This window comes from Neltuma alba, unplaced genomic scaffold (assembly GCF_004799145.2).
Source record: "Neltuma alba isolate B1F8T4 unplaced genomic scaffold, ASM479914v2 tig00011521_pilon, whole genome shotgun sequence".
Taxonomy (NCBI): Eukaryota; Viridiplantae; Streptophyta; class Magnoliopsida; order Fabales; family Fabaceae; genus Neltuma; species Neltuma alba.
This window is the reverse complement of record NW_021636188.1, coordinates 70280-142368: the sequence shown is the minus strand read 5'-3', so window position 1 is coordinate 142368 and position 72089 is coordinate 70280. Positions and strand designations below refer to the sequence as shown.

Genomic DNA, 72089 nt, shown 5'->3' with positions numbered 1-72089 from the left:
AGGAGCTACTTAAGGACTATGACTATCAAATAAAATATCATCTAGGAAAAGCCAACATGGTCGCAGATGTATTAAGCTAAAAGGTAGTACAGATGGCATCACTAATGATAAAAGAGTAGGAACTTGTAGAAGATGTTAGAGATTGGGGTCCAATTTGTCAAATGCAACCAATGGCAAGAGAAGCTAGAGTGCTAAAGAGAGAAGCCCAATTAATGAAGCAAATAGAGAAAGCTCAGAAAAGAGATCAGTTAACAGACATCCTCAGCTCAAGATCTTGAGGTTCCAGCAAAAGATTACTAAAACATAAAGGAAGAACATACAGTCCTTCTGTAGATAGCCTGAGAGAACAAATCTTAGATAAGGCACACAAGAGTAAATATGCTATCCATCTGAGTATGATGAAAATGAACCAAGATGTTATAGAAAAATTTTGGTGGCGCGATATGACAAGAGACATAATGGAGTTTGTGCCTAAGTGCCTCACATGCTAGAAGATTAAGGCAAAACATTAGAAGCTATTAGGACAGTTGAAGCCTTTTGATATACCAAAATGGAAAGGGTATAGCATTTCCATGGATTTCATTATAGGATTACCTCGTACATCATTAGGGTATAATGCAATATGGGCAATAGTAGATTGACTGGCCAAATCAGTTCATTTTTTGGCTATGAAAAAGAAGTGCTCACCAAAAAAATTAATGAGGTTATATATTAGAGGAGTTATGAGACTGCACGAGGTACCATAAACAATTATATCAGACAAAGATCCTTGATTTATTTTGAGATTTTGGAAAGTAATGCAATAGGCCATGAGTACAACATTGAGTTTTAGTATGGCTTATCATCCATAGACAGATGAACAGATGGAACAGACCATCTAGACACTAGAAGATATGTTGAGAGCATGTGCCTTATATTTTAAGGAAAATTAGGATGAGTATTTGCCATTGGCAAAATTTGCCTACAACAACAATTACCATTCCAGGATCCAGATGGCTTCATATGAGGCATCATATGGGAGAAGGTGTAGGTCCTTATTATACTAGACAAAATTGGGAGAAAGAAAGGTTTATGGTCGTGATCTAGTGGATCATACCTTTGAGTAGATCAAGTTGATAAGGTAGAGATTGCTCACAGCTCAAAGTAGACAAAAGAGTTACATTGATGTTAAATAGAAACCTTTGGAATTTGAGGTTGGAGACCATGTATTTTTGAAAGTATCTCCAACGACAGGTTTAGGACTATTTCTAAAGGTAAGGAAATTGACGCCCAAGTACATAAGACCTTTCCAAATTCTCTCAAGAGTTGGATCGATAGCTAATGAGTTGGTCCTACCCCTTAATCTCATCTAAATACATAACATCTTTCATGTTTCTCATTTGAAAAAATACCAACTAAATCCTGCTTATGTCATAGAGTATGATAATACCGCACTGCAGGATGCCTTGATGTTTGAAGTATGACCACAAAGAATTATGGATCAAAAGATTAAGCAGTTGTGAAACAAGTCAATTCCACTAGTTAAGGTGATCTAAAAGGATCTAACATAAGAAGAAGCAACCAGGGAGAAGAAAGACGAGATGAAGAGCAGCTATCCAGAGCTCTTCACCAGAGGTATGTTTTAAATTTTGAGGATGAAATTTATTTTAAGGGGAAAAATTTCACATCCCACTGATTTTAATCTTGGGAGTGTGAATAATAAATTAGATAGAGGGTCAAGGAGTAAAGAAGACTCAAAGCCAAAACAACTTTTGAGTTAAGATTTAACTCTTATCTAAGCTAATAATTTTGAAATTATCGGTCTAAGAAAGCCAAAATAAAAAAATTAGAGAAAATTGCAAACAATTCTCAGAAAATCATAGAAAAATAAATTAGGAGGTTTGGAACCCTATTTGAGGCCCATAGGTAAAAATAGCTTGAAAATACTTTATTACAGAATTTGTTGTAAACAAAAGCTTTTCTAGTAAAACAGTGCAAACTTAGCCAGAAACAATTACTTTAAATATGTAAAGGCCTCAATAATTCTAGAAAAAATATGAAAAAAATTATTTAAGGATTTATTTGAGTTTATAAAATTATTTTCAATCCTGGAGGTGAAAGGCTTAATTTTAGAATATTTATCACCGAAATCTTGTCAATAAAACTCGATTTTGGAGAAAATTTGGTACATATTAAGGGTTCAAATAAATTTCAAAAAAATTCGAGGGACCTTTCTATATTAAAAAATGATTTTAGGTAGGCAGAGTTGAAATTTTGGGGGTTGTTAAAATTAGATAGAAATTTTAGCCGATGTTACGAAATCGGGTGAAAAATGTTTAGAGTTGAAGGGTAATACTCCTTCCTTCTTTCTGCAGCCTGTTAGGCATTATTTTAGGCTAAAAATAAAAAGGAAATTCATGGCCCAAGTAGCCCACATGATTAAGGACTAAAATAATACAAATTAACACATCATTTTATCCTAAACATTATTACACATGGGACACTTGGCCTGCTTGAATTTTCATAGCATATGAAGAGGGACACATGGCCTTTTCCCCATAGATTTTTGTGGGACACTTGAAGCAAAGGGGAGGCCACAATTTGCTTTATATATTCCCCTCTTATACCTTCAATTTTGGACATTTTGGGACCTTTAAGGGTGAAGGTTTTGCTATAGAAAATCTGGTCTTGGAGAGCCAAGAACATGCTGGAATTCATAAAAAATTATCAAGCAAAGATTAAGAATTAATCAAGGCATGTAAAACCTTTGATTTGACTATGTTTCTAGTTTGTTTCAAGTGAAGTTTAGTGACAAAATTCCAAGGCACTATGCTGTCCAAAATTTTAAAATATTGAGGAATGATTAGGGAAAGATAGTAAACATAATTTATAGCTTGAATTGACTTGCTTGGTTGATGTTTTGATTGATTTTTGGAAGAAACTCCAAGTTTCCCAATTAGGGTACCTATTCGGCCAAGCTTGATTGAAGGGGTTAGATGTTGTTTCAGTTTAATTTGATGATTTCAATGAGTTTAAAATATGATTTTGTGTGAAAATATACTGAGAGAAAGTGTTTGAAAGTATTGGAATCAAAGATAAAAATTCTAACCCTAAATTGCATACTATTCGGCCTAGCTCAATGCAATATGGAGGAGTTTGATTTTGATAAAAATCAGGTTGATATTTGACTTCTATATCAAAAATTGGGTTCGGATGTGTCACATCTTGAATTTTAGGCCTAGAAGTACCAGAATTAGCTTGAAATAGACAAAGTACTAGACTTTTTTTGGCAGAGGTCCCAGAGGTTCCCTGGAGGGATAGAGGGATTCCCAAGGACTAAATCATAAAGGGAAAGTTTTCTAGGATTGACAAAAGAGAAAGTTAGGGACTCGGATAAAGTCTCAAGGCCCAAGAATGAGAAATAGAGATGAATGTAAGCTAAAGATTATATTAGAGGCCTCAATGAGATGAATTATGAGGTTAAGCCAAACCAGAAGTAAAATCGTAATTTGGCAAAGTTGCTAGCCGATAAGGGCAAAAATGAAAATTATACCCTAAAAATTCTGAAAAATCCCAGAAAATGGGAAATGGCATGTTAAGGCCTGTATATAAATAAAAATGAAAAAAATGCCCTTAGGTTGACTTTAAATGAATTTTAAAAATTATGACTCATTTTAAGGTATAAAGCTAGATTTAGTTAATTGAGCCACGAGAAGGCCTCAGAAATGTAAGCAAAAATGGGGATTCATGAGTGAAGAGGCTACAAAAATTTATAAAATTTGTCTCATCTCTAGAAGGTTAACAGAATGGCTTTAAGAATACTTAAAAGCCACTTATGCCAAAAAAGGATGTTATGTGAGAAATTCAAAAAGAAATATCTACGGGTTAAGTTATGACTTGAGAAAATTCACAAATTTTTTCCTAAATTTAAGGAATTTTATGGTATTTTTGGATAGGTTGAATAAAATACTTCAGTTAAATATTAAATAATTTTTATCTTCTAAATAGGAGACACAACCAAAGAAAATATCTAAAGGCCACTATGGCAGCGCTGAGTTAGCGTGCTGAGTTGCCAAGTGTAATTATAACACCTATGAGTTAGCATGCAAAATTATTAGAGGATATTTATGGACAGTATAAAAATTAAAACACAGTACAAGTACATTTTAGACAGTCCTTTGTTTACCCATTATAATGAAATTTCTACTGCATGACTCAGTAATGCTAAATAGCCTATCAATGAAGCTAATTATTTTCTTCTATACTCCTCTAAGATGGCGGCATATGTGTACTTAATTGAGATAAGAAACTAGTGCCAAAACATGCCCAGTGATCCCGGGTAAGTCAGGACTCGAGAAAGTACCTAATACAGTGCAGAATTGCAAAATAGGTGAAAAAATACCTAAGAGCTATAATTTGCATGAATTTTATATTAATTTTCTCCCTATTTTAATACCAAAATGATGAAGGGACATGGAAGAGACAAGTGTATGGTTGCATGAATGACACGTGTACAGTTAGATTAAATACATGTGGCTTGATGATGTAAGCATCATGTCATCGAGATGATATAAGCATGATGTCATAAGGACACATGTCATCATAAGACGAAAAGAAAAAATAGATGGTTAAGATTAAGCCACATATTTTTAAGATCAATGACCAAGATTCAATCTTGTTTTCTACATATACCACCCTCCCCTCCCCTCCCCTCATTTCATCCAAGACTTATGGAAACCATAGGAAAACTCTTGTAAAATGAATTCTAGAGAGAGAAAGAAGAATAAGAGAGAAAGGGCAAGTGATCCCATGCAAGATCGAGCTCTAAAACAAGGTATGTTCATGTTTTTGATATAGTTTTCATTACCCTTGTTGTTGTTAAGCTTGGTTATACATTTTAATGATTTTTAGGAGTTTAAATCCCTTGGGGGGCATGCTGCACGAAATTCTTAAGAGTAGGGAAAGATGAAACTATTGTTAGAATATATAACTTGAGTAACATTTCAGCCAGAGTTGATTCTTAGGGCTAGGATTGGATTTTGATGATTTTAATACTTCCAATGTGTTTAAAATAAAAAAAATTGTGTGGGTTTAAGGTAAGAAAACAAGTTTGGAAGTATTAGAATTGAAAATAGAAATTTTGGACCCTTAAGGCATACTATTCAGTCAAGACTAGTTCATGTTGAAGGAGTTTGATTTTGATTATTTTGAGCTTATAAATAGATTTTACATGCAAAATTGTGTGGGAATAGCATGTGGAATTAATTTTAGAAAGATTAGAAATCAAGCTCAAAAGTTAGAAGTTGATATAGTTCAAAAAAAAAAAAACAAAGTGTTGATATTAGTGATTACTATGGCTCTAATGAATGAATAGAAACAATGTGTTGATGCATTTAAGGTCATGGGACATCAAAGAAGAGGAATAGAAAAGGTTAAACAAGTAACTTCAATGTTGGTAGCAAAAGGAGCAAGAGAAAGTAAAGAGAAAGTTTAAAAACATAAGGTAGCAAACTTTACCTTACTCTTATGTGTTTGGTATTTGCTTACATGTATGACGTATTTCTATGTTTATATGATTTTATGAACTCATGCATTGTGATTGTAAATATATTTAAAATATGCCATAGGCCTATGTTTTTTATGACAAATGCATGATGATTTCTAGACACGTCATTATATTATAAAGATGTTAAGTTGCAAGTATGTTAAAAATTCCAAGCTTGCCATATATATTTGGGCGGTTATTATTTACTACTGAGATTCTCTTGAATCTCATCCTCCCTTGACAAACCATAATAGGTGTAAAGAAAATGGGAGAAGAAATCAAGAAGTGAAGCAAGGAAGGGAGGAAAAGAATATAAGAAGTGTATTACATTCCATTGTATAATTTATATGTCAATATATGATATAGACATGCCATTAATGTTATATGATAACAAATGATGATAATGGCATATATAATTGATTATAATAATGCATGGGAATAGTTTATGGATTGAGGAAATAGTATTATGCATGGAAATAATTAATTATGAATTACTAATGCAAGTTAGGGGGATAAAAGTATCCCTAAATGAGTCATGAAATAGTGACAAAGTGGAAGTGAGGTAAATGATTGGTTCAACCCATGAAATTTGACATGGTTAAATTAACATTTTGAGCTTTAAAACAAGTGGTAGATCACTTGAAGTGGATGCGTATGCTAACTGTTCTACTTGATCAAAGTTAGGGCAAAAAAACAGAAAAGTACAGTTTTGATCAAATGAACAATAAATTTCAATGAATAAACTGTATGAATTGGCAAGGGTTAAATCCAATTTCATATTTTTTGCCTATAGAGAATCAAAATAGCTTCAAGCAAAATTTTGAACCACCTTAATATGATTCTTTTTATAATTAGTTATGATTTTTCAAAGTTAGACTGAAAATTTGAAACGTAATTAGTGAATAGTAACCCAAGAACCAAATGCAAATTTTCAATCTACGGGCTTGTTTTATGAATTGCTTGAATTGTAATGTTTCAAACACCTACTCTAAGGGGTTAAAAGAAAGATGTTTCAGAATGGCCCTTGAAACTTGTCAAAACAAAGATGGAAATTAAAGTCAAAAAGTCAAAGAAAAGAGAGTTTTAGAGTTGCCTTGATACCTAATGGTATTTTATATTTATTGTTGATAATGTGACATATATTTGTGCATAAATCAATATGCATTGAGCAAGAGAACAAGAAGAAACCAGGAGGGATCAAAGAGGCTGAACACTTGGAAAGTTTGAGAGGTAGCAATGAACTTACAATTTTATTGCCAACTTGCTTGCTATGTGTTACTTGATTTTTTTCTATGCCATATGGTGGTTCAGCTACATAGAGGATGATATGTTTACTCCATGCATAATTTGCCTTGGGATTATGCAATGTGAGTAATTGAACGAATGTTTACTTACTCCCTTCCCATGACATATGAGCATGTAAGTATGCATGATGTTTAGTTAGTGACATATGGCACTCTTACATTACATGTTTAACTTGAATATTGTAGTTCTTGCTACTGGGGTTTTAAAATTTTTCCATGTTTAACTAATTAACAATCTAGGAGTTGGAACTCCTAAGGAGATCATGCTGGGTTGAAGTTGACAATGCTTATATTATTTATGATTTTATGCGAACTTTGTCATGTGTAAATCTATAATAACTATGCTTGAGGTTTAGATATTTGTAATGTTGACTTTGGTGGCTATAATGGACTGGAGTTGTGATGCTTGACCATATGGTTTGTGAATGAAATCATCCCGTGGAGTTAGGAGGAGAGAAACACCCAAGAAAAACATGAAAAAGGAATAAAATGACCATAAAATGCCCCAATTTCATGCTAATGTGATTCTGGTCAAATAATTGAGATTTGAGCTGAAACTTGGTAGAGTTATCCTATTTTTAGCTTTAAAAAAATGGTAATTTATTAAAATTAGAGTTTTGTACAGAAAGTTTTGCCCATCCAAAATTAGGAATAAATTTCAGAAAATTAAGTACCAAATAAATAGTGCCACTTTGTATTAATTCTGGGAATGATGGATAAGGGTTTGATACTAGAGAATATTTTTTTCCTCTGAAGATCATATTAAGAGCCTTAAATAGAACTTAAAATTATCTTATATTTTATTTTTCTAGAATTAGTTATAATTTTTTAAAGTTCAGCCTTGGTTTATGGTTACATGAATAGTAATCCAAATTTAATGAATTTTTAAAGTTTAAATTTTTCTAACCTAAGGCCATAAAACATGGTTCCAAATGATTCTATTTGACATATAATATGGTCTAAAAGGAAGGTATGATAATAGGTCTTACCTAGAGCATTAAGATGATTTGTGGGATGAGAAAATCTCATTTCAGACTCTCTAATTCTTTCTCCTCTGTTCATTATCAGTATGTTTTGTTTTGGCAGTGTTAATCCTAGTTTGCTTTACTTCGGCGGTTCCTTCATGAGTCATTTTGAGAGAATCCTAGACAACTTTTAATGATTGAAGATTAGATACTCTCAAGAATTCTTTTGAGCCTAGAGTATTAGTGAGCATATAGAGTGCTTTGTTGTCGGCTTGCACCGACTTGAAATTAACATCTATTTACTTGCTTATCTCATATGGTACTCAGAATCCGTTTACCATTTTATAAGAACATAATCTTCATTTTCTATAATTTTCCATATTTCCAAGCCAGTTACTCTAATGATGATTTTCATTTTTATTTTCCAAAACAAGTATTTCTCTCCATTAAAATTAGGTGGTTTAGAGTCAGAGCTTCCTTCAAGTAGAACACATTATATGTAACTAGCCATGTGATCGTTTCACTTGAGATTATTAGATCTTCTTGTAAGTGAAATACTCTGATATCAAATGTTAGTATGGCTAAACACCCAAGAAGGGATAAATTAGGTGTTAATAAAAATTTTCACAAATGAAAGGATTAAACTTAACCAATAAAACCATAGCATAGTAGAGAATATGTCATCTATCAATCTTGAAAGAAGGGAAATGAGAGAATACTACACATACAAAATGAGACATCAATATTTTTAGGTAGGAGATAAAATAGGAATCAAGAGAAGGTACTAAAAGGCTGAGCCTTGAAGGCTATATTATACCTCTCAAGCACAAGTTATTATTATATTTAATTGCCATGGCTTTAGGACCTTGTCTCCTTATCTTATTATTTAAAACATTTTTAAGAACTTAAATTACTACTCTAGATTATTAAGGATAATTTGTTGTTGGCTTAAGTGGGGCTAGTACATGTCTTTAAAGCAAAGTCTCTCAGTCCTTGTGAGATTTGGTTGATTGAATAATAAGTCTGCAAGCTGTTAGATGAGATGTTGCATAAAACGAAAGGGATGAGTTATTCAAAATTTTAAAGTCATAGATAGCGCAGTACCTATGAGGATGGAGAGAGTTTTAAATTTTTACATTCAATTAATCCCATGGATTACTACACACAAGAAGTAAAATACACATAGCCTTAAATAATGAGCAACTACTATTCATAGCGCTGATACTGTTCATAGAATCACATTATGAGTGAAAAGCTGCTATGGGTTAAGCTATACCAACTTACAAGGTTTTCACATTATTTATTTGGGTTAGGGATTCACTTAAGGAAAGAAGCACCCTAAAATTTGATGTTGATGTATGGATTGTGACTGAATCTACATGCCTTAGAAGGCAAGATCACAAATTAACCAAGGATTGGAATAAAGTAGCACAACCTTGAGTACTTTCCCTCACAGAGCCTTATTTAAATCCTAAATAGCTAAGTATTTATAATGACTTGTAAAATTGGGATTTCATTTAGAAATCATTATTGATGAAAATAAAATTAGGGATTTCATTTAGAAATCATGATTGATGAAAATAAAATTGATGCAAGTAAAAATACTTGTTTTTGGTGTTTTTAATATAAAAGAGGTGAATTGGGATAATTTGGATTAAGGATTGTAATAAATGAAAATCCTTGAGAATGGTATTTGAGCTATCCTTGTTCACTTTTAATTAGGGAGTTAGAAAGATGTTGATTTAGGTAAAATTTTCGCAATCAAAGTCCTTTTTAGTGAATGAATGCTAGGCTAAAACACTCACACACATAGCACCACACGATTGCTCGACAACACAATCATGATAATCAAGTGATTAAATAGGCACTGGACACAAATCATATATGATCATAATATGTGATCAATAGAAATTCATTATAAAATCATTCCTAATCACAAATAACATTAAGTCATGGAATTAACCACAAAGGAATTTTAAATTTAGTACATATATTCATAAACCTAAACTTCGGCACTAAAATACATAAATAACAACACTATTAGAACAAGAAAACTCTCCTATTAAGCTCAAGAATGCAAGCCCTATCTCTATCCTCAAGAATCAAGCTTCCCAACCATATATGGAGAACTTGATAGCGGCACAATGTGATGATTCTTGCTCAGCCATGGTGGAGATGCGAACATGAGATGGAAAACAGATTAGAATGGTAGGTTAGAGTGGAAGGATGAAATGGAAGAGAGGAATGTAGAGAGGTAAAGAGATGGGAATATGGTGAGTCAAAATAGAGTTTCTAGAGGCTTAACTAGTTGAGTTGGGTCAGGTCTAAGCAGTTAGCGCTCCATTTTGCAGCTCCACATCTAAATATGAGATGGGCTTTTACAAATGCATCACCACATCGGCCAGAATTGATGTTGCGACGACCTTTCCCAATTTAAAGGCCTAAATGTTTAAGCCCAATAAGTTCATCTAGACTTATTCCCTCTTACTGCCAGGCCCATTTTTAATGCAAAATAAGTATAGTATAACGAACCAAGATTCGAATCCTTACTGTGAGAAGTGCCCACATTTAGTACCCGATAGTGTCTCGAATAAGATTACCTCCAATAGGAGGATACCTATGCTTTAGCAAAAAAAAAAAACAAGTCTAAGCAAATTGTGAATTAAGAAAGATTACAATTAAATGACAATTTTGCCCTAATCAATGCTAAATTCATGTAACTAGCACTTAATCTAAACTAAGCAAAAATGATCCAATTATGGCAAAAAATATGTTAATTATCCCCAAAATAGAATACGAAAATATAGTAGAGTAAAGCTCAACCAATTTTCCCAACCCTTGTACTCCTAGACAAGGCCAAAAACATTAAAACATTTCTCAAAAAGTTATCAAGGCAAAAAGGAATCAAGCATGATCAACTTTGAAAACAATAGTGTAACAAATCAAATTCCTCAAGCCAGCACAAGGAGTAATTGAATCGATGCAAAAGGATTAAAAGAGTGCACAATCAAATTGATAGGGATGCAACACTAGAGAACACTCACGATTGAAGATGATTTACTCTCTCACAACATTGAGTAAATTTTCACTTAAAACTTCTAAGTTATGCCTTAACATAGGCTTGTAAAAATTTTAGGTTCTACCTTTAGATAACAATTAAGCTCATCATTTAGGAGGTCTTTAAGGGTTATAATGTTGCATGAATGGTCTCATGGAATGGAATAATGAAACTTGAATTCTCTTTAGCTTACCATCTACCTCTCTAAAAATCAACACTTGTATCAAATGATATTTACAAAAGCCAAGTGAATGCCTACTTTCTTTACTTTTTTTTTTTTTAAAGTTTCCTTTTTCTTCTTTTTCATCTCTTTCTTTTTCCCTTTTTTCCCATCTTTTTGTAGGACAAAAGTATACATAGCATTCTAGATATTCGTGAAAAAACATGGTAACAAAAAGGATGCGTTTAAATACTTAGAGGTGGATTTCCATATTAGTCCTTGAGTAAAAAAAAATGCATGTTCTTTAAGAAATGTGATTTTGGAAAGTGAATAGATCAAAGGGTTATGCAAGGGGTAGTAGTGATGTATGGTTTGTGTTTGGGTTTGAAGGGTTTAGAGATCTCCATTTACCTAAATACTTCTAAAGGTGAGAAGAATTTCCATAAGTTGTATAGGGTAATTAATAGAAAAACTCAATCAGAAATTACCATTAAGCCCAAAAAATCTTCCATAGGGTTACTCTTGAATGCACACTCATATCAACCAATTAAATAAACAATTAACCATAACGCACTAAAACAACAACTATAAGGTACCAACTCTTGGAACCAAATTTTGTTACACAATTGTAAACAATTTTGATACTGCAAAAGTCCAATCATGTACTTTGTAAAAATCCAATGATGACTTGATTTTCACAATAAGGAGTGTCAAAGATTTAAGTTTGGAGTTGGTTACGAGGCATAAAAGCGCTCCTGGTTTGAAAACACAGGTGAAAACTTCAAAGTGAAGAAGAAAAGTTGATGCTGTAGTGAAGGCAAGATGTGCTCAGCATCAAACATAGAGAAGAAAACACATGCAAATAAAAGCTCTATCGCCACAATGACTAGCTAAGTGAACGTGACAGGAAATCCGAAAATCTTAATATGCAAAATCTCAGCAATACAACCAAGAGAGTTTCAATAAACTCAGAATTTTCTTGGAAAAGCTTTTAAAACACTGAAAATCAGTTTGAAAATAGGCCAAAAAGTTTAAAATTTTTGAAAATTTTGCATCATTTTAGACCAACAAGGTTTGGAAGCAACGAAACACAGGATAAGCACACCACAAACATTAAACCCTTTCCCAAACTTAAATCTTGCATTATCCTTAATACTAAACCTAAGTATAGAAAAGAGAACAAAAGACCTAAGGTGATCTATTTAAACACATAAACTGAAAACTAACCTACTTTTCTACTAGAAAAGTTTCTGCCCCCCCCCCCCCAACAATTATCCTAAATAGTCATGCTCAAGCAAATTTCACAAGCAACCTCATAAACATGTAAAGAAGGATAAGAGGGAAAGAAGTAACCTGAACGAGTTACTCATAACTTGCATGGAAGAGACGGAGGCGTTCCATCTTAGCATAAGCTTTTTGGCCATTACTACTCCTTAGTATCACTTTTGAGCCATCAAGATATAAGGCAAGTACTTCAAAGGGTCCCATCAATCTTGCTTGAACTTACTTGTGTGAGTTTACTCTCTTTACTGCTTGGGCCTAAACTTAATCATCGATGTTGATGTTCTTGTCCTTCACATCTTCTTGAAGAAATAGGTCATTAATGCTTAGCTCTAGGACTCTCATATGGCTCATTGGAAGTGGATGATGAATGTGTGTGTCATTCTTCTCATCATTTTGCAACACAGCTCTGGCATTAATTTCAACAACTTCTACTTGTATTGGTGTAGAAGTAGTAGACAATGTTTAAGTAGTTTTGTTTATCTTAGGCTCTCTTCTATTTAGGTTTGACTTCGTGAGGTTTGTCTTCGTGAGGGGTATCAGAAGCAAAAGTCTCCAAGCGTTCCTTGATAGCTCTGAGCTCCTTAAACATCTCAGGGAAGGCTTGATCTTTCTTATAGGCTCTTCTTGAGTACCAAAAATCACAACAGAAAAGGACACACCTTTTTTAAAGCCATAAGCAGTAAGTGTAGAATTGTTATGTAAAATATGTGTGCATATAGTGAAAAAGGGAGGATTCTATATATTAAATGTTAAAGTACTGCACATCATTACTACACATGGAAGCGAGAGAAGAAGAAATAGGTTCAAAAGAAGGTGGGGATGAAATGCCATCATATAAATGTGCATGATTAAAGATAATCCATGTTCACAAACAACATCATTAATTAAAGCATCAATTGTATTAACACCAAACAATGAATTATCTTTATACAACCTTTTCATAGACTATTTAATGTTAAAATGCACATAATGATCACCCACCAACATAGTGATAGTTCTATCACATTTTGAAAAATTTCATCTAGATATAGGAAGTTAAAAATTTGGATAAGGGCCAATATAGAAAGTTAACAAAGAGATAAGACAACTTTTGATGTGGAACCCCCATAGGGTCTGGGCTGACATTTTTAGAATTAGCAGTCTAGAAAGGGTAAAAAGGTAAATGTTGATAAAAATTCTAGAAAATTTTTGAAAAATAGTAAAAAGGTGAATTAAAGGTTTCAAAACCTCAATTAAAGCCTGGAAGGTGAAATTAGTATGGAAATAACTTGTTACGGAATTTCCCGTAAACGGAAGTTTAATTTTTTTGAAAAATAGTGGAAAATTAGAGAAAAATAATTATTTTAAATAGTTAGAGGCCTCAATAATTCTAGAAAAAATGTGGGATTATTTATTTAAATATTTATTTGAATTTATAAAATTTATTACAGGCCTTGGAAGTATAGGAATTAATTTTAAAAAATTTATTTCGTATAACCTTATCGATAAAGGCCTATTCAAGGAAAATTCAAAATAAATACTTAGAGATGGAGAAAAATTATGAAAATTTTCAGAATACATTCTTATATTAAAATAGGATTTTTTTATGGGGGAAATGTATTTTTGGAGGTCTAAAAAATTATGAAAAATTACAAGTGAATAGTAACTGATAAAACTTCAAGATGGTTTGGGATAGAGATCTAAATTGTGGGTCATCTTTTTAGGCCATTTTAGATCATAAATAGGGCCCATATTGGGCCAGGAAAAGGCCTAGAGTTAATGAAAAAATCTAGCCAGTTAATTAAAGCCAAATTAAGCCCAAGTTTACATAAATATCAAGGGAATATTCTAGGTAATGTGCACTTGGCATAATCACGTGACTTAGAGCACATGATGGCAGCCAAGTATCCCCCTTATATGACAATTTTACACACCTGTTAGAAAGGGGGAGAGCATATTCATTTATCTATAAATACCCCCTAAAATACACTAAATAGGTAGAAAATTGATAACAAAGGGAAGGTGCTGCCAATTTGTTTTTTTGAGCTTCAAACTAAACTTAGTGAGAGCATTTAGACAAGGAATCACCAAGATTTAGTCAAGGATTCACCAAGGTATGTGTAAGTTTTATTATGGTTGAGATTAAAACTTGTTTTGGTTGGAAAATTGAATTATTTTGAAGCTAAATTTGCTGCCCAAATTCAGTCAAGATGGCTATGTATTAGGGAAGGATAGAAACCTTAAATATAAAGTGGAATAATTCATGTTTAAGTGGTGTTTGAATTGATTTTTCGAAGAAAGCCAAGTTAGGGTTTAATATGTATCAATTCAGCCAAGGAGAAATTTTGATGTAGCAATTTTTTTTGGTGTGTTTTGATGATCCTAATGGGTTCAAAAGGTGTTTTTGTGTGGGAAAACACTAAGAAAAAGTGTTTAAAATCATTGAAATCAAAAATGAAAATTTTGAAAAAACATACACCTCAATTCGGCCAAGACTGAATGAGAAGGAAGGTGTTTGATTTTCATAAATCTAAATTGATATTTGAATTCTACATGAAAAATTGCGGAAGAATGAGCTAAGAGATTGGTGGAAACAAAGAAGGAACAATTATGTTAAAAATCAAAGAAAAGAGGGAGTTAAGTAGGTTTAGGGATTAAATGTTTGTGTTCAAGCTTGAATGATTATTAATGTGATTTGTAGTTACGCTTGAATTGATAGGTTTTGCAGAGAAGAATCAAGGAGAATATAAATCCCTCAAGGAGGCCGAATTTGTTTAAGTTTAAGAGGTAGCATTGAACTTATAATTTGATTGTTTATCTTACTTGCTTAATGTGTTATGCAGTCAAGCTCCCTTCTGCCTTTGCACTCGAGGGCCAATCTCCTTCTGGCCCGAGGAAACCTTTGCACACCTCCGTTACCTTTTGGGAGGCCTACGCCCCATAGAAACTGTCTACCTAAGACTGTCCCTTGGCCCGTAGGTCCTGACACAAGGTTAGAATTCTAGCTCTTCCAGAGTGGTATCTCACTGATGGCTCGGGCCCCCCTGGAAGGAGGCCTTCTTTGCCCTCCACCTAAGCTATGCAAGAAAGGCCCAAAGCCAATCCCAGGGAACAATGAAGCTTCATAGGGTCTTTCTGTCCAGGTGCAGGTAGTTCGCATCTTCACATACATGTCTATTTCATCGAGCCTCTCTCCGAGACAGTGCCCAGATCGTTACGCCTTTTGTGCGGGTTAGAACTTACCCGACAAGGAATTTTGCTACCTTAGGACTGTTATAGTTACGGCCGCTATTCACCGGGGCTTTGGTCGCCGGCTCCCCTATCATCAGGTTACCAACTTCCTTGACCTTCCAGCACTGGGCAAGCATCAGCCCCCATACATAGTCTTACGACTTTGCAGAGACCTGTGAGGATAAATCACAATTTTCATCTTCTCTTACCTTACCTCTTTATATTTCCAGCTAAACCATTTTACTACTGTGATTATGCTTATATCAATTCATTGTTTTTATACTCAGAATTTATTACGAATTTCATTATATTGTAAAAAGGTTTTTGATTTTAATTAACACCCAATTCACCTCCTCTTGGGTGATCAACCATTCTTACATGCATCATCTTCCTTACATCATCTGGCATTACATCATCTCCTTTGCATCATTGAGCTAGGTGGCACATATTCTTCTTGCTAAGCATCTTTGCATATTTAACATGTGATTAGGAAATATTATTCTAATCATTTTTCAAGTTTGCCCTTGACAAAGGGCATAATTTCAACTTTATGCCCTTCATAAATTATCATCAAAACAGAGAAAAAATAAAGAAAAATTCGTGCATAATTATACCCTTAGCTATTCCTCCACCTATTTCACAAGTTTACACTGTATCAGGTACTTTTTTAAGTCTTGACTTACCCGATATCACTAGTACATGTTCTAGCACCCTTTTCTCATCATAATTAGCTAGCATTACATATGCACAAACATGGAGACCCTTTATCTCTTATTAAACATTTAATAATATTTATTTCGGAGTAAATTTGACCGAATTTTTTCTATTGATCTATGACTCCAAAAATCTGTCTCTAGGCAGCACTAACTTCTTTTTATCATACGGAATTTCTCTAATTTTTTTTATACTTTGACCTGTAAGCAGTCTATTTTGACTTTTCCTACATACCCCTCTCTTTAAAATTCAGTTTTAAATTGTTCTAATGCCAACCTCTTTTCTTTCAAGGGTCAGGGATAATTTTACAATCTTACATAATTCCTCAAATAATTAATTCATATTTTTGTCTGATTATTTGAAGCCTCTTCATATTTTAGATAATCAATTTTGACTAATTTTTCTTAATTAGCCAAAATTCCCTTAAATGGCCAATTTTCTAAAAATTAACTTAAATTTATTTTTAGAGTATTTTTATCATTTTTAACCTCAAATGGGCTTTTATATCTCATATCCTATTTTTTGAGATTTTTTTTTTAAAATTTCGGCCGTACTTTCTATCATTACCCTTTCTTGGTTGAAATTTTTTAAAATTATAATTAGGTCCTTGCTAAGATTTAGCCTCAAGAATAATCTTTTTGATGTTTCTAGCTTGACTTTTTGCCCATATTCATTCTCAATCTTCTTACTCAAACATCGAGGCTTTGCTACAGCTCTTAATTTTCTTGTGCCTCAATCTCAGCAAACTTTCTCTTTGCAACTTGATCCCTAAGAATCCTTATTATCCTTTCAAAAAATTTCTGAGACTTCTATCAATTGGGGTCCGATAGCCTGTCCATTTCAGACTATTTTTTATACCTCTATGCTCAAAATTTGGGATGTTACAGATCCGACACCTAGGCTAGACATCATTATATTACATTTTAGCTTAATTATATTTTGAAAAGTTAAACGGCAAGCTTTTCATTGATCTTATAAATGGCTCTGAAATTATTTAAAGAATTATTATCTGTTATGGTTGCAAAGAAATATTGACTTACTTTTGATGTGTTAGGGAATTAGGAAGATGATAACCCATTCAAAGAGCGTTAAAGCTTTGTGAAGCAACCGAAGTTAAAGAATTTACAAGAAGAATTAGTATATTTACAAGTTAAACAATATGATATTTAGTAATGTAATTGTAACATTTTCAATTTTGGGCTTAAAGATGCATGAAATAGCTTGAAATAGGCAAGCTCAATCCTTTTTTTGGTAAGAGTCCTAAAAATTTCCTGAAATGATAGAAAAATTCTTGAGATTAAACCCTAGCAGGGCCAAAGTTGTAGTAGGGATCAAATTGTAGTTTTGAAATGGTTTCTGTCTAGGAAGGGCATTTTTAGAAAGTGTGGATGAAATCCTAAAAATTCCAAAAAAATAGAAAAGGGTCTAGAGTAGTGTTTGAGGCCTAAAAAAAAAAGAAAATATGATGAAAATAATTTATAAGAGAATTTTATTTAATTATAAGAATTTTGGCTAATCAGAAAAATCAGTCAAAATCAATTAATTTAATTGCATGGAGGCCTTAAATAATCAGTCAAAAGGGGTAAAAATTAGTTTGGAGATTATAGAAGATTGTAAAATTGTTTCTGACTCATGAAAGCAAAGAGATTGGCTTTAAAAATATTTAAAGCCAAATTTTACTGCAAAAGGGAACTATCAAGAAATTTATAAAAGAGATGTCCACAGGTGAGTTTTGGTCTAAGAAAAATTAAAAAATTTTCCCGTAATAAAAGAGGATTAATGAAGCTGAAGGAAAATTTTTAGAACAAGAAAACATTATAAGGCATTTAGTCAAAGTTACAATGAAATAAAGTAATTTGATGTTTCCTGTAAAAAAACAAAAAGAAAGAAAAACACTAGAGGCAAATTATACTTGATTATTGTCATCATATCATATAAGGCTATTTATGATAAAAGAGGGAGTAAAACATTAGGATAAGGATATCAGAACACATGCTAGTGTTATTGGATAAGTCAGGATCAGAATATGGTGCAATATTGTAGGATTAATGGAGAAATAGTCTAGGGTTTGTGTTTGAATGAATTTACCCTATTTTCTTTCCATTTGTAGTGCCATTTTTAATGGGGGGATAGTATTGGAATTGTAGCATTTGTTAAAGGGCTAAATTGAAAAGGGAATACCTTGGATTTCAAACTCTTTTCCAATTTAGTTAAGACCACATGGGAGCATGAAAAAGAAGACACATGACAATGGTAATTTTCTTCAACTTCAAGGACAAAATAAGGTGACTAAGCTTGCATGGAGGTTGGAATAAAGGACACGTGGCATTGTAAATTCTTCCAACTTTAAGGACAAAATAAAATAGAGACCATTATAAATACCCCTACCTTTCCCATTTGTTATAAAATTTCGGCCAGCCCTGAGGAGTGGGAGAGGAGCACGAGATTTTGATGAAAGAAAGGAGAAGAGAAAGAGTAAGAAGCCTTAATACAAGGTAAGATTGTGGACGTTGATATAGTTTATGTTGCCCTTTGTGTTGTTAAGCCTGGTTATGGTTTTTGACAAGTTTTGGAAGCATGAAACTCTAAGAAAAGTTATGAAAAGTTATTGAACTTAGATTTATGATTAAGAGAAAGAAAAGAGTAGTAATCAGGTGGTTTTATGATAAAATTAGAAAGAATCCAACTTTTCTTTAACTGTAACGCTTCCAAGAAGAACTAATGCATTTACAAGAAGAACTTTTCTTTATTAACAACTTAAGTTAAGCAATTTACAAGAAGAACTAATGCATTTACAAGTTGATGTTTAGTGGCATAACAACTAAAGTTAGGCAATATACAAAAAGAATTAATGCATTTACAATTTAATTGTCGTAATTTCATATCTAGTCCTATAACAAGTAAAGTTAGGAAATTAACAATAACAATTAGTGTATTTACAAGTTTGGGATTTATATAACAAGTGAAGTTGTATATTACAGATTTTGATGTGGTGTTTACTATACTTATTAATGACACAATAACTTTATTCTTTCGTAATATTTATGTTGTCTTGGGATCGTGCTATCTTAGTCTAGGCCCAAGGCTAAGCGCATGATCTTAATTTTCATCACTATTTCTTTTGCATAAGAATAAAAGAACAGAGTGTAACTTTCTTTAAGGAAATTGGCACTAAAGGGTGCATTGAGCTTGGTTCAATTTGCTTCCAAAGATTGGGAGTGTGCCTGTAATAGGATCTTGCTTCTCTACCATATAAGATAAGCATTTCTAGATCTAGTATTGGAGCACATGGCATAAGCCAAAGATCTCAAGATGACTCTAAAAGCTGATGATTCTTGTTAAATCGAGCATTCCTCAGAGCAAGGAAAGATCTTTTAAAAAGAGAATTAAGAGAAAATGCTAGAACTGATGTAAGATCAGCTACAACAAGAAGTCGATCTGGTACCTTCCTCTAGGTACTCAACAACTAGAGTCATCTCCCTTTCTCTTTTTAGATTTAGTCGGTCCAGTAGCTTATTCAAATGTTGTGAACTCATTCCCACCTTTGCAATACCAGTGCATCTTGTGCCACATAATCACTTGTGCTTTGTCTCTTCCCCTCTATCACAAGATTGCCTTTTGTGGAAGGTTAACTCTTCACTTCAATCAATGGGAGGAATCCCCTTATCTAAGGTTCTTTGTATGGCACTGTAAACTCTCTTTTGTACATGAGATAGAAAGTTACACTATTAAAGCTCTTTCCACTTATCCTATCTTTGTATAAGTATTGCCGTTGAGTGAATTAACAAGATGAGAGTTGGAAAATTGAAATAAGAACTATCAAATGATTCTTTAATGCTTCTACGTATATAAATGGAGTCTAGTAGGCCACTACATATACTAAAAATTCCTAAGACAACATTAGGAGTACCAATCTTATATGAGATGTAACTAGATCGTCAAACTCTTTCCCACGATACCAATATCTTCTCAAGAACAAAAGGCATAGCATCACATTTTAACAGACAGATGAAAGCTAGGTCTCTACTCCTTCTTCACGAGGAAGAAAGGCCTTATTATCATCTAGATTGACATAAGGAAATTAAGGTGTAGAGTCCAACTAAGACTTTTATGAAAAGTCTCATTCATGTTGATTAAGGAGTTTTTTATTGACTGCTAAACCTTCTTTACTTTTGAAGATAGACTAGAAAGCAAGCTTAGAGTATAGCTAAGTGGAAGTCAAAGACTCCCTTTTTTAGGAACTTAGACAACCTATGTGCTAGTAAACTCTACCTAGACTGAGATTGATTAGCTTGATCATTTAGTTTGTGTCCTAAGTCCTATGTCCGAAGCAATTCTCTAACACCTTAATTTAGAACCATATATGGAGCCAAAATATCTCAAATAGAATCACATTGCATAGCATTAGACTAAGAAAATCAAACTTTGAAAAATCACTTTCTTGGGTTACTATTCATTTGTAACCCTTAAATTTGAGCCAGCTTAAAAAAATTCATAAATAATTCCAGAAAAATCAAAATGAGATGGTTCCAAGTTCTAGTTGAAGATCTTTCAATTCTTTATACTGGTCAATTACCTTTACGAGTCAGGCTTCATTTTTTGTGAAAAAATACTATTCATTTGGTCAATTTTTGATTTTTAGCTTTTTATCATAAATTCAAAAATTCATAATTTTTAGCGCATAATGCTAAATTAGATAATCTATCACTCCATTCAAAGCTTAGAATGTGAACTTTAAGCTCACCAAATCTCATGGCAAGATTCCTTTATTTGATCAAAAAGCCACAGCCCTAAAAGCTTGATTTTTCAAGAATTTCTATCCCTTTTTAATTACATCAACTTGTGAAAGGGTTAATATAAACTTTGATTCTTCAAGTTTACTTTGATTTTGGTTTTGGTTCGTCAAGTTTCAAATGATAGATTTGGTCCCTCTAGTTTTTTTGTACTTAAAACATTGGTCCTTATAATATCATAAAAACTTAGACCATTTTGCCCTTTTAGGGATCAAAACCTATGGCTTGAAACTTGAGAGACTAAAACCAAAATGAAAGCAAATTTGAGGGACCAAAGGTTATATTAACCCTCATACCATCATATATTTATGCATCATTATGCCTTCTAAGAGGTGGGAGCATTATCCCATATATCTATTCATTAAAGTTTACATAATATTGCATAAATATATTCAAAGCTTCTAACCACATGACATAGTTAAACATATATTTGCATGACATTCCATGCAACTTTCCTTTAAGCCTCCAAATTCTTCTTTTTTTCCTTGATGTGTCAAATTAGATATAAAAGGGGTTGAGATTTTAAAGAAATCTTAGTAGTAAAGAACAACAATCATAATGTTAACAATGTAAGGTTAATTCATGGTATATGTAGTCAACATTTTCATGCATTCATATAAACCATCATGCCATAGAAAGAGAGTACATAATCATACTATTAAACAACTCAACTACACAAATTGCCAAGGTATAAATGCAAGAAGTTAAATACATTTCATCATAGCTAACTCAACCACATCATGGCATAGAACACATAACAAAAACAACTATTAATGTTAACACTAAAATTGTAAGTTCTTGCCATCTTAGTTAAATTCTTGATTCTTGTTCCCTTTCCTTTGTTCTTGAGTCTCCTCTTGTCTAAAATTGATTCCTGTCAATTACACAATAATGACATTCTAAATATCAATTCAAACAATTTCATTAAAAACTTAGCCTAAAACCCCAACCCTTTATCCTTGATTTTAGGGTTTTTGCATCATCTTTCTTAACATAACTTTCATATGCTTTTCTTACATGATTTTTCATGTAGAATCCATATTTGAACTTACATTTATCAATTTCCAATTCCTTCCTTTAGATCCCATGTTTCCCATAAGGTATGCCTCTTGAATTCAAAAATTTCACTTTTAATTTTAATGCTTTCAAACTAATTTTCTCAACATAGTTCTACACAATTTCATCTTCTAAACTCATTGAAAGCATCAAATTAACATGAATCAAACCCTAGCATTATGAACTCATGTTGGCTAAACCATATACATATATGTCACAAGTTGAAATTCTTTCATAAACCAAATTAAAACACAAGTTTCTAACCATTTTTTATTCTCTAATCCCTGTGCCATCTTCTAATCATTCATAACAAGTTATGTGGCATTTGGGCAGTAAGGTTTAATAGGATTTTTATCCATCCAAACCAATCCCAAAACAATCACTAATCAAGGCAATTAACTCGTTAATGAATGCCTCAACTTACTTTGGATGATTGCTTGAAGTTAACTTGGTCTCCTTCCTCTTCTTGTTCTTCTTTCTTTAATTCAAGAGCAAAACTTTCCTTCCCTATTTTTTCCAATTTTTGGCTAAACCATGACTTAAGAGGGTATCTATAGACAAATTTTTGGCCTAGGCTTTCCTGTTTTGCCTTTAGTGAAATGTTATGATTCTCACGACTACTTGTCCTATGATTTTGTCTTTCCCTATATGATCATGCCACATCATGCCACTTATTACCCATTATGATTATAAAATAATAGTTTATTATAATTTAACCTCTTTTAATTATGCCCTTAAACAAATTCTATAATTCCATTTATGCCCTCCTCCTCATATTTGTCGCCAAAAATAGTAGAAAATTGAGGGGGAAATTGTTTTTCCAAGTTTCAGGTTATTTCACTGTATCTCGCCATTGCAGTTAAATTTTTTCTAAATCCTGTCCATTATCTATAAAAATCCATTTCCTTGTGCTAATGACTCCCTTTTATTGAGTAGAATTTTCTCAATTTTTTTGGGTCAAAATTCGACTTATAACTCCTTTTATTCAAATTTCCCAAAATCAGTCTTTTACCAACAGAATTTGGCTTTAAATATTTTTAAGGCTAATCTATGCATTTCTAGAGGTTAGGAATAATTTTACAATTTTCATTTTTATTTGAATTATTGAGGCCTCTTATATTTAAAATAATTTATTTTGGCCAAGTTTTTCTTAATTAGCTAAAAGTACCAATAATTACAGAAAATTCTAAAATAAAATATTTTTATTCTGTTTTCATATTTTAGAGTTCAAATACTATTCTAGACAATTTATTCCATTATTGATAAATTTTTGGAAATTTTTAGAAAGGGAAAAAGAAACAAAAATGACACTTAAACTTGGAAATCCCAAAATGGCCACTTGAATTTGTAAAATCCCAATTTAGGCATAAGTGACTAATTTGGGATTTGCAAATTTGCTGAAGTGACCATATTGTCCTTTATTTTTTTATTGTTTTTAAAAAATCAAATACTCTCACTGGCTGGCCGGTCACCAGAGCTTTGTTAGCCGGCAACTATTTTTTAAAATTTTTTATAATTTGAGTAATACGGTTAACAAGTTTTGTAATGCTATTAACAAGTTCGATATAGCAGTTAACAACAGATTTTTCAGGAAATTCAAAAAGTAGCAGTTTTACAACTTCAATAATGCTATTAACAAGTTCCGTAACTCTCTTAACAAGTTCGGTATAGCATTTAACAATAGGTTTTCTGAAAAATTCAAAAAGTGTCATTTTTACAATTTCAGTAACACGGTTAATAAGTCATATAATGATAAATCACTTTGGTTAACTTTCACTCTTTATCGATAAAGTTTCCCCTAATGTCCTTAATCCATAATAACTTCGATAAACAAGTTTAATTTTCAAGTTCTCTCATTTCCAATTAATCGATAACTTTATCGATCAAGCTACTTATCAATTAGACCTTTGAAAAATTGATTCTATAATTCTTTGATCTTTGACTTGTGAATTGCAATTCATGTATTCAATTCCAAGAATGATAATCTCTTCTATTATTCATTTATACTCACTAATGAAGTAAAGTATCACACAAACATTACACAAACACTTCTACAGGTTACAAGGCTCAACAGAAAAATATCATAGGCGTAAGCTATCTGTCAGAAATGCATTAAATATGAAGACAAGCATTGCAACTACCAACCAATATTAGAAATTCCCAAAATTTTCTAAAAAAATCATGTAAAATAGAATTAAGGGTCAAGGAACAGTGTTTGAGGCCCCAGAGAAATTATTGAAAGAAAAATAAATAAATATAGAATTTTTTATAATTTTAGGGATTTTTTGCTACACTGAATAGAGATAACCAAAGCTAATTATTTGAAATATTTAGAGGCCTTAATAATTTTGGAACCAAAAATGGGAAACCTTCTTAGAGGATTATCATAATTTATAAAATTATTCCTAACTTCAAATGATGAGGAGGTTAGCTTTAGTAATATTTAAAGTGGAATTATTGTTAGTAGAATGCTGATTTCACTAGAAATAAAATTTAGAGAATTCTAGAATGAACTAAATTCTAAGAAAAATCATGAAACTTTCCTCTACTGAGAGAAGGTTAATGTTGCGCTGGTAAAGTTAGACAGGATAGAGGAAAAATTCATCTGGTACTGTACCGGTACTTAGTGCAATGTGAAGATATTCAGGGAAGTGTATTTTTCTGCAAGTTTTTCCAGCCTAATAGGCCCATATATCATGCCTAAAATGGCCCATTTAGAGGGAAAATATTTAAATAAAAAATAAAAATAAAATGGCTTTTCTAGAAGGTGGTTAAGATTAAGCTAATTAATTTTGACATGACATAAGCATGTGACATCATCACCATAACATCATATAGACAAGTGGCAAGATCATATTCTTGACCATAGGATTTTTCCACCTATTTTCATTTTATTTTTATTATTTTTGGAAGAATTTTGGAGGGTTAGAATTTGTCCACCTAACCCTTGTAATTTTGTTAAAATTCAAGGGCAAAAAGTTAAGTGAATTGCTATAAATACTCCCTCCCTCACTCAGTCACAATTTTCGGCCAAGAGGAAACCATAAGGGAGACCTTGTTGCTCTTGAATTTAAGAAAGAAAAAAGCCAATCTAGAGAGAGAAAGACCACTCAAGCTTAAGGAATCATCAAGGTAAGCTTCTATGCTTCTTGTGATTTTATAGAGGGTAATTTTTATGGTGTTTTTATGTTGATTGGATGGCCATTTTCTTAAAAGGAAATGCTGCCAAAATTTCAAAAAAATGGATAAAAATAGCCAAGAAATTGAAACATGGATTAGACACTTAAAAAGGATAGGAATTGATTGGTTATGCTTGAGTTCTGGAAAGAAAATCTAACCCCTAAACCCATGTAATGTTACGACCAAGAAGAAAAATAGGAGTTAGTGTTGGATTCAATTTAATTTGATGCTTCCAATGTGTTTAAATGATGAAATGGTGTAGGAAAACACCAAGAAAGGAAGCTTGGAAGCCTTAAAATTGAAAGTGAAAATTTTGCAATTAGATCCCTAATGTTTCAGCCAAATGAAGATCAATATAGAGGAATTGGATTTTCATAAATCTAAGTTGATATTTGAATTCTATATGAAAAATCATGTATGAATGGCCCAAGGGAATTAAGGAATCAAAGTTAGAAATAATAACCCAAAAAATCAAGTAAAAAAAGATGAAGGGTTATTATGATGAATAGAATAATAATGTGTGATACCCTATTGTGTTAGCAATAGGTTTTGCATCAAAAGAAAGGAAAAATTTTCTAAGCGAAAGAGCTTGAAGACAAGGAAAAAGCTTAAGAGAGGTCGCTAGCATTTACTATTTAAATGTTATCCACATTGTATTTATTGCTACATGTTATGCTATGTTGCTATGCCATAATATGAAAGAGATTATGATGTTATGTGATGTATAACTCCATATATGTCATGCCTTGGCTTATGCAATGTTGAGTGCTATGAATGAGAAGAATGTTATTTCCTTTTCATACTACTACAAAAAAGACATTTAGCGGCGGTTAAAATGAGCTTTTTGCAATGGTTTTGAGATCAACGTCTATGCCATCGATGTAAAATATAGAGGATTTTATGGCGGTTTAAGAACCGCTGTGGTATGTGACTTTCACAGCAGTTATATAAATAACCACTGTGAATTTTTTTGTGTGTTTATATTTCATCATATTGATCATGATGGAACGGGTGAATAAAACCCCAAAGGAAATGTTTGAGAATCAATCAACCAATAACCTGTCACGAATTAAAAGCATTTTGATAAAGCGAATGTAGATTCTTTCTTGCCATAATAGCACCACTTAGCTTCTTCTTTAACCACCAGATCGTAGGCACTAAGATTTAATAAAGGTAAAACCAAAGACTCAGATCTGATAAAATTCATAAATTTCATGCTGTTAAACTCTGAACTACAAAATGAAGGAGAAAGAAATCAAATCTACTCAAGGTTTCAAATATTAAAGTATGTTTAAGTAGGGAAGAGGAACAAAAATCAGACCTATTTAAACTCAGAATAAACATCATATGTTTAACACACAAAAAACAACTGAACCACAAAAACTATGAAACTCATAGAAAGAATGGAGAAAAAATGGTGAAAACCTCATAAATAAGAATGAAGAGGATAAGGCGATGGTGAAGGCAATAGCGACAGGTGATGGAAGAACATGGCAGAGATGATAGAAGCAAAGGATAAACATCGGCAAAGGTAGGAGGAGGGAGAAAATTGAGTAGGAACGATAATGGAGGATTATGAGTTCCGACTCTGAAAAGTGAAAACTATCACATGATAGATATGGTTTTAAAATTCTGATAGCTTTTTAAAGCGATTATTTAAAAAAACACCACCGTAAAAAGTATTTTTTTATAGCGGTTATTTAAAAAACCAGCGTAAAAAAAACTTTTCACGGTGGTGTTCTGGATAGCCGTGGCGAAAAGTAAAATTTACTTCCCTATAATTACAAAAATACCACCGTTATATTTTTTACAGTGTTTTTTCTAATGACTGCCGTAAATTAGTGTTGTGAAAGCTCTTTTTTGTAGTAGTGTGGCATGTAAATGAAGTTTAAAGCATATGATAGCTAGTGCATGTGGCAAGTAACACTTTGCTTGAGTGTAACATTGTAAACGTGGTGCTATGCTACCAAGATTCCTATGAATCTTACCCCTCCCATATTCCAATACACCCTAGGGCTTGCAACAAACAAAGAGAAAAGGCTAGGAGGTGATCAATGCTTGAAGGAATGGTTAATGTTATGAAACTTTATATGAATTGACCTTTTCTTGGAATTATGTAGATATTTGTAAATTAATCTTTTTGGACAACCCTATGCTATATTTTGAATCAATTTTATGCCAAAGTATGCTAATATATCCAATTATATGGATGAATGGATGGTATGGCTAGCTAGAACTTAAGTATGAAGAGGCAAAGTAATCAAGGGATAAAAGTCAATGTTTGGGATCAAACTTTAACCAACGTGATTTTGACCAATCGAATGAGTTAGGTCACAAAATTTTACATAAAAATAGATCTTTCTTTTCTCTTTAAAATGAGTGGTAACATGCCTGAAATGAATATTTATACAAGAAGTTATACCTATCCAAATTTAGGCAAAAATACTGAAAAATTAAAAAATAACCAAATAAATGGTACTTTTTGAAAATTAATATGGGCTTGAATTTGAAGAAAATTCATCCAGAAACAGTTTTTTTTCAAAAGATAATTCAAAGAGCTTCCAATAGAACTTGGAATCACTCAATTTTAATTTTTCTAAAATTAATTATGATTTTTTAAAGTTTAGCCAAATTATGACTTGCTGTGAGTAGTGACCTGAGTACAAAATTTTTCAAGTTTAAATTTTTTCAAAATTTTGGCCATCAAATGTGATTCTAGTTGCTTCTAATTGGTTAGTTATTTGGTATAAAATGAAAATGTTGCATGCCTAACCCTCCATCTCCTCATCGTCCTCCTCATCCCCGATTCCCTGCCCCCTCATCATCATCCCCATCATGACTAGCCAAGGCGGTATTACCACCATCTCGCATTTTGATGTTGAGATCAAAATCCTCATCAATCTCATTATCCCTTGATACTAATAAGCAGCTCCTACTCCTCCTGGGGCTCCTCAAATGGCCCTGGTCGATCAAGATGCTGCGGGGTCTTGTAGGTTTAATTAGATCCTTAATGTGTTGACAAGCCATTCCAATAAACTTAAACAACATAATAAACAAAAAAAATTATATCAAATTATCAACAAATAATTTTACTCATTTAATAAAATAATAAAATAAATAATTATATTTTTAAAAGATGAATAATTTAAAACATAAAGCAAATTAAATTCATCAAGTTTAAAATAAACAATTGTATTAATTAACCAATAATGAAATTATAATAATATTAAAAACAATTATATAAACATCCAAATTCAAATATAAATAAATAAACAAATTATTAAAGAATGAGTTACATTAATGAACAATTAAAAAGGATATTAAAAAAAACTCATAAAAAAAAAGGATATTAAAAAAAATTATATGAATATAAAAAATTTAAATAATATATTCATTTTTACTTGCACCTAGGTAGCTGAGTATGGATCTGGAGTTTCAATCGGATCTGGAGCTAGATCTGGATCTGGATTGCAAATGAACAAGAAAAAATTGGTAGAGTTCTGCCTCTGAAACACACCAAAAATAGTAAAATAAAGAGTGGGAGTATATATAGACATTCCAGTTGTAGTGGTTCTCTTTTCCACGTTAATTTGTAGCAATTGTCTTTTAACCACTACAAAACTGTGGCACGTGGTGGCTCAGCATCAAATAATATGATACTCTGTAGCGGTTTAGAAACAACCGCTACAAAGTAACATAGTCAGTTTGTATGGTTAGCGGGAGAACCGCAACAAACTGGACTAACAATTGACATTCTGGAACGCTTTGTCCCAAGTGATCACTACAAACAGCACGCTACCAACTTGGTGCCAGCTTTGCGTCATATGGCGCCAACTTGGCGCCATGTTTGTGGCGATTAATTCTAGGAAACCGTTACGAATGAACCACTATAAATGTGGCATGAAGCTGGCGCTAGGTTGGTAGTGGTTTTGTGGGCAAAAAACAACTACTAAATGCCACACAAACTTCATCTTGGTCAAAGGGCTGCCAAGTTGTAATGATCTAGTCAAAAACAGTTACAAACTTTGTAGCATTTTTTTTACCGCTACAAAGTGAGTGCTGCAAAAATGGTTTTTTTTTTCAGTGCTACTTTTATTTCAAAAATTTAAAAAATATATTTAATGTTGTTGAAGATCTAATGATTACTTTTTGTTTAGTGATTTACTACTCTTATGTAGTCAACATCAATACGAAAGTAGTTATCGGAACTTTAAATACAAAAGGATAGTCATTAGCTAGGAGTAAGGTTAATGTTGTCATTTCATAATATTTTAAAATTGTATAACAATATAAATGGTTTGATTTGAGATTTTGAAATCCACCCATCCTAATTTGTCCTTTAGCATTTTTTTAGGATATTTTAGTGTCTTATTCTCTTTTCTTATTTTAAAATATGAGTATCTACTGTATTTTAAACCTTTTTAACATTATAAAATCCTTTAATTAAATATAAAAACATATTATTAAAAAAAGGATACATCAACGCCACAAAATATCCATTATCGATATCTCTAGTTTCAAAGGGTTCCTTTGTTTTCCATAGATGTTTCGTACCCCAAAGAGGGATAGTTTTTTTCCAAAATTTTAATGATCAAGGATCTACGCCATATGGAGCACGCCATGTTTCATACTGCTCTTGGGTTATCACTAAAGTGGGAATCAAGTCTCCGTCAGCGTTATCATTCTCTCTTCCGCAGATGTCTTCGGATCAGTGTTATCACCCTTCCCAAAGAATTCCTTAAGCCCTTTAATGCATCCTCTCCTGGCATGTTCGAATTCATTGCTTCCTTTTGAATCAAAAGAACAATTTTTCGGAGTTGCATCAAGCAACTTATCTCTATGCGACAATCCCTTCTTTGTTTCACCAGAGGCATCCAGGTCCTCCATCATCTCTTCTGAGCTCCTCCTCGACTTCTTATTCCTATCTCTATCATCATCATCGTCCGCCATTGAGATACAACAAAATGTAAGAAAATATCAAAAAGATATTATGTTTTTTCTCCCAGAACATTTTTTATTTTTTATTTTTTTTTGGAACACAACAAAAAACACATTTTCAAAGAATTTTTTATCCAGAAAAAATTATTCTGAAAATAAAAAAATCAAAACGACCCCATATTGTCATAAATAAAATAAAAACCACGATGTGTGTTTGTTCGTTTCAATAGCTTCTTATTTAATTCGGTGCGTCATCCGCCAGTCAACTTAAAAAAAAAAAAAAGGAAAGAAAAGAAGAAGGAAGAAGAGAAATCCGGCTTTGCTTCCAACATTTGCGTGCGTGTATTGCTGTAAGATATTGACGATAGGCCATCACTTTCTATCCTCATCACCATCCACTCATACAAAAACACATTCATAGCAAAATATCAGACGCCATGGATTCTGCTGCGAGCAATCCAATACTCACTTTGACTAATTCGCTACGCTTTATCTTCTTCTGTGTTATCATCTTCTTCTTCTTCGTCCCTGCGAAGCCTGACCCCTCTTCATCATCATCATCATCATCATCATCAAGAAGCTGGTTTAATGCAGAAGCAGAAGCAGAAGAAGCTGTGGGTTATGGGTACAGCATTGCAAGTGTGAGCACCGACGTGTCGCGAAGATCTCTGAGCGCTATTCTTCATCTCATCAAGCCATCCGCTGTTTATGGACCTGACATTCCTTTCCTCTCCCTTACCGCCAGGTAACCTCACTAAATGAAACCAAACCGTGGTTTGGAAAAATGATTCTGGAGAATAGATTCTGGAAAAAATAGATTCTGTGAAGAATAGATTTTGTAAAAAAGTGATTCTGAGAAGTGAGAGTGTTTGGATAGTTGTTATCAGAAGCACTTTTTATATATACAAATTACTAAAAAAAAGACATAAGTTAATATGATAATTACAGAAAAATAGATTTTATGATATATTTTAATTTGAAGAAATAAAATTGTTAATAATATGTTTTTTACCAACATAATTAATAATACATAAGATAATATAATTAATAAATAATTAATGTCTATATATATTTATAAAATAAGATTAAATATATTTATAAAAAAATATGTTTATAAAAAAAATAACAAGATACATATCATATAGGCCCACACACTCTCCCTTTTTTCTCCAAAAGCAAAAAAATTTTGTTTTTTCCAAAACCATGGTTTTGGAATCAAAACCATGGTTTTGACCCAAAACCATGGTTTTGGTTTTTGGAGAGGCTGTTTGGGTAGCATTTTCCCCAAATCATGGTTTAGGTCCCCAAACCATGGTTTGGGGTGCTATCCAAACAGAGCCTAAATCAACTCCCAGATACCAACAATATTGTTTTTCTTTTTCTTTATATAGATTAATACGTGTAAATCCTCAAAATTATTTCCTCCCTTATTTTTTACTAAATTCATACACATTACTCCGGTTTTTATTATAAGTCACTTGTAACTCATTCTCAAGTAGTATGAATATATTAAATTGATAAAAAATTTTAAATTTGTTTTTATTGAAGTTTTTTTTCTCTTTGTTCGCTTAAAAAAAGTTTTTTCTCTTTATATGTTTACAAATCATTCCCACATATGTTTTCGTAGTATTAAAAAAAAAAATCATTCCCACATCTATCTTCTCTGTCTCTTTTTTCTGCAAGAATTAAATAAGAATAAAATTAGAAAACAATCATTAAATAACCAACAAGTGACTTATATTTACGATAATAAATTTTCTTAGACATGACTTCTAATAAAGATAAGAGTTATATATAAATATATATATATATATATATTAGTTACATTGTATGAAGTTTAGGTCTACAGGATAAAATTTTTGAATTATGTAATAAATGGTATAAAAGTGTAAACAAATGAAATAATCGTAAATGACTTATTAATTATTAATTTGTTATGTGGTATTAAAAATATTTTTATTTAATTATTTAAATGTGTTTATTTTATTTATTATTTTTTTCTTTAACAACGTCATGATATTTTTTAATTACAATTTTTTTATTTTTTAATTTCTAAAACTTATATATGGAAAATTCTTTTGTGGAAAAATCTCACAAAAATAACATGAAAATTACTAAATCTCTAATAAAAAATTCCTACAAAAATATGTTATATCCAAGTCAAGTGTATTCAATATATATTAAAATGAAGGAAAAAAAACTTGATTTGTAACGTAGTGATTTTAAAGTTCTTTTTGTGAAATTTTTCTTCTTTTATAGTCGAGTTTTTCAATGTCCATAGCTTTTCAAGATCAACTAATGTTTTCAAATTAGCTTTTGATATAAGAGTCCAATTCTAGTCCGGGGAAACTTCATTAAACCTCCAATTTACAGCTCTTCCCCCCCCCCCCAATTTCAACCATCATTGGCTGATAAAGCTTTGGCAACGGAGAATGATTTGCAACTATAATTAGCAAATTTATAGTGGCACATAATGAAGTTTACAGATCCTACTACTTGGGAGCAGTCACTAGACCTCCGATGGCTGGTGAGAATTTTATTTTTTAATAGGAGAAACAAAGAGTCAAGAGAATCAATGACTTTTCACTCACAAAATTTAATTCCTAGCCTTTGGGATACGGTGAAATTATAAAAAAATTTCGGAACGCATGGAAATTAATTGGCAACAGTGGGGTGCAGTGAAATTGTCACTTCTAATTATTGTTAGCTTAGTCTTTCCATCTCCAAACTTAATTAAATTAAAGTCGAAGCAAGGGATAAAGATAGAAAAATGATCAAATTTTGGGGCGCAGAGTGAAATGGAGCACATGTTACATCCCACTTAGGTCATAAGACTTGTTACATCATCATCAAGATTATCAACCAATCAATATGTGCTAGCTAAGATAAGAATGTATGCATGACTGACACAAATTCTCTTCATTTTTGCAAAAACTAAACCAACATGAAAGATACTATGAGTGAAAATGCAAAAATATCGATAAGGTATTTCGTGGACAACTGCTAACATTATTAACTCTCTTTTTTTGTTTTTTTGTTTTTTGCCACATTTTAACTCATTGTTAACTAGGCATGACGTATGTTAAGTAAGGACTGTGGCTCCCACATACTATATCTCGGTTAGTGGTTCTGCCAATTTGAATGAATTTAAATAAAAGTTTAATATAATGTTTAGTACTTTGTTCTTATTTTAATTTTGATCTTTATAATTTTAAATCTTGATTTATTCCGTTTACAATTTTAGTCCATACAGTTTAATAAGGAACTAGACAGTGTTAAGTTCCTTGACGTGCCACTCATACCATTTATTTTGCTAATATGACTTGATGACTGGGCGAGCTGATTGGGCATTGGATTTTTTTTTCCTCGAAAAAAGAAAAAGGCCGTCATCTTCTTCGCATAATAGGGGGCGTTCTCATTGAGCTTTTAATTGAAGATTTTTGTACTTTTTTTTTTAGAGTTTATAAGTGATATTGTGTTATAGGGTGGTACTTTATACATATGTTTGCCCTTATAATCCCATTTACGTATAAGAGACTTACAATCTTCACTTAAAAAATTAACGTGCAAATTTGCTTCAAAAAATTTAAAATCACAACAATATTACTTATACTATTAAAAAACTAATGTTGATTATTAAAATAGTAATGTTGGTCATTAACATTTTTAACGGTAGGAGGTACAATTGTTACCATTAACGTTCGGGACAAATTTGGATCCAAAAATCTTCCATATGCCCAGCACTCCTAAGTTAAAACTTCTAAAACAAATTTGTACCTTAACTCTTACTTAACAGACATCATGCCTAGTTTTTGGGAAAGATCGTATGGATTTTTGAGAGTTAAAGGAAATTTTCTTCACAATACTTGAGTTAAGAATGTTAGCAACTCTTCACAAAAATACTTTCAAGCTATTTTTGCACTTTATTTGATTAGTTTTTGAATCTATTGAACAAGTTCAAAAAAAATTTTCATTTTAATTTAAGAGCTATGGTAAGTCATCTAAAGTTATTATTTGGGAAAATCACAAAAAAAAACCGTAAAAATTACAAAATTGCAAATCAAGTATTTTGTCAAAGATGTGTTGTCATTTACAATCTACTCCTCCAGTCTTTAATATAGAACCTAATTATTGAGTTGATCTTGGTCCTAAATATAAGACTTATTTATCACAGCTATCAATTTTTCCTAAATTACCCCTATTAATACTCTCTTAACCATAATTAAATAGGAAAATGATGGAGGATATTAAAGAAGATGATTATAGTGTTTTAGAAAAAATATATCATATTTTTTATAATGAACTAGCTTACCTAACTTCCTTAATCTAATTAAATTAGTTAAATAGGTCTTATATTAAAGGAGGAGTAATTGTTATCAACATCTGTGAAAGTGTTGATTTTATAATTTTCACTATCCTTTTTTGTGATTTTCTCTTATTATTTTACCTTTCCCTTAATGCTTTAAAAGTTAGGGTAAAAAAAAAAAGGTATAAAAATGCCATAAAATTTGTTGAAATCCTAGTGTAGAGTCTCATAGCCTTTTATTACACTCCCACCATCCCTTTTCATAAATGACAATTATCATTTCTGCATTGTCTTATTTATAAGAAATATTTGCAAAATATTTTAAAGTTTTTTTGGCTAGTTATCTATTTTGCCCCATTAATTACTTATTTTAATATTGAATATATTTATCATTTCATTTCTCGAAGCGTTATTCATTCATTTTTTTCTCTTATACTCTTTCTCCCAAAAATAAGAGTATTTTTCAGGAAAAAAACTCATAATTTTTATATATTTATTTTGACAAATTTTAACTAACTTTTTGATCTATGTAATTTGATTAAATGTTTCATATAAAAAGGGCAGAGAGAGTAAGTAAATTTTAGAATAAATTTATGAAAATGCCTCTTAATTTTAAAAGTTCACTTAAAGGACCCCCAAAGCTTCAATACTTTAATAATTTTAAGTAATTTCATTGTATTTTTAAATATTGTGCGTGATCTTAGAAAAATTCTTCCTAAAATAGTAAAATGTCCTTTAATATTTTCCAAAATATTTTCTGTTTAATATTAAAATGGGAAAAATGTCATTTCAATTTAATTTTTTTTTCTTTATAAGATGTCTATCCAATGATCAGTAAAATGTTTAACGTTATCCTACTTTATTTAAAGACATTTTTGTTTAAATTTAAATTATAAGTTAATTTCCAATAATGTAAAAATTTATAGAATAATTTAATATTTGATAGTTTTTAGGTTTTATGATTTTTTTATTTTTAATTCAAAATAAATAAATATAATCACCAAAAAGTCTTATATGAATAACAAATTATAGTACATAAAATGACAACAAATTCATGTATGTTGTTTACTTAACATTAAACATTTTAGCAATTACATATATTTTTTGAGATCTTATAATGATTTTTCCAGAATTAATTATTAAGTAAATTTCGCATTTTAAATATTTTTATATATTTTTATAATCGTCATCTATTCAAATTGTGCTGATTATTTTTTTTAAATTTTAACTTATTTTTTAAAATAATAAAAAATCGCTTTTTAAGTACTATAAAAAGTTAAGCATACATTATAAAAATTTCTCAAGTATTTTTTCAAAGGAAGTTATATATTTATATATGAAAAAATACAAAGAAATGCGCCTTGGTTGGTTAAAAAACGAATAACAATCATCGGCATTATTTTTGGGCTGTTAGAAGAACAACGGCTTTTGCTGGGTTTGCCTTTTAACGCATGCAATGCGATGATCTTGACTGTAGTTTCGAGAGCAGAGACTGGTTTAGAGTAAGAATCAGCGACGCAACAAAACAAAGATGGGAAATCCCACAACAAGTGATTTCTCGTCCTTCCTTTTCTCCTCACCGTTCCCTCTTTGCTCAAAATCTGCCTTCCCACCTCAATCAACATCGCTCACAATCACAACTCTCCTTGATTCATCCCAACTCAGATTTAATCTTCACCCTCCACAACACCACCCCTTTTGGATTCACGATCACTCGCAAATCCTCAAGCGACATCATCTTCGACACATCCCCAAACCCAGAAAATTCATCAACATTTCTCATCTTCAAAGACCAGTACCTTCAGCTCTCTTCCTCGTTACCCAAAAATGGGGCCTCTTTGTACGGTCTTGGAGAGCACACTAGAAGTTCCTTCAAGATCCAACCCAATCAGGTCCTTACATTGTGGAATGCTGACATCGCTAGCTCTAATCTCAATCAGAACCTTTATGGGTCCCACCCATTTTACATGGATGTTCGTTCTGATTCTGCTGATGGAAGAGTCAAGGCTGGGACCACTCATGGGGTTTTGCTACTCAACAGTAATGGAATGGACATAATCTATCATGGTGATCGTATCACTTACAAAGTTATCGGAGGGATTCTTGATCTTTACTTTTTCGCCGGACCCACGCCGGAGTTGGTGATGGAGCAGTACACAAAACTCATTGGCCGCCCTGTTCCAATGCCATATTGGTCCTTTGGTAAGTGATAGAACTATTATGATGATTTAGTTTTGTTTTTGCTTGATTACATGAACTTTTTAGTCATATTCTGCATGAAAATAGGTCTCTTCAAAAGTTGTTTTCTTCTGTATTAAACATGGTGCAACATTTTAAAGAATATTACTATTATATTATGCATTTGTTTTTTCTCCTAGTATCGTATTCTTGTTGAAGCCGATTAAGATTCACAGGTTTTTGAAATTATTGTACCTTCAGGTCAAAAAAAATTAGAGTACCTTAGTTATTGTACATCACATAAGGTAGAGGAAAGAAATATAGAAACTCTTAGGACATGAACCAGAAAAGTATGTATTTTATTTTCTTCCATATGGGGATCTGAGTAATATAGGCAAAGAAGATGGCAAGGCTATGTATTGTTTTCTCATGTCCCAGAAAGGATTTTGAAAGATGAATTGAAAGATACGCAATAAGCTGACATTTAGAGTTCACATTTGAATTAGGGTTGTCTGTCTATATATCATACTCTACTTTCTACGCTAATCCTCATTGTTTTGATATCTTTGGTGAAGGCTTTCATCAATGTCGCTATGGCTACAAGAATGTAGCTGAACTTGAGTATGTCGTTGCTAACTATGCAAAAGCAGGCATACCCCTGGAAGTAATGTGGACAGATATTGATTACATGGATGGCTATAAGGATTTTACACTTGATCCCATCAACTTTCCCCTAGATAAGATGAGAGAGTTTGTCAATGCTCTTCACCAGAATGGTCAAAGATATGTTCTAATTTTGGATCCAGGTACTTCCCTTTTAGCACTACAGATCTTCTCAGCAAAACATATTACTCTTTTCCCTTCTTTGTGGAAGTATGTTATATTAAAAATATAAGAAGTAGTTAGTTATAGTTAGTTAGTTCAGTTAGTTGATTTCAGGTAGTTTAATGATTCCGTACAGAATTAGCCGTTGGGAGCTAACCTATTTAAAGGGGTTCCTAAATCAATTGTATGTGTGATGTTTTGTTTTCAGTGAATATTCAATCCATTCAGTATTCTCAGTACCTCTCTCTCTCTCTCGTCTCTCTGTTTCTCCTACTCTTTCCCTCTCTTTCCTCTTCTTTTTCAAATATCATAACAATTGGTATCAGAGCATTCGATTCTCGGCCTACCCACTGCGACTCCACACCATATGCCAGAAACCAGAACAATGGTAAACAACAGAGCATTAGACGAACGCTTACAAGTGATCGAAGATCAACTGGGCTCCGTCTCGACGCTACAGGAAACGGTTAATGGAGTCACCGATCAACTTCAGGTTCTGGCGCGAAGCATGGAGGACGTCCGACAGCTGGTGGCAACCCAAAATGAAAATCGCGAGCAACCCAGAATCTTGAACCGAAACCAAGAAATGCGAAATCACGATGCGGCGCGACCTCGGCAGATGCAATTCACTCGAATGGATTTTCCGAAATTCTCTCGTCAAGATGTCGTCGCCTGGGTCTTGCGTTGTGAACGGTATTTTGAGTTGGATAATACACCCGAGGATGCGAAAGTGAAAATGGCGAGCTTACACCTCGATGAAGACGCGTTTCGATGGCATATTGCGTGCGAACGGCGATGGCGAGGAGCTCTGCCAGCCTGGGAAGATTACGTCGCAGAATTAAAGGATTGTTTCGGTCCTACGTATGAGTCTCCGATGGGCGACCTACTCCGTTTGCGACAACTGGGGACTCTGGCCGAATTTAACGCGGAGTTCGATCTTTGTTCTTCTAAATTTGACTTGGCCGAAGACTTGCTGGTTGATGCGTATCTTTCTTTGATACGGGAAGAAATATCTGGGCCCGTTAGAATGTTCAGGCCCAGAACAATCAGAGAGGCTAAAAGCCTTGCCCGGATGCAGGAGATAACCAATGACAGAATTAGAGAAAAGAAAACGGGGGAAAGGGGAACTAGATATGTAGCCCCTGGTTCATCAGTGTCGTCCATGTCTCTTGCAACATCAACCCCATACAAGAATGCATTGCTTAATGGCAGCACCCAGAAAAAAGATAAGCTTGCCATTACTGTCCAGAAGAACACAAACGGTGCCTTCAAGAACTTTACCAAGAATTCCAAGATTCTTACGGCTGAAGAAGAAGCTGAGCATAGGGCCAAGAACCTATGTTTCTACTGCCATGAGAAATTCTCAAGGGACCATAAGTGTCCTCAACGCCAAAAGATGCAGCTCCATTTCATTGAGCTGGAAGAACCAATGGAGACCAGTGGTTATGAGGAAAATGAACCAGAGGAAGATGATGATTCTATGCCACTTATATCCCTTCATGCAATTAAAGGGGTTGACAGTACGGATGCTATGAGGATTCAAGGATTTGTGGGCAAAAGGAGTATTCAAGTTTTAATTGATAATGGGAGTACTCATGATTTCCTAGATTTTACTCTTGCTCAAAAATTAGGATGGAAAGAAAGTGGTACTGATTTTTCTTTCGTTCAGGTTGCAGGAGGTAGAAGATTGAAGGTGCATGGGATTTGGCATGGTTTTAGATGGCGTATGCAGGGCATGGACTTTACATGTGATTTGAGAATCATAGAACTACAGACCTATGATATTGTTTTGGGTCTAAAATGGCTTAAAACTATTAAGAGTGCTTTCTGGGAGTATGAGACCCTCACTATGCATTTCTGGTACAATGGGCAGCTGTGTAAACTTCAAGCTACCCCTCCTAATTCAATGATGATAGTGCCACCTAAGAAGTTGGGATACAAGAAGGATCAAGAGCAGCAAATGTTCTTGATTCACTTGCTGCAACCTCAAGGACAGCACTTGCAGCAGTGCCTTTCAATTCAAGATGTAGTAGAAGGGGTCCCACAGGAAATACAAGGAGCTCTAAATGATTTTGCTGATCTGTTTGAGGAGCCAAAAGGTCTTCCTCCATTGAGAAAGGGTCATAATCACCCCATTGTTTTGCAGAAAGGAGCTGACCCTATAAGCTTAAAACCTTATAGATACCCTTCAGCCCAAAAGGATGTCATTGAAAAATTAGTTGGGGAATTGTTGCAAAATGGGGTTATACAAGATAGCTCCTCACCATTTTCAGCACCTATTGTTTTGGTTAAGAAAAAGGATGGCACATGGAGAATGTGCATTGACTATAGGGAGCTGAACAAGAAAACTATAAAAAATCAGTATCCCATCCCTCTCATTGAGGATTTACTTGATGAATTACAGGCTGCTAAGTGGTTCACTAAACTGGATCTAAGAGCTGGGTACCACCAAATCAGAATGGTACCTGAAGATGTAGAGAAAACTGCATTTAAAACTCATGCAGGGCATTATGAGTGGCTAGTAATGCCATTTGGACTGACTAATGCCCCTGCAACTTTTCAGGGAGCTATGAACAGTATTTTTAAACCATTTTTAAGAAAGTTTATTTTGGTTTTCTTTGATGATATACTGATTTATAGTTCTTCCTTGACAGATCATGTGGAGCACCTGATTCAAGCCTTCAAAATTCTTAGGGAACACCACCATTTTGTGAAGAAATCCAAGTGCACTTTTGCTACCAAGAATGTTGAGTACTTGGGACACATTATAAGCAATGGAAGAGTTTCTACTGACCCTAAAAAAATTCAAGCTGTTGCTGATTGGCCTATTCCTCAGTCTATTAAGCAACTAAGGGCTTTCCTAGGCTTGGCTGGCTATTATAGGCGATTTATTAAGGGGTATGGAGGGTTGGCTAAGCCCCTAACTCAACTTCTCAAGAAAAATGGGTTTAAGTGGGATGATTCTGCCACTACAGCCTTCAGCAAGCTGAAGAATGCCCTAGTTACAGCCCCTGTTCTTGCTCTACCAGATTTTTCTAAGCAATTTATTGTGGAAACCGATGCATGTGGCTTGGGCATAGGTGCTGTTCTTATGCAACAAGGCCAACCAATAGCTTTTTTCAGCAAAGCTTTGGCTCCCAAGCATCTAAATCTTTCTATCTATGAGAAGGAATTGCTGGCGGTGGTGCAAGCAGTGGAACATTGGCACCAATATCTAGAAAGAACCAGATTTGTAATCAGAACAGACCAGCAAAGCCTTAAATATTTGCTTGGACAGAAGCTAAAGACTCCTTTTCAAATGTATTGGATAGCTAAATTGATGGGGTATGATTATGAGATTCAGTACAAGAAGGGAAATGATAACTCAGTAGCTGATGCCTTGTCAAGACTACCTAGTTCACAGCTGTTACAGATGTCCCTTGACACTACTTCTCCAGAATTAATGAATCAGATTCAGGAAAGTTGGAAGAATGATGCTGATTTGGCTGCCATTATTTCTGAAATTGAGAGGAAGGGGTCTGCTCTTGGAAAATACACGTGGGATGGCACTTACTTAAGGAGGAAAGACAAACTTCCAGTGGGAAATGATGCTTCACTAAGGCAAAAATTATTGGAGTGGCTTCATGCTAGTCCACAAGGGGGTCATTCAAGAATTCAAGCCACCTATCAACGAGTTAAGGGACTGTTTTGGTGGAAACATCTGCATAGGGATGTGCAGGACTTTGTTAAGGGATGTGATACTTGTGCTCGCTGTAAATATGAGACTACTGCATCTCCAGGTTTATTGCAGCACCTACCTATCCCTAGCAAGGTTTGGGAAAGTGTTTCAATGGATTTCATTGAGGGTCTACCCAAATCTGGAAATAAGGAAGTTATTTGGGTTATAGTGGACAGAATGACTAAATATGCCCATTTTATTCCCCTCTCTCATCCCTATACAGCATCTACTCTTGCTCAATGTTTCCTAGATCAAGTGTATAAGTTACATGGAGCCCCGGTTGAAATCATAAGTGATAGGGATCCAATTTTCATCAGCAACTTTTGGAAGGAATTCCTTAAGGTCTTAAAGGTGGAACAAAAGCTAACATCGGCTTACCATCCTCAAAGTGATGGTCAAACAGAGGTCTTAAACAGGTGCTTAGAGGCCTACTTGCGTTGTATGTGTTGGGAAAGCCCTAAGGAGTGGAGCTCTTGGGTGTCTTTAGCAGAATGGTGGTACAACACTAATTTTCACACTTCTACTAAAATTACACCTCATGAGTTGTTGTATGGGCAGAAACCTCCAATATATGTTCCTTACATTCCTAGATCTGCTGTGGTTGAAGCTATTGACAGAAGTTTTGAAGCTAGGGAAAGAATGGTAGCTGTCCTAAAGCATCACCTACACAAGGCTGCTAATACTATGAAGCAAAGGGCAGACTTAAAGCGTTCAGATAGGGAGTTTCAAGAAGGCCAATGGGTTTTTCTTAAATTGCAACCTTATAGGCAGATTTCAGCTGCAACTAGAAGCTCTCAAAAGCTAGCTCCTAGATTCTTCGGTCCCTACAGAATTCTGAAGAAGGTTGGTGCTGTTGCTTACCGTCTGGAATTACCCTCTGAATCCAGAATTCATCCTACATTCCATGTCTCAATGCTTAAACTCTGTCCAGACCCAAGTGTTAAGCAGAGACATCCACCTATTGACTGGCCAGCAGTCCCTACCACTCTATATCCAGAAAAAATATTAAACAGGAGGGTTGGCAGAAAGAAAAGAAGGATTATTACAGAGGTTCTAGTCAAATGGAAGGGACTTCCTGATGAAGAGGCAACTTGGGTATCATTATTCAGTTTACAGAACCAATTCCCAGATTTCCAGTTATTGATCCTTGAGGGCAAGAATCTTTTGAAGGGGGGGGGGCATTGTTATATTAAAAATATAAGTAGTTAGTTATAGTTAGTTAGTTCAGTTAGTTGATTTCAGGTAGTTTAATGATTCCGTACAGAATTAGCCGTTGGGAGCTAACCTATTTAAAGGGGTTCCTAAATCAATTGTATGTGTGATGTTTTGTTTTCAGTGAATATTCAATCCATTCAGTATTCTCAGTACCTCTCTCTCTCGTCTCTCTGTTTCTCCTACTCTTTCCCTCTCTTTCCTCTTCTTTTTCAAATATCATAACAAAGTATTTGCACATTATTAATCTAAGGTAAATTTATGAACAGGTATAAGTACAAACAAGACATATGAAACCTTTATTAGAGGTTTGCAGGGTAATATCTACATAAAGCGTAATGGAATCAATTACTTGGGTGAAGTTTGGCCTGGACCAGTTTACTTCCCTGACTTCTTAAATCCACACAGTCAACCATTTTGGGATGGGGAAATCAAATTATTTCATAACCTTCTTCCTTTTGATGGCCTTTGGCTTGACATGAATGAGATATCCAATTTCATCACTTCACCTCCCTTTCCATTTTCTAACCTTGACAACCCTCCTTACAAGATAAACAATGCTGGAATCAGGAGACCCATAAATAATAAGACAATTCCAGCAACATGTTTGCATTATGGTAACATCACTGAGTATGATGCACACAACTTTTATGGACTCATGGAGTCCAAAGTAACAAACAAAGCCTTAATTGATGCAATTGGTAAAAGGCCATTCATTCTTAGTAGATCGACTTTTGTAAGCTCAGGCAAGTATACAGCCCACTGGACAGGAGATAATGCTGCTACATGGAATGATTTGGCATACTCAATACCAGCCATCTTAAATTTTGGAATCTATGGAATCCCAATGGTTGGAGCAGATATATGTGGTTTCTCAGGAAATACAAGTGAAGAACTTTGCAGGCGTTGGATCCAGGTAAAATTTCTAGGCTAAATTCATTTATTTTTCATCATTTTGTTATTCTATGAATGATATCTTATTCAAGTGACAGGAAATAGGGAGAAAAAAAAAATGAGAATGTCACTTCATTCATCTGCAGGAGTATGTTCTTTGTTATGGTATTTGGAAAAATTATTTTATTTGCCTCTGGCTCTTTCTTTTATATTTTGAGAGCAAAATGTGGTCATTTTTGAATGAATGGTTGTACTATTGAGTGTGTTGACATTTAATAGTCATATATCTGGATAATAAAGCTCCCTATTAATTCTACTCTACTGTTTCTCTTTCATTTTCATAGTAATTATCTGTATTTTTGAAGCCAAACTATTACATATCAAAAATTAAATTATGCTTTTGATCATCCAACTTTTGATCTTAAATCTTAAATCCTTTTTAAATTTCCACATGCAAGTACTATGAAGCTTCATTCTTTTGTCCTTGCGCAGTTAGGAGCCTTTTACCCCTTTGCAAGGGATCATTCAAGCAAAGATACAATTCATCAAGAGCTTTATATTTGGCCTTCAGTTGCTGCATCAGCTAGAAAAGTGCTTGGTCTTCGTTATCGCCTCCTCCCTTACTTCTACACATTAATGTATGAAGCACATGAAAAAGGGATCCCCATTTCGCGACCCCTTTTCTTTTCATTTTCAGAGGATGTCACTACTTATGATATAAGTTCACAATTTCTACTTGGCAAGGGGGTGATGGTTTCACCTGTGCTAAAGCCCGGAGCAATAACCATTGATGCTTATTTTCCCAGAGGAAGCTGGTTTGACCTCTTTAACAACTCAAACTCAGTGACTGTTGAGACAGGCATGAATGTAAGGCTTGATGCGCCACCAGATCACATAAATGTTCATGTTCGTGAGGGTAATATTTTAGCTTTGCAGGCTGAAGCCATTACAACAAAAGCTTCCCGTAAGATGCCATTCCAACTGCTGGTCGTTATTAGCAGCAGCGAAAATAGTTCTGGACAAGTATATTTGGATGATGGGGACACAGTGGACATGGGGGGAGAGAAAGGACAGTGGACACTTGTAAGATTTAATGGTGGATTATACAATAATAGCGTTTTTGTTGCATCTGAAGTTGCAAATGGGAAGTTTGCTCTTGATCAAGGGTGGATCATAAGTAAAGTAACTTTCTTAGGGATATCTAATGGAAAGAGTTTGAACAGAAAAAGCTGGAAAAACAAACAACTGAGCTTTTTGAAAGGAACAAATACCGAACAGGCAATTGTGAAGGGACAATTTGACAGTTCCAGCCAGTTTATTATCGTTGAAATTTCTGGATTGTCCCTTCTTATTGGAGAGGAATTTGAGTTGGAAGTTGTAGTTCCGTAAGAGGAAGTCTATTAAAACCATAGTATTATGTGGCTATTGTTGTGCATTTTCCCCATGTTTGAACCCAAATAATAATGCTCTGAATTTGTCTGATGATAAAGGTTGCTATCAGAATGGCCATGGAGCTTAAGCTATTTCCTATCCTCAAGTTTTTGTCCATCTAGTAGAGGTGGTCAATACCTGGTGTTTATCCTTACCTTCTATTTCTCCAGTTTAGCGTTGCCTTAAGGATTTGGTTTCATTGCCTTTTGGGCACTTGATTTTTTCATAACATCTCATATATATGGACATAGTGCTATAAAATACTTGACGATGATTTGCACCATGTTTGGGGCATTGTAAAAGGTTGGATGTGATGGCACGTATTGATGCCAAGTATGGTCATTTTATACACGAGAGGAATTTTCCTTTAATTTGAAAATGATTATTATACCCTTTTACAATGATTATTTCACAATGAAGAGTTATTAGATGTTAATGTGATCTAATTGCATCATACAATTCATGTAGCCGAATTGTTTTGCATGAGGCACTCTTGAAATGTTTTCATTCTTACAAAACTTGTCCACATGACACCACCAAAAAAGTGTTCAAAATGCTTGCTCACTGAAAATTAGCATGTACAATCACCTAAAACGTGATTTGCTAACTAATCACTTTTTTGGGCCCTGAACTGAGTTATTTTAGGCTCTGGCTACTTGTTTGAGCATTTATATCCCAAAAACAAAGTTAAAGCTAGATCTAGATATTTTATAGTATGGCAAGTTGCCTTATAACTTGTGGTAGCTAATACGACCAATTTCGATGCTTATCGAAGTATTAAGCACTATAATACTCATGAAATATGAACTCTTTAATATGGACGATTAAAATTTTGATGTTTAATATTTTTGTTTTTCAAAAAACCTTTTTCTTTTCATAGGCATATAATCCAAAATAAATATAATCTCTAGACTATAAGTTTTAAATTTAGACAATTAAAAATATATTCAAATGGTATAGATTTCACAGTAGCGATGAATATCATGGTGCTTATTACTGCGATGAAACTAGTTCCAGCAGGTAGAAGCATCTTTGTTTGTTTAATAATGAAGCTGCATCCCACACTCTACATTATCTTCACAATAGCACTTAGTATCCTAAAGTAACTTATGGTGTAATTTTGCCCTTAAACTATTCTTTAGAAACAATTTTATTCTCATACTTTTAAATAATGCAATTTTAACCTTGCCGTTAACTTGTAAAAGTCTATTAATGGACCCTGTGAATTTAGGGTTGCTCTAAAATATTTTTCAGTAGGTTCAGCATTTTAGAGTAATTTTTTGGTGCAATTTTTGTTCTTAAAGTATTTTCTGAGTTAATCTTTTTCAATCTTCTTCATATTTTTAACGCTCATCTTTCAAATTTCTACTACTTATCTTACACATTTTTAGTAATTAATATTTCAATTTGTTAGTAATCATCTAAAATATTTTTTAAACTTATCTTCCATGTTTTCAACCCTACTTTCTAATGATTTCAATAATGAAAATATGGAAGATAAGTATGGAAAACATTAAGTTAAATTTGCACCAAAAAATTACTTTAGAATGTTGAGTGATACAAAACAAATAATTTAGAATATTGGATACATTTTAACCTTAAATCGTGGGCCCCACTTAACTGGGTTTTTTAAAAGTAGTGGATGACGAGATTAAAATTGCACTAATTCTAAAAATATACTCCTAAAAAATACTTTAAGAACAAGATTACACTATAAATTACTTTATGATACAGAGTGCTATTGCAAAAATATTTTAGGGTGGCCAACCTTTATTCAAATAAGAAATTATACTTTGCTACATAATATTGATACTGGAATCTACGTGACATGTATTGACAGAATGCTACTACTATCTCCAGTTCTTAATATAAAAGCTAGTTAATTAATTTGAGTAGATTAACAAAGTTTATTAAGTTAGTTATTTGTAATAATTAGTTATTGTCTTTTCTAAAATATCATTGCTAATATGTATTAGTTAAAACTATCATTTGATTAAACATTTAACATGTATAACTATTATAAGGATTACTTTAAAAAAAAGATAAATATAAAAAAAAAATAGATACTACTCCGTCCCTTATTATAAGATCCTTTTAACTAAATTGTGCGGTTTAAGAAAACAGTTAAAATTAGTTAAGAGCAATTAATATATAGCAAATATAATTTTTTTTCCAAATATGCCTCTATATATAAATGGGTAGATGTGAGATAGTAATAGTGAAATAAATAAAAAAAAAGAGAATATATTAAATGCATTAAACTAAGGGTAAAATAGATAATAGTGCATTAAATGTTTAGACAAACTCAAAAAGGATCTTATAGAAAAGTTCAAACCTATTCAAAAATTCAGATCTTGTAATAAGAAACGAAGAGAGTATTAAATTAAAAATCAAACTAACTCTTATCTCAGAGACCAGAGATAGTATAAAACACTTGACTAGTGTTATAAAGGAGCCAAGTGCAATGGTAATGATTTGCAGTGTGTTTGGGGCATTGTAAAAAGTTGGGTGTGACGGTGTATATATTGATGCCAAGTACGGTCATAAATTGTCGGAGTTTTCTTTACCCCCTTACACTGACTATTTCACAATGAATTGAATGATATAATTCATGTAACCCACTTCCTTTGTGCGGATGAAACCTTTTTATGTGGTACACTTTTGAGTGGTATTCATTCTTACAAAACTTCGTTCAAATGACGCCTTAAAGGAAAAGAAAAAGGGGTTCAAACTGCTTACTGAAGACAAGAATATAAATCACCTTAAACGTGGTTTGCTATAAATCACCACGTTAATATCAATTTGCCTTTACATTCCTCCACAGAGCTAAATTAAATTCCATTTGCTCCATCGATTTCTCCTTGTGGGAGACTTGAGCAATTAACTTGCACATTGAACAGACACAGATTACTGTACCTAGAACCAAATGACAAATAAGACTAGCTTAAGTTTGAATTCAGAATTGGGATAAATGACCATACGAAATTCGATGTTTTTACTATATCAAACATTAAAATTGGAATTGGAACAAATGACAGCACAAATCATTGTAGTGACGATTTTCTTACTCATGGAATTGAATTGATTACATAAGCTGTTGCTTGCTTTCCAAACAAGACAGCCAGAAACAACCATCTAATATCACACAAAAAGGTGCTCTCACTTTGGATTTCTACAAGCAGGCGCATATTGCTACATCGACATGAAAAGTAAAACAAAAACAAGAAAACTCGGTTAATTCAAACAGATACATATCCATTTCTAGCTTAAAATTACAATTATGTTGACGACAAAAAAAAAAATGCATATCAACTGTCGATTGCCACAAAACTTGTAGAAAGACCAATCAGCTGCAAAATGCTCCAAAGATACAGTTCCTTCGTATATATGCCACTGCTCAATCAAAGGCCTGAAAAAAGTTAAACTGGAAACAAGGATATTCAGCATCGCAATGCATTTTCAATTATGTTTTTAACATATCACATAATCATGCGCGTGGCAATATTCAACAGTCTGCTCACTTCATTGTTACAGGTAAAAGCAATTTGAAAAGGTTCGTTTACACTTTCTGACTCAAGAAACCGCCAAATGGAAAAGAAAAACCAAGAAAAAGAAAATAGCCGAAGTTTTTTGCACCCAGGAATCAACAGGCGGAGCAGGAAACACGTAGTTTCATTGCTGATAGACAGAGTAGATTATTGCTCAGGAAGCTATACACACCAAGAGAACCACTAAGGAAAAAGGCTTTGCAGCAATCAAAGTGGACATGAGAAAAGCCTACAACCGCCTAGATTTGAAGGCTACTCTTTATAGTACTGGTCTTGATGAAATGATTCACCTAATTATGACCTGTACTACTTCAGCTTCTATGAAAGTTTTACGGAATAGAGACTGCTCCAACAGTTTCCAGCCCACACATGGCCTTAGGCAAGGAGACCCCCCCCCCCCAGCCCCTCTTTCTGTGCTACGCATGGAGATACTAGGGAACTTGATCAACAGAGAAGTACAAGCAAGAAGATGGAAAGGCCTTAAATTCAAGTCAAGGGGGCCTACTATCTCTCATCTCTTCTTTGCAGACAACTTGCTTTGTTTGGGGAAGCTAATACCGACCAGATTGATGTTATGAGATACAGTGCAACAGTTTTGTCCTGTTTCTGGTCATCAGATCAATCGGGCTAAGTCTAGGGCTTTTTTTCTCTAAGATTGTTAACTTTCATCGAGCCAGTGAGATGTGTCAGCAGGTGGATATTATTGGGATTACCGCTGATCTTGGCCAATACCTTGGCGTACCTCTGCTTCACAAGAGAATGACTAAAGCGACCTTTCTCCCTCTTATTCACCAAACCAAGCAACGTCTGGCTAGATGGAAAGGTAATTTTCTCACTGTCGCAGGGAGAACAGTTTTTTAATCAAATGTGTTGTCTGCTTTGCAAAAAATGCTTCTCAGGTAAAATGTCTTAAAAGAGATTGAGAAAAATAGTAGATGCTTCTTCTGGAATCAACACCAAACTGGCAGGAAAATGCACTTAATTGCTTGAGATATGATTAAGCAAGATGAAGGTGAGGGTAGTATGGGAACTAAAGACCTTTGAAGCCAAAATATAGTTTCCATCATGAAGCTTTGCTGGGATTACTCACCAAGCCATACGCGCTCTCTAGCTACAGTGCCTGAAAGCCAAGTATGATTGTGGAGAAAAAGTTCATTCTATTGTCACTAGTATGGAAGAGCATCTCTGCTGCGTGGGACAGTTTTTGCCACTCGTTTACTTGACCCATGTGCTTCGATTAGGTCCCTTGTTCTTGAAAATGGATGCTGGGACATCCAAAATTTAAGGAAATTTCTGCTGCAGGGGGTTATTTTTATTGTTACACAGTTGAATCCTCCAGCTGGAGAGGAGTCTGACAGGTTTTGCTGGAGGAAAAGTAATGATGGAAATTCAGTGCCAGAGCAGCCTACAAGTTGGCGTCTAGCCAAAACAGAAATCAATATCCAGGTCATTGGAAGAAGATATGGAAACTTCTATCATCTATTCAAATTTTCCACAAGAGAGGCTTCCTACAAATTCCCTCAGAGTTCAACGTGGAATCTCTACTAGTGAGAAGCACCCTTTTGAGTGTTAGAGGATGGAAGATGTTATTCATATCCTTTCCGATTGCCAGGGGGCCAGAAATGTATGAATTAAAATTGTTTAACCCAACAATCTTCTGGATTTTTTTGGTTCTAATTTGCAGCCTTGGCTGGAAGCAAATATGAGAAAGGAAAAAGGGAATGCCTCAGCAGATGGCCCTAGTCCAAGGTATTCAGATTAGTTTGCTGGTTACTTTGGAAGAACAGATGCAACAGTATTGTGAGAGGTACTAGGATCCCAGCAACTGGCATCATCCATGCTTGCGTGTGTATGATGGAGTCTACAGAACATGGAAGATATAGACACCAGGTGTTCAATCTCACTACAACAACAGAGAGAAATTGGCAACCTCCAGATGGGGACTATGTTTGCTTTGACATTGTCGATTCAGTTGATGGCCAAAAATAAGCAGCTAAGCTTTCTTCCACCTACTTCAGCAGGAGTTATGGGAATACTGACTGTATCACAGGTTTGCAAACAACGAAACTTTCCAAAAGCTGTTGCTTACACTGATTCCTTGGAAGCTCTACATGTGATCATCAGTATGTGATCATCTATGATCAAGGAAGCCAGCACCCGCTGGGATCAGAGATTAGTGAAATCAGGGTTATGGTTTACTCAGATTCGGATGCGGAGATTAGACATGCCCCAGGGAGTCACTTCGATATGCCAATTTCTTAACAAAAGAGGCTCACTTTTTGATTGAGGATTATGTTGTTATGCAGCAATATCCAACTGGATGTTTAGAGATACTAGCGACAGATTAATACATGGCTCATATTGTTATAAAGCCATCTAGTCTGATGTAATATTCAAGTCTTTGTACTTTCCCTTCCAGGGGGAAAAATCCTAGCTGAGTCCTAGGTTGGTTCAAACAAATAACAGTAGCAATGACAACCTTACCTGAAACAAAATATTTCAGTCATTACAACAAGCACATCACATAAATTTTATTTTGAAGAGTTACCATTGTCCAGTTAAGCTGGCTCTGTTATTCTATGAAAGATGAATCAAACCAAAATCAGGAATCCCTTTTTCTAAGAGAAACATGTTATTATAGTGAAACAGGTAGAGCTAAGTTATGAATTTATTTCATCTCCCAGCAAGCGCCTCAATCAAGTGAATTGAAGAAGCAAGATAGAGAATTAAGGATATGTTAAAAAAAAATTTTCCTCCCGTTAATATTCAATTATGAGCCTCTGAATATTATTGATATTTCATGAAGACAAGCCAAACTAAAATCAAGCATCTTTTTTACAAGCGACAGCAGGATTATAGCAACAAAGGTACAGCTTAATTATCTCATTTGAAAGCAAAACAATTATGTCGAGTAGAGGAAAAGAAGCAGTATCAAGAAATATTTCATCTCTAATGCACGTAAGATTTGCATGCATCAGCATTAAAGTTAAAAATATGAATACAGCTGTATTACCTCAATTTAGGGTTACGGTCAATTGAATAGAGTGATGATTTCAAATGCAAACATGCTTCAGAGTATGTTAGCCTTCCCAGGTGAGCAATCGATTGTGCTACTTTACAAGTTAATTTATTGAACAGCATCAGCCCCAAATCTTTGCACCAAGAATTCATCCAACTGACCCCAATTTGGGGTATCAGATTTACCCAAATCACCTGATGGTAATGATCGGATGCATTGAAGAATGTGTTTCATGTCCCGATATAACCTGGCAAGTTAGGGGAATTATAATAAAAGAAGACAGACAAATTTTTAACATGCAACGATATAATTTGTAAACTTAAATACCTATCCTTCGCTTGAGGAGTGCTTATATCAAATTTTGAGAACGCTTCTGAAATTTGTGAGTGGAATATAATGACCACTTGCCTGTAAGATAGAAAGTTGTAGAAGCAAGTTTGAGGAAATTCTTTAATGTAAAGCTAAAATCTATTATTCCAGACTGATTAGATGGAGAAATTGAAGGAACTTCATAAAGATGAGAATTGAGGGCATTCATTGACACATGCAAATCAAACACACACATATGCAGACATGCATGCACCATCTTTTCATTTCAAGATACTTTTCAATGTAAATAAATCTTGTAATTGAATGCAACTTGCAAGTTATTATTCAGATATAAAATTCAAATACATGATAAATATCACAATTTGACAACTATGATTGAGTATAAACTCCACATTATATGTACAAGAATCAAGAAAAATGAGACTTTCAGAGCATTTTACCTGAATATTGCTTCAACATCAACTTCGTTCAAAGTTCGAGATAGAACTCGTTGGAGGTATCCAACTTCCTAAAAACAACAAAATAAACAAGTCACAATTAATTGACCGATTGGGAAAGTGTTGCGGGATAATGGCATATCAGATATGATGTTCAAACAAACTGCCAGACCCAGTTAAAACTCACTCTGAATTTGACAGATGAGTTTGTTTATCAAATTTGCAGATGCAAATTAAAACCATTTATGAACAAAAGGGACAGTTATAAAAGTGATGCTCACGAAGGAACTGACAGAAAATAGAATATGCAAAGAAGCTTCAACTATCCAGAGACAGAAGGACCAAAATCAACAAGGCTAGGAACAAAATTGAGAGAATGCATGGTCAGCTGATCTGTTTTCTTGCAGTAAGTTACCTTCGTAAGGGATCGAGCAAACTGGCTGGGCTGAGTATCAGCATCCTCAGGTCTATTCCAACTCTCAACAATTTGAGGCAACACACGCAAATGAACCAACAATCTCTCTCGCATTATCTGAACTAATTTAGTATGTATTTCATCTCGGTGGATTTTATAATCCTGGAATGGTTAAAATTGATTATAGTAATAACTAAATGGCATAAATAGAAGATATTATTGCTTCTGGAACAGTTACATATCTTTGTAAACAAAATAGGGAATTGTTAATGAAATAGAACTGCACACAATTTTCAAGAGAAACTGCAGCACGGGTCCAATACATCTACATTTCATTGTTATTATTATACCATTGAGCACCATTCTGCTAATAAAACACTTGACCTTAACCAGAGTTTACAATTTTACAAATCGATTTGTCAAGAAAAAACCTCACCCTATGAGTATTAGGAAGATGAATAAGATTCCAAAATAAGACTCACACTCCACAAACATAAGTGCGCATGAAATTCCATTCTTTAGATCTTCAAATAATGTGATGAAAAATGGGAGCAAATAATGAGATGTTTTCCATAGATGGGGAAGTTAAAATGCCTGGCAGTAAGGATTCCAGCTATTTATATCTTGATTAAAGAAAATTCTAGTATAATCTCGTAAAAGCTATATTGTTACTCTTTATCATTCAGATTTTATGGGAAAAAAATAAAATTTTGATGGTATAAAATTTAAATTAATAAAATTGTTTGATGGATCAATCATGCAATAACCTCTAGGCAGATATTTATGGATGAAGCAAAGTTACGTTTGTTTTTAATTAGAGGCTAAAAAATTGCTCCGATGAGCCATTTATCTTCCTTCTTTAACAGCAGGAAATCAAGCGTAGAACACAATAAACTCCTAGAGATAATTACAAGTACAAGACTTCTAGATGATCATAAACTAGTAGGCCTTTAACTCTTCCACTTAGCTTCTAACACTTGTCCTACAATGAGTTATGGTTCTTTCCCCACACTCCTTAAGATTAAGAATTTCAAAGCTTCGAGTTTTAACTATGAAATCACTATCTACTCATAGAAATACACTCACATGCCTAATTTCAGAGCTTCGAGTTCTAACAGATATAAAGAAGATACCTGGGCCACTCGATCAATCTCTAAAAGCAATAATGCCTTCCTTGTCTCAGGTACTTTCAGAAAAAGAACCTGCCGAATTTCTGATACCAGAAACAAAGACTAAAGTCAGTATGTTAGTCCAATAAACTACATCTCATATAACAAGCTCCTATAGAAGAACCAATCCACTTAAAAGTTTCTTTCACCATAACATAAAAATTAAAATAAAAAGTTCAACTTTTGTATGTGCATTTATACCAGGAATAATAGCATATATAAAACTTATGACTTGACTGGCCAAGGCCAAGTGTTTAGAAGTGATAGACTTCAACCCAGAAACCTGCATAGAAATCAAAAGCCAAAACAATGGTAAGCATCCAAAAGGACTGAAGTGGAATCACAAGAAGAAAACAAAGAGACAAGAAATTGGGAAGCTGAGAAGACATCGAGGTAGCAAGAAAGAAATAATAATGGTTATGAAAACTGGACTTGATTGATCAGTTTGACCAGAACGCTGGCCCATGGGCCAGTCCAAAATAAAAGGAAAACAAAAAAGTTCATGATGCAGTGAAACTGGTTGCAAGCTGGTAAAAAATGGTTCTACTTGTCTATTCACAATTCATGAATCAAATAATTACCATATAACTGCATAATAGCATGACAGATGATCCACATTATTTTTGACAAGGTAAAAGTTTACTCAGTATTCAGTTGGATGTAGTATAATAATATATCATCTGAAAAATAAGCATTCAAAACGCTCAAAAGTTTTGATATTATTTTTCCTCTTGTGCAGGATAGCATGAAAGCAAGACCGCCTGGCTGAAGTCTATAATTGCCTAACTCAATGCAAAGATCAGGATACATATACAGACACCCACACACACAGATGTATATATATGAAGTTTTGGCATCACGGATCCACAGAGAAGGTGTTGATATCAGATCAAGGGTATAAGATTTTTCTGCAAGGCAAAAATCTTTTATTTTAGCATTTTGGCATCAAAGAAAAATGCGAATCAGATTTCAAATTAAAGAAGGGATGCCTATCAATATCTTGTTTTGATTGTAATGTGAAGAACAGGGGCCTCAAGACGTTGATATCAGATCATGGGTAAAAATGTTGCTGGGAGGCGAGGCTCTCAAAAGACAGGACTCATATCAAAAAGCCAATCACACAAAAATGAATAGTTGAGCTCAAACTAGAGTAATAAAATAATGGCTGCTGCGGATTGAAGAAGAGGTCTTTATGGCTTCTTTCTTTACATATAGGCCCCGTTTGGCATGCTGGACTGAATTTCAAGGGAATGGGATTGGGTTCTAAAATAATGTTTGATATGGTATGGAAATTTAAAAAAAAAAAAAAAAACGGAGAGAGATCAAACCCAAAAAAAGAGTAAAGGACACAGCTGCCCTCATCTCCTTCCCAAGTCCAGAACAAGCACAAAAAGAGGCCGTTCGGAACTCCAGCTGCATTTTGTGAGTCCACTGCATACTCTTAGCTTCAAATCATTTTGATCAGCACATGAAATTGACATTAGAATGAATTCCTTATCAAGCGACAACTTTTATGTGACAAGTCCAATTTCCTTAATTGCTTCAAATGTTGCCCCAAAGTTGCAAGCATCCATGACTCTCTCTCTTGCCACATCGCAATTTATTAGTGCCAGCTCTTCAAGCCCAGAAGAGGCCGTTGATGTCCCACGAAGCTTTAGTCATTCCCATGACAAGACAGCAATTTCAAAGCAGTGGGCTTAAAGGAACTCTGAAATTCAAAGAAAAAGGAGGCTTCATGAAGCTCCATGTACTACTCGATCCTCTCCCTCTCTCAAATCTAAATGGACCATTCTTCCTTCATTTGCTATCAGTTCTTAACTAGTGTTCTTTGATGTAGACCAAAAAAGCCTTCTTCAAGAGAGAACTAAAGACAATGGCAAAGGGAAGACATCGCTGACGGTGGAGGGAAGACGTCGCTGGACCTGGTTTGAAGGCTTGAGCAAGGACGTCACCGTAGATCAGCAGAAGACATCATGGGTTAGGGAGGAATGAAATGAATGTAATGAGAGGTCGGGAATGGGGTAAGGGGCAATTTTGTCTGGAAAAATTCAATCCCAGGACTGGTTTCTTAGTACAAGGGAGGTTAATGGTATTGAGAAATCCCATGAAATATGGTAATGTGCAATCCCGGGATAGCTGAAGGTCTCGTACCAAAAATAACAAAATAGACAATCCCCATACCAATACCAGCCCTTCCAATGCTTGGTACCAAACATGGCCATGATGTAAGAACAATGAAAGCTTGGATACTGATTATAAGAACTTCACAGACTAAACAACAGAAATTGAACTAGCCACGTTCTTTACTCAGCACCAGCAGATCTTATAAAATTAAATAGGAGAGGTTGGATGAACGTAAATGAGTCTAGCGACATTGCAATCTATTTTAACGTCAACCAAAATACTGATAGAACAACTGAAGAACAGCTGGGCATGCTGAAGGTCCAAGCAAGTGAGGGATCCTATAGAAGCCACAGATCTCTACTCAACATATCACACCAGCAATGCCCTTTTTCTAGCTATTTGAATTATGATACTCCAAGGTTCCTTTCTCCAATTTCAGCAATTATCAATTTGCAATATAAAATCCAAAGCACACTGCACTACTCATAAACTGTGAACAACGCAACTCATCTCAAACTCCACACAATGCATAGAACAGTGTCTAGATAGCTGACCATTTCATGGATAAAAATAACTATATAAGACTACAATTAAAAAAAAAAAAAAAAAAAAGAGTCCTCCAAGGAACCAACTAAAATAATTTACCCCCGGACAAAGAATCATCTGAAAGTATACGTTTCTTCCCTAAATAAATAGCCCAACCCCAAAGCCCTAAGAATATCCTTCCCGCAATCCCCACGAGACATTTACATGAGCACTGTATAAACAGGTTATAAGATTCTTTTGGAAAAAGGGGGGGGGGGGGGAAAAACACTAAAAGGTAATGCAAATGAAAACATAGAGCAAGGAGAACAAAGTGGACAAAAAGAATTACGACTTCAAAAAACAAAAACAAAAGTTCACAATGTTCGTCTAGCAATTTTCTTCTCTAAGCCCAAAAACAAAAAGGAAAAGAAAACTCCGAGCATACATAATAAGTATTAGGTCAATAAATTTCAGAAATATCAATCTTGTTTGATATTAAAATTATTTTTATTTTATCCTAGGACAATTTGGATTCCTTGTTTTTTTTAAATTAGGATTAGGATTTTAGTTGTAATTGAATTTAGAATTTATAATATTTTTTAAAACGATTTTTTTAAAATTTGAGAGTAAGGGATCTAGTATTATATCATCTAGGATTTTAGTTATTTTATCCTATCTTTTAGGATTTATTAGATTTAGGTTAGATTGGATCATATCAGGTTACTATTTTAATAATTTTAGCTAAGGTTCTTAAAAAACCCATAGGTTCTCGCAATTGTTAGACCTTTTGATGACTTGAACATGGTGCAAGTATCTTTCAGGCTCTCCCTGTTTTCTTTCTATTTCCCATACTTTCTCTTCTGTCTTTTCCCCTTTTCCATCCTTGTTTCACATCACATAGTTTACACGCAATTCAAACCAAGAGACAAACGACTTCTATGTACTGGTTTGCATTTTTGTCCATATTACCTGCATAGCACCAGCCCCAAGAACGAGTTGACAAGTTCGTGTGTTGAAAAATTTCAAAATTTCAACAACTCGATGAACAACTTCTGAAGATAATGCTGGCAAAAAGTTGTTGACATCAATGTACTCTGACAACATCTTCAACAATATTAAGCCACTGCAAGAAAACAAGCGAACTAAGAATATTCCATGTCTAAATTCACAATCAACAACACCAGAAGAAAAAGTCACATATCATTAAGAAAACATATCGCCCTCAAGAACCGACAACTTCACATTAAGAATAAACCAATGTCATATAGTATACAAGTAATTAGAAAAATGGATACTTGTAGAAATTTTTAGAGAAAACAAGAAAGTGACAGATCACACTATTAAGAAAATACAGGAATGGAAGATATGCAAGGGAGGATAAAGTAGATACAAGATAACCAACCAGTTCACCATGTGATAATTAACTCCTTTGAAGTAAAGAGTTTGAGACGCAGATTTTTTATGATCCTTTGAGTCTGTATTATTAGTCTGTGCTGATGAGTTTCTGCTGTGAGTTCTATGTATTGTGGCATTTTTTGCAGATATCTCAATAGAATTAGTTTGCTCAACTTGCTGTTCCGCATTTGACTGTCCAGTGTTTGCCATTGGCAGAACATTATTGTCTGTCACCCCATCATCATAATTTTTTGAATTATCATCCTCAGCACCATCAAGATTCTCAGAAGTCAACGCATCAGAAGAAAATAGCACATTGACGATAGATTGAAATTCATCAGGAACGTCTATTTCCACCCATGTTTCTTGGTCAAGCACTGCCTTAATTTTTGCCATCTAAATGGGACAAAGCAAAATGAATTAAGCAGATATTCATGAAGATTTCATAAGCACAAAGCAACAACCAATACCAAAACTAACCCGGGATTCGTGTTGAAAATCAACAAAAGCTTTTGCCTGTGACTGCAAGGTTCCGCGGATGCTATATCCCAATCTCCCACCAACCTTTTATAAAAAGAATGGCAATCGCATCATAAACAGAACCATTCAATCTACACACTTCCTGTTCAATATGAAGAAATGAATGCGTACTTTTTCTGTAGCTGTAATGAACTCTTGGGTTATGTTGAATATTGCAAGAAACTCCTGTAATCTCAACTTAGGATGCAGGACAGCACGAACGCCAAGAAGTTTTGCCCATCTTCCATGAGCAGCATCGCATGCTGCAAAGACAGCTTCTGTGTTCTCTCGCAATACATCAGCTCTGTTTAGGATGAGATTCTTTGAGAACACCAAAAAAAATTGGAGACCAGTTTGATTAAAGGTTAAAAACAGTGGAAGAAAATTTGATCTAACTTAGAAATTCACTTTTCTTCTTTGCTTACAGACATTGATAGCTTTAAGTTGCATAAACAAATTGTTTCCTGCTTTAGTTAATAAAAATTCAGTTTCTATTCCTTGCGAAATCTGTCAGTTGTCCAAACACTTACTCGAAACACTCTTCGCATTCCCATGAATTCTCTCAACCTTTTTCACTCATACATAGCGATCTTTGGGGACCCTCACGTACTCCCAACCTAACCCGAACAAAGTGGTTTGTCACGTTCATAGATGATCACACACAAGTAACCTAGGTGTTTTTACTCAAAGACAAATCAGAGTTGACACAAACCTTTCTAAACTTCCATAAAATGATACAAAACCAATTCAAAGCCTCTTTAAAAATCTTGCGCAGTGACAATGGGACTGAATATACGAACTCCAACCTCCAATCTTATCTTAAACAGCACGGTATTATATATCAAACACGTTGCGTCAACTCTCCTCAACAAAATGGTACAGCAGAAAGGAAGAATAGACACCTCTTAGATGTCACCAGAGCCCTTTTACTGACCAAAAACGTTCCAAAGTTTTACTGGGAGAAGCCATACTTACTGCCACTCATCTAATTAATCGACTGCCCTCAAGGGCCTTAAACTTCAAGACCCCAATACAAGTCCTATCCGAAAGCTATCCCACACCTCACTTGTTTGTCACTATTCCTTGGGTGTGTTGCCTATGTGCATAATGATACTGGGGGAAAATTAGATCCTAGAGCACACAAGTGCATTTTTCTTGGGTACTCTAGTTCAAAAAAGGGGTACAAGTGCTATTCCCCCACTCTCAAAAAAACCTTTGTCACAATGAATGTCACCTTCGATGAACATCAAAGCTACTATTCCAAAACACCCATTTAGGGGGAGAGTGAGCAAGAATGGGAGATTTTGGACCTGTCACAACATGAAACAAAACCTACTCCTAACCCCACAGTATCACCTGCACCAAACCTCACGGTTTTAGCCCCTGCAGAAATAGAAACCACCCAAAACCATAGTGACCATGATATTGAAGGAACGGGCGAAGAGCCACATACAGAACCTGAAATAAGACCTAACTCGCAGCAGTATGACTCCTCTAGTACTGAGCAACGTCCCTCATCAACTCAGGCTCCAAATCTGGATGAACTTGGTTGGCCCATTGCTTTGAGAAAAGGGGTAAGAAGGTGTACTCAACATCCTATTAGCCAATTTGTGTCTTATGATAAACTGTCTCCTAGTATGCAAAGTTTTGTTACTTGTCTGAATGATGAACAGCTGCCAACCAGCTTTGAACAAGCTGTTCGTGATCCTCACTGGAAAAGAGCTATTGACGAAGAACTTAATGCCTGGCACAGAAACCAGACCTGGAAAATTATTCAACTACCAAAAGGTAAGAAGACAGTTGGATGTAAGTAGGTCTTTACAAAGAAATACAACCCTGATGGTACAATCAATAAGTATAAGGCACGGTTAGTGGCAAAAGGGTATTCATAAACCTATGGGATAGATTATCAAAAAACATATGCCCCAGTTGCAAAACTAAATACCATCCGAATACTCCTATCTCTAGCAGCTAATCTAGATTGGCCCCTTCACCAACTAGATGTGAAGAATGCCTTCCTCAACGGAGATCTGGAAGAGGAAGCGTATATGGAAGTTCCTCAGGTACTATCAGAAAGAAATATGCCTAGAGTTGCATGTAAACTTTACAAATCACTCTATGGGTTAAAGCAATCACCTAGAGCATGGTTTGAGAGATTCACCAAAGCAGTCAAGAAAGTTGGATTCAGTCAGTGCCAAGCTGATCATACCTTATTCGTCAAGCATTCAAAAGGCAAGATTGCTGTCCTAATTGTGTATGTTGATAATATTATCCTAACAGGTGATGATACTGTTGAAATCTCAAGTCTTAAAAAGTCCCTAGAAAGAGATTTTGAAGTAAAGGATCTAGGTGGCTTGAGATACTTCCTTGGTATGGAAGTAGCTCGATCGAGAGAAGGAATTGTTGTTTCTCAGAGAAAGTACACGTTAGATCTCCTAAAGGAGACCGGAATGTTAGGTGCCAAACCAGCTGACACTCCAATGGAACTAGCTCACAAGCTGGACAACAGGAAGAAGTTGAAGAGATAGAAGAAAATACTGCTGAAATCTCCAGTGATAAGAAGAAGAAGAAGTCTGAAACAAAAACAAGATCAACACCTGTAGATGCCGAGAGATACAAGAGACTGGTAGGCAAACTCCTCTATCTCTCACATACCCGTCCAGATATAAGTTATGCAGTTGGGGTAGTGAGTCATTTCTCAAATGAACCCCTAGAGGAACACATGAAAGCGGTATATCGAATACTAGAATATTTAAAGATGACCCCAGACCGTGGACTGTTCTTTGCTAAAGGGAAATCCAGAGAACTTATTGTATATACAGATGCAGATCATGGGGGCTTTCTACTAGACAGGAGGTCCACCTCGGGTTATTGCACTATGGTTTGGGGAAATCTCGTTACTTGGAGAAGCAAGAAACAGACGGTGGTATCCAAAAGCAGTGCAGAAGCTGAATTGAGAGCAATAGCACATGGTGTTTGCGAGGGGCTATGGATAATTAGAGTCCTAAAGGAACTACGTCTTGCTCCTACTGCACCTTTTCAGCTAAGAAGTGACAGTCTTTCAGCTATTGGAATGGTAAGAAACCCCATCCATCATGAACGAACAAAGCATGTGGACATTGATAAACATTTCATCAAAGAAAAAGAAGATGCAGGAATTCTCAAGATCTCTCATGTGTCATCACACCATCAAATTGGAGACCTCTTCACAAAGGCCCTACCTAGACCGTTGTTTGAAGAGTTCAGAGGCAAGTTGGGAATGATAGATATCTATTCGCCAACTTGAGGGGGAGTATTGATATGGGCCGAAGCCCATTGAGTAATTCAGTCATTAAACTAATATATTATTCGGTCCATAGATCTCGGTTAGCATCATTAGGTTTTTATTGTGATTATTCTTTTCTGATCAGATTGATTTGGTGTAATTTAGATTGATCCTGTATCTTATCTTTTAGCACCCACTAAGCCGTAAGTCTGTAACTATAAGTATGCTGGTTTTCGTTGAATAAAATAGACTTTCCGGTCAATTCTTCTTCAAGGAGCAACTTGTTAATAGCAAAGACAGTTCAGTACTGGAAATGGATCCTGAAATCCACTAGGAAAGAAAATGATTAGTGAAGCACCAGATCAGTAATACATTCTCAGCTCAAAATGTAGAATGGGGCTCATAATCCCAAAGGAGATATCGAAACTAAAGAGAAAATCCCAATTCCATTTAAAAAAAAAACAAAAAAAAACAAAAAACAAGAGAGCCTGAAAATTGAAGAAACTTCAAGGCTTAGAAACAAGATCCAGATTTAACCTGAAATGTGTCGATATGTTTGATGGGTTCACTGCATCACTTGCTTTTCCTGGAGTAGGAAGAACCCTGGAAACTAGTTTTTGAGATGAATATGGTGAAATTGTAACACCACGACCTTCATTTTCTTGAGCTGTTTCAATAGCTGCAGCACCATGCGCAACTGCAGCAGCAACTGTATCAGCAACATAATGACCATCAAGGTTGCTCAAAATCCACTCAATGGCCTTTTTCACTTCAGCTGCCCGCATCAAATGTGCCTGCAATCACTAAAAGTAAACAAATCTTATTCCACCGCTCTTAAATCATGACATAGTAAACCAATATCTTAGTGATTTTCAGTAGCATTTCATCAAGAATAACTGCCTATTAAAAATGCCAAGCATTTAACACTATAATTTGTTGATATCAGCTAATGCGATTTGAACAGTTTCAATGCACATCACCATATGGGAAAAAATGATCGTGAACACATTTTGAGGTCTTAGGTTAATATAACGTAGAACAATACATGAATCTTATTGAGTATAAATCACAATGGGTAACACTGAGTCAGTCAAAATTTTCATAGGAACCTCTATGACAGCAAAATGCAGACCAGAGGCAATATAAAAACGAAACAACCTAAACTATTGGCAGAAATACAAACATCATCTGAAAAAAAATAAAGATAGAATAAAACAGATATATGTAACCCTCTAGACTGTTGGAAGAGACATTGGACAGCCCGAGGTTGTGATGGATAAGTCTGGTGTCGAGAGAAACACACCCATTAATACACAAGAAACTCAACAAAAACTGACATATACTGGTCTTGGCTTTACCATAACTCTAATTAATCTATGTTATTCTTTCTACTATAAGGTCAGTAAACCCTCTTATAAGGGTTCCATTTGGTCTATAAATACATATAAACGGAATTAGACCATCAGTATTCTCCCCTCTCCCAAGATATGAATATCTTGAGTGTCCAAGACAAATAAGTGATTGTAGAAAGAAGGGAAGAGATTTGAGTTTGCATTTCTTTTTTTGTAGATGAGGCCTCTCACTAATTAAATAATTTTGGACTTTGCTGCAGTCTCAGCAACCATGAAGAAGATCTTCTAGGCATGCATGCATCCACCTTTCTACTGAGTCCAGGTTTTAGCATTAGAAGACAGACATCTTCGTACATAAAGAGCACATTGTCCTAATTAAGAAATTTTAGCAAACTATAAAATTTCAAAACCAAGATGCCTGGACTTCGAAGACCAGACAAAGGTTCTGTAGTTTGCCTGTCAAAGTTGAAGATGATTCATTGATCAGAAGATTCTATGGCATAAAATTCAGTTTCACAACAAACCGTAATTACTTTTGCTCAATTTACATTGCATAATAGCTTGCTCTTTTGTTCCTGCTCTCAATTAACCAGCCAGCTCAACGCATCATATGAAAACTTGACTCCAGCAAATTTTATCAAAACTCTTCATCATGCATATCAACTTCTCACGCCAGATAAGTAACCTTGCTCTTTAGAAACTCATCATTCCATCCATTGAACTTCATCTTAACCTAGCCAGCACTCACTCTGTTTCTCATTATAACTAATACAAACGAGTGACATTGCACTTCATCCCTTGTCAGCAGGTACAATCACTCCATCTGCACCAAGCCCCAACCTAGCCCATCCTATATGATCTTAATCTAGTCACATTTTCATAGAGGCTATGTTGCATTGGTATGCAGTAAGTATGGGCATACAATTTAAATTCATATATATAGGCAAGATATGTTTATGCAAGACATTACATTTACACACACAAAATTAGAGTTGAAATGTTATAACAAAATTACGGTTTAACTACCAACTTTTCAGGTTTCAATAAGAAGAGAATACAATTTTTTTAATCAAAGTGATAATATAAATAGCATATATTAAGTTACCAACATAGACATTTATCCTATGGATGCCATAGTGCCATGTTGAACAATAAGAAAACAAATAAGTATATAAATTTACAAACATCAAAACACAATTAAAAAAGAAGCGCAAGAGCAAAACAACAGTGTCTAGTTTAGTTAAATAAATGCTTTTACACTTCACTTCACTGTTAAGCTTGTATGTACATCTGACACTCGTTTGAAAGCACATTGTACAAAGTGCTACGCTAATGCGTACAAGAAGTGATAAACACCCACTCCCCACGTTACTAAATTAGATTTCAAAAGTTGCATGGATATGTGTGTAGATGGACATGACCATGGCCAAGAACAAATTACCTGCACTACCATGAAAATAGCACTCAGAAGGTGCACAAAGCAATCAGATGACAAGCTCCTCAACTTACTAGCAAGGGATGCACCTCCACCTGAATCACTAATAAGTTGAAAATGGAGCAGACGACAACAGAAAACAGCGCTTGGTAAATGAGTAAGAGACTCTCACCATCAGAATCTACTACTCTATCTTTAGAAGAATATTCTGTATCCAGAGGTCGGGTAGCAAGAACTGGAAGCAGATCAGCAACTGCAGACTTAATGGCACTCTTCATCTCAGCAGTCAATGTATCTCGATAGATTCGCAGAACAGAGGGAAGTTTGGCCTGAAAGAAACCATCAAAACACATCATCTTAAACAGATTAAGCCAAAAGTAATAAATCATATTTCTTGATAACCAGGTACAAGAGCCAAGTTTAAGCAAGAACGAAAAGAGATACCAATGACATGTCGAAATGTTTCTCACAATAGCAATAACAAAGCATCAATAAAGAGCATATAATCACTTAAAATCCATAATCCATTGAATAAAAAATGGTGACACCCAAAACACACATCTAGAATGGTGTAGAAAAGACAACAATAGGAGCCACAACATTTAAACAGAACCTTGTCTGTCCATGTTATGAAATCTATGCAGCAAAGAGCTGTGTAACATAAAGGAACAATGAAAGGACAATCCATTTGAAAAATGGTTCAGACACTTTTCTATTGGATTTCACAACCTTTCAGATCTCTCCTCAGAGGTTTTATATAAAATACACCTCTGACGAGAGGTTTTATAAAAAATACAACCTCTGAGGAGAGAACTAAAGTTACATTATCATTAAAAATGGAATAGGAGATGATATCCTGAAATAGAACAGAAAAACACACGCTGCATTGTCTTGGTAAAAGATTTCTACGATATCAACCAAAGACTAAGGAAAATTTGCACTTTGATGTCCATAACACCAAGTGAAATTCCAACTTTGTTTCCAGTGTTCAAACAGAAAATTGGCAAACTGGGTCATCTTCATTTATGCATTACTGCAGTCAGAGAGAAAGTGACGTAGGAAATCGTGGCTATGTATGGGTTCTAGATCTTCCAATTACAATCATCCCCTTTTTTCCTCTTCATCTCTCTCCAAACGCATCACAAAACTCTACATTCACTAAAGTGAATGTAGCGGCTCCGGGATGGATGATTAGACCATACTCAAGCTTCCGCAACACCATGCAGAAATACGAATTATAAATGCAAGGAACAGTTTTCCAAGCAAACACAAATTACTCACTGTTCTAAGCAATCCAATGACAGTGGGAAGAAGACGGTCCCTAAAGTTGCTTGTTTCTTCTTCATCAAACTTTAGCTGGTTGAGAATTAGATCCAAATGTTAGTCCACAAATTGCATCCACAACTTCCGTAAATGACATAAACAAAAAAATGAGACAGGAAAGCAGTAGGCAGAGGTAGATCACAGATGGTTAATCATAAATCATACTACCATACATTGCTAAACTCCATGACGCTCTAAACCACTCATACTCAAAGTAAATGCCAACGCCAGACTACTCAATTAAATCAATGGGGGGGGTTTCCTAAAATTAAAGCATTAAGGATTAACATATGTGACGCCTGAAGATTACACTGTCATGCACAACCTAAAAAGAATTAAAAAGAGCCACTATTCCTAACATTATTCTTAAACCGAATTAGCACAAATTTTGAAAAACTATTGCTCTGGCAATTATAATGGGGGTCAAATATATGAACAGACTGCCAGTAGGAGGATACCCTGACTTCTGCATATTATGTATCTCAGTTAGGGTTGCTAGTCACAGCACAAAAGTTTCAGCATTGTATAAATTGTATCATAAAGAGACGGGAGAAAACATTGTTGAAAGAGACGCCCCAATATTCCACATGATCACATCAATGAGCGGGCATTATTTCTGTGAACAAGTCTCACATCCATGCAGTCTAGCAGGAAAAGGAGCTACTACTGCTCCAGTCATCGATTGACAAGAAAGAACAGCCCTTTTGACCATATGTTGTTTATAGACAAAAAAAAAGAAAAAGAACTCTTGTAGGAAACAGTAGTCCACTAACAAAATATGGCAATCATGCCACAAGAGTTCACAGAAAATAAAAGCAAGAAAACTAAGGTTAAAACTACTTAATATATAAAAGTAATTTAAGTACATAATCTTACTTCACCAATTCCATTCATGGGAAGGGAAGCACTCGCTTTAGCTTTGGATAAAATCATTGCATCTCTTTCTGCAGCATCATGTATGGAAGCTCGAATAAACTCTGCTGAAAGAATACTACAGAAGCAATACAATCTGTTACTAAATATGCAATGTGGAGCACCATTTCTTTGCTTGCACAAAAATGAGATACATATCTAGTAACATACCCTGACTATCTCAATGAACATAAGATGCATCAGAACATCAGATGATGAAAAAAAATAAAGTTTGCAAGTTTTATTCCAATAACTTTTTGAAAAGATTGTTTCATTCTTAATGACAAGACTCATACTTCCTCTGGAAACTGCTCCCAAGCCTCAGATAAAAAACTGTTGTCCATATCAATTATTCAACAAAGATTAGAAATTTTCAAGTGATACTTACAGATAATCCGTTGAAGTTTAAGGCTCTCCAAACATTAAACACTTTGTCATATTGTTACAATTTGCTTTCAGTATTTAACGACAATAAAGTCATATTATATAAATACATATATATAATCACGAAAGCAAATTAAGTCATTCCCTTTATCACGTAGGCTAGATGAACAATATTATTATTCAGTGTAGGAAAGAAATAAAAAATTCAACTATTGTAGAGGATAATATCTTCTGGAATAGTGAAACTACCAGAATGAAAAGGATAAAGATTGCAAAACAATCTGATCAAACTGCTTCGAAAAAGCATCCAAATGCTTCTAAATTCTAACCCTAATGAAGAGAAACTAGAAGATAGAAACATCTTACACATAAAAAGCCTCATGAATTACAAAATAAGCATCCTATCAGACCTAATCTAGTATTCCCACAATTCATCCAACATCAGAAATTTAATCTTCCGAGTAGTGTTGAAACAGCGTTTAATTTTGTTAAAAATAAAAATTTAGAAGATTGGCTAAGTAGGCCAATTTTCAAAATAAAAGAGAGCCAAGTTGATGTAGGAAGGAGGTATGGATAAGGAAGAGAGGAGATAATAGGCAGAGAGATAGAAGACAGAGAGAAGGAGAGAAAACTAGAGGGAGAGATCAGAACTGAATTACCCTGGCACAAGCAACAATAATAACAACATCATATAATCAAGTCCTAGGCCCTTTATTCATATTAATCTAAGCCTAACTGCCAAATCATAGATTTCACAACTAACTATGATATGTGGTAATAGTAGTAGTAACAGTAATTAAGTAAATAGGAAGGGAGTAGCGGTCTCTAAATAGGGTACTGGAGGTGGTATTGGGGTCTATGGAATTGAGTATTACTGTTTACAACATTTCCTCGCTTTTCTGCCAACAAAGGTACTCTCTTTTATATTTAAATAACGTATCAAAGAGGATATCACAAGATTGAGTTTGGAGGGCGCATAAACCAGAGGGACTAAACCATGGTTTTATATACATACATATATATATATATATCCCATATGATTACAATTATAATTACGAATTACATTACAAATTACTTTTTTTTTTTTTTTTGAAAAAAAGGTACGTTTCTCCCAACAAAAGTAAAGTTTTTCTCAAAAAATATCTTAAATATCATTCATGAATGGAGGGAAAAGCTACTTTAAGCTCATGGAAACATAGAACAGGTACTTGAATATCAATATGCATAATCAATTCCCTTATATAAGGAATCTTATGCAACAACATCCGGAGATAGAATCTATCTCAAGCAGCAAAGCTTGGACATTCCTTAGGACAAAGCAGCATGACAAAATCTAGAGTTCAATCACTCTTTGACATGGCCTTTTGTGCCCAAAAATTGCATATCTTTGTTTGAAGAGGCCATGATTCACAGGTCGTTGATTTTCCATCACCCATCCATGGCTATATTTTCTACAGAAGTGACTTGAACACCTTTTAATTCTAACACATGAAAGTAACTAAGAAGCGGCAATAAATCTGAGGCGATTCTTTAAAGAAACTGACAATAAAATGAAACACCAAAATGTATAAACCAGTCAAATAGAACTCCAGGCAGTAATCACTTGGATAAACAAGGACATTAACCTGTTTATAGATTCTATGGAGCCAGCTACATGATCTCTAAGATGACGAAAGCAATGCAAACCAGTGAGTTCATCACCATCCTACAAAAGTTACAGAAAACCAACAATCATAAATCCATCCACCATTTCCTCCTCATGTTTTATCAGCATAAGTCCTTGGCATTTTAATACGCATCTAAGCAGTCAATGACTTAGTTCAGTTGTATCAACACATCTTAAAAATCTTAAAAGGCAAGACATAAAAGCACAGTTGGTAAATAATATTGACGAATGCTCAAATTAAAGACTTCTTTCCATTAACACTGCCAGAGATATCAAAACAACAAATTTGACATGTATGGCTTAGTCCATTCTGAAAGGACACGGATTGTTCAATTCTTCATTTATATCAAAGACGCAAATTATATAACCAGAAATAATTATCCTTCATAAATCCATTTACATGGAATTATGTACAGAATTATTTTGAAATAGCTAGCAAATGGATATGAACATGAAAATAATCTTCCGACATGGAAACAACAAAAGTAGAAGATCTCAACTGTATAGTTCCCAGAATATTTTCATGCCCGAACTGAAATTTTAGGGATTTCCATCTACTAATATCATTGTTCAACCCAAAAGGGGAAAAAAAAATCAAAAAAACAAAATCCGAGCTCACTGCTTTCCTTAGTTTCATTAGTCCCCCACTTTTTTTCCTTGAACTGCACACGTATACATGCATGACTCTCTCTACTAGTCTATTATACATCAAAAGAAAGGGAATGAAGCAGGCTAATGCTAAAGCCTTAATTATGAAAACAGGCATTAAAACTACTGCTCACAAGAATTCATATAATCACAGGAGTATACCAGCAGATGCTGCAAATCATCAGTTACATCCAGTGCTCCAGCACAATCTGCAGATGCAACAAGCTGTATCACAGAAAAAAATGTATCACCTTTAATCAGATTTGCAAGCATGAATAGGAGCAATTTATAAGCTCACAACTAATGTAAGAAACCCGAACAAAAGGGATCAACTTTGGAACAACTATGATAGGTTATCTAGATTATTAAAAGTCCAACACATGATTTAGCACCTTGACAGATCAGGCATTGCTTTTCATGTTATTTCATGCTGTTTAAATGATTAAATAACCATTAAATCATGTATCTAAGCGAAATTGAGAAAAAGGATGAATGAAAACGAAAAACAGAAATGAGATGCTTTCAAACTTGAAATAAACTGTCCAATACTTATGACTTCCCATTTTAAGTTAATTTAAATGTCTTGATCTTTAAATTAGTCAAGAAATCATGTCACCACACCTATGCCTAAAGCAGACAAATACGTACAGAGGATAGTAAAGCTGCAGATTACATCATCCATTAAAGAATGTCTAAGAACATTGCAACTCAGATTCCAAGTGACAGTCAGATAAAGTCACAACAGAGAGATGTCAGCTGAGGGCATCATATTTTAAAGACAATAAAAGGATGACTCGAAAAAAGGTGTCGACCATGCAAGAAGCTGTAAAACCAAGTTTTCAAATTGAGTTTATTGGCCCAAAAATAATGAGTGCAGATAACCTTAGTACCATCATGCAGGAGGTGGTGCCCCCACAAAAGCAACAAGATTGTCGATATTGAATGAGGCTTCTTAGTGCCGAAGCCTCAAGAAAGTACAATTACCAACACAGCTGATTGCGGGGAAATAATTAAAATACCATTGAAATCAAATTCTATAAAGGACATTAAACGAGAACATCAAAGGACTTGTCAGAAGTATACAAAGTACCAATTTCAAAGCAGATACTGCTTGGTTGACATATAAAATTAGTCTCAATTTCTGTTGAAGAACCAACAAGTTACTCCTAGTGGCATTCAACTCTTGAATCTGCCTTGCAGACTCTACTATATCAACATCCAAGAGCCTAACGGTCTCCTTCAATTCCCGAATCCGATTACAACCCTCAACAATTTTCATATTCAAATCTTGCAATTGCCCTTGGGCTTCGAAGAATGAGTTGGAGCGCAACGAAATCTCTTTCACTAAATGGAGCTCCACCACGTCCAAATAATGTGAGAGCTTCTCTTGCAGTACCAAATTCTCAGACACGTTCGAGAAAGGGCAAGCAGCGCGGAACGTTGCGCCATCTTCCAACTCAAAATCTTCTTTGAAGTAAAGCGCGGGAACCTCTCGTAAACATGCAACTAGTGCTTCACCTTGACCTCCAATGCTCTCCAAGTCCACATTCTCCTTGCTGCTATGTTTCCTTATGTCTTCGAATCGATTATATGGTTCAGAGATTGCACCCAAGTAGCTTTGAAAATCGGATCGCGTCACCTCTGATGAGGCCTTGGTGGAGACCAAGGGCGCGAACTCAGGAGGGGTAACGGTGGTGGAAGAGGACCACCATCCCACCCATGATGCATCTGAACCATAGATACCAGATTTACCGCCATAGGGGTTGTTGAGAATGGAAGACAAGCTCTGAATGCTGGCATCAGAATTCGATTTGAGAAACGGTGGGGAACTTGTACGGGCAAGCGTAGGAGATTCAATCGGGGACCTTCCCGATTGGGAAGGCTGCGAATCCATGTTCAGAAGCCTCAGACCATTACAATTCAACTGGTTCTAAAGAGGAAAGGAGTAAAGATGACTGAATGTTACAGGGGGTTCGGCGCGTGAAAGCGGATCCAGTGATCCGATATCAGAAATTCTGTGTGATGAGAAAGACCAAAATTTCAAGTTTCTTGCTGTTTGTAGGGGAATTTTCCGGCTGTGCTGATCCCTCTGCTCCTGCAAAATGGACAGATCTCTAGGAAACACCAATCTTCACGCAGATTTGGAACTTCAGATCTCACTCAGAAAAATGGAGACAACAGCGACTATGGAAATTACAAGGGGAGAGAATTTTTACGGGAAAACCGGTGGTTCAAAACCGGTATGGACCCGATATCGGTTCTTCAACTTAGCGGATAAGAATATGTGGGCATGACCCGTCCGCAGGCTGACCCATCCAAACCGTACCAAAACGAATCAGCTAAACCATACTGGATGGATCCGGGTCCTACTAATGGGCTAATGCACTAGCAATTGTCTGATTTAATATTTTCCACTGTTGCTTATTGGCCAAAAAACGTGTGTTCCTCCGAGGGGGACAAAGCGCGGAGAGAGATAAAATTAGAAAAAGTGAACGAAACACTGGTCTTAAAAAAAAAAAAAAAGAGGAGGAGGAACGAAACACCGAAAATGGTTCCTGTGTGAAGGATGTGATTTAATGCTTCCTCCAATGTCGAATATAAAATCTATATATCTAATTTATAGAAATTAAAAGAATTAGTTAAATTAATTATTTGTAACAAAAAGATATTGATTTTTCAAAGTATTCTTTTTAATTATTTGCAATGGAAATTATCATTGATGGAAAATCCTCTTAATATATATAATCAATAAGGAGTGTTTAGAAAGAAAAAAAAGTTATAAATTTAGAAAGTAAAATCAATTAAGTTCTTACATTTTTTAGGACCAAACAAGATTTTATATTTATAAAATAATTTGCTAGATGAAAATTAAA

General features: G+C 34.4%; 2 protein-coding genes across 3 annotated transcripts; one reads left to right on the top strand and one right to left on the bottom strand.

Annotated features, from left to right (window-relative positions):
* Positions 1-30524: 30524 nt before the first annotated feature.
* LOC114714615 (alpha-glucosidase) lies at positions 30525-45124 on the top strand. Its single transcript, XM_028899362.1, has 5 exons — positions 30525-30931; positions 35970-36694; positions 37246-37476; positions 42695-43341; positions 43812-45124. The coding sequence occupies exons 1-5, from the start codon at positions 30624-30626 to the stop codon at positions 44706-44708; spliced, it is 2808 nt and encodes a 935-aa protein (XP_028755195.1). The 5' UTR covers positions 30525-30623; the 3' UTR covers positions 44709-45124.
* Positions 45125-47782: 2658 nt separating this feature from the next.
* Positions 47783-71419, bottom strand: LOC114714617 (vacuolar protein sorting-associated protein 54, chloroplastic). Of its 2 annotated transcripts, XM_028899363.1 has the most exons (19): positions 70307-71418; positions 69379-69441; positions 68528-68607; positions 66483-66597; positions 65565-65639; positions 64456-64612; positions 64290-64378; positions 62034-62290; positions 58364-58535; positions 58193-58276; positions 57720-58108; positions 57287-57440; positions 53870-53951; positions 53633-53712; positions 52500-52661; positions 52088-52155; positions 51645-51725; positions 51312-51564; positions 47783-48174 (listed from the first exon to the last, which is right to left on the bottom strand). In XM_028899363.1, the coding sequence occupies exons 1-18, from the start codon at positions 71108-71110 to the stop codon at positions 51426-51428; spliced, it is 3051 nt and encodes a 1016-aa protein (XP_028755196.1). In that variant the 5' UTR covers positions 71111-71418; the 3' UTR covers positions 47783-48174; positions 51312-51425. The 2 variants fall into 2 exon arrangements, with proteins under 2 accessions (XP_028755196.1, XP_028755197.1); XM_028899364.1 differs by lacking the exon at positions 65565-65639 and having other exon boundaries at positions 70307-71419.
* Positions 71420-72089: the final 670 nt, after the last annotated feature.

What these genes read in the sequence shown, in the direction of transcription:
- LOC114714615 (XM_028899362.1), top strand. Translation starts at nt 30,624, where the DNA reads ATGGATTCTGCTGCGAGCAATCCAATACTCACTTTGACTAATTCGCTA. An exon ending in AATGCCATATTGGTCCTTTG is followed by an intron (nt 36,695 to 37,245) that starts GTAAGTGATAGA and finishes TCTTTGGTGAAG; the next exon opens with GCTTTCATCAATGTCGCTAT. An exon ending in TGTTCTAATTTTGGATCCAG is followed by an intron (nt 37,477 to 42,694) that starts GTACTTCCCTTT and finishes ATTTATGAACAG; the next exon opens with GTATAAGTACAAACAAGACA.
- LOC114714617 (XM_028899363.1), bottom strand. Translation starts at nt 71,110, where the DNA reads ATGGATTCGCAGCCTTCCCAATCGGGAAGGTCCCCGATTGAATCTCCT. An exon ending in ATGATTTGCAGCATCTGCTG is followed by an intron (nt 68,608 to 69,378) that starts GTATACTCCTGT and finishes TAACTTTTGTAG; the next exon opens with GATGGTGATGAACTCACTGG. An exon ending in TCATTACAGCTACAGAAAAA is followed by an intron (nt 58,277 to 58,363) that starts GTACGCATTCAT and finishes TTTTTATAAAAG; the next exon opens with GTTGGTGGGAGATTGGGATA.